The following is a 72,089-nucleotide window of genomic DNA, read 5'->3' as shown; positions in this document are numbered from 1 at the left end:
CACTACCGTAGTAGAGACAACAACAACAAGAAAGAAAGAAGAAGAAACGCCAAGCCGAATATAATAACTTTGAATCACTTTCATATTTCTGTGGACTTCCGATTTAGGTGTGAAGTGATTCTTTTTGTTGTTGTCTTTTTTAGTTTTAACACAAGGTTATGTGACTTCTGAGAAATTGCTAATTTTTGTTTGCGTGTCTCAGACATGCTGTCAAGCATACACAAAGTTTTAGTCTACAGTCACATGCAATATTAAAGAACACTGTCCTGAAGACCACCTTGTTGCACTTGAGGTTGTTGCACACATAGCTAAAGATTTCATGACCATGCACCTTTTTCACATCTTTCCCTCTGGAGGACTGGTCACCGCCAGATGTTTTCAGTGGCATAAAATAAGCTTACTCAACCATCGTTGTCCTGCCAAACTCGTATGGTAGAATTACAATCATACTGTATGACTTGGCTGAGACACAGCAGGGCCGTGCAGAGACCACAGGTGCTCAAACTCAAAGTTCACAAAGAGCACATTAATCAATAAATAAAATATGTTTAGTCATTTAAATACAACACAGACAAAGCAGAAATGTTATACATACAAAATCTTGTAGTTGCAACTACAAGATGTTTTACTTAATGTGAGAGGGCACTTCACTGCATCAGGTGAAAACTGAAACAGACTGATGGCAGCCTGCCAATATAAGTATAAATAATAATTATTATAGTGACATAATTGTGATTTGTCTAATTGTCTGTTGTTGTTAAGTATGTTAAGTGTTCAGATGGGTGGACCCTGTATTTTCAGAGCATTCATGTATCAATGGAGTGTAGTATACTTTATGTTCTTGTTGGTATCCCTATGAAAACATATTTCAAGGGTTTAAAGAAAAGAATAACATGACTTTTTATATTAACATTATATTATGGTAAAAACTTTGTGTTTTGGAAATTATTTTGGAGGCACAATTGCAATGCCCACTGATCTAGATGCACTGATTGTGAAAACATATCTCAACAGCTCAGAATGGCATGTCACCTTGTGGAGAAGTCTCCCTGAGACCAAACAGTGGAGGGATAGAAAGAAGGGAATCAACGTAAGACTTCTGTGACAAAGGCTTTCTCATCAGTCCATAGCTTTTAATAGAAGAAAAAGAACTACAGAATAAACTGGATGGACTGGAGACTGCTGTACTGCACGATTCGGGGCCTCCCTCAGGCAAAGACTGATTGCTTTTGTAAAGAAAACACACACGCACGCTCACACACACACACACACACACACACCCCTCAGCAAAGAAAAGAGTATGATACAAAGCACATACTATAAAAGCTAACTTCAAATTGAAACGCATTAAAGCCACTCTGTGGGATTTCTTTCCTGCATGAGGCCTGGCAGACAAGGAGAATGAGATCAGGAGAAAATTGGCAGGGGATTTAGATCTAACAGAACAACTGCAAGCTCCAGGAAACCAGTCCATTATCTGTAATCATTTGGGAGACTATCTGAAACAAGACTTTTAAACCACAAGCCAACCCTCTGAAGACTGAAGACTCTACCACACTAATAAACTGGCTTTTCAATTAGTGCCCATCTGACAACGTTACAATTATAGCACAAAAAAACAATTACACGCTGTGCTGCAGATAGCTCCTGAATCCACTTAATAAGTCTGATTTGACTTTATTTTTCTGCCATCCTTCGACCAGCACTGCCTCTGGCCATTCTGTTCTCCACAGATCAATCAATTTGACTTATCGATATTACTGTATGCGCACATTCAAGATAACAGGAGGGCCCATCTCGTTGAAATCCTGATAGTGTTTTTCATGTCTATGTAGAGATGTGGAGACGCAGGTTCGGTACGGAAGCACAAATTGTTTTCATTAGTTCACTTAATAATAATAATAAATTATATTTTAACCTCCAATATTGTACGATGCAGATGGCAGATAGATATTTAGCATCTTACCATCTATGGAGGATGCATGTACTGTAAGCTTGAGAGGTAGAACAATTCATGTCACATATTCTTTTACAACACAATAATTTAGCCCTTGCAAAACTTCAACTAGATCAGGGGTTCCCAAACATTTTTGGCTTAGGTCACCGCTATAAATAACTTTTTCATCCACGTCATCCCTGAATTACATTGTTTCTTTATAGCACCTTTTGTCATATAATGGTACGCAAATATGTAAATCTTTCCACCAAAGATACAGTATGTCACAAAGAAAACTGGAGTTAATATTTGTTTCCATTAGGACAGAATAACTTTCATACTTGGTATTACATTCACTAAAAATAGCCACCGAAAATAGCCACAAGCCTACAAGATCACTTGTAGAATGAGCTAAGCAGACAGACTGACCACAGCCTTTCATTAACCTGAAACTGTCTCAGCGTTGACAGCAGATAATTACCTCTAACAACAACACAAAGACAGCAGATAATTACCTCTAACACAATGTCGCAACAACAATTAACAATAGAGTGGAGGGGGGAAAAAAAAGAAATATGAAATTAATTATTTTTAGGACTTGCGGCTCACTGGCCTTGACTCCTCCACCAATACAACCCCCAGACACTCAGGAGGCTCATTTCTTTTCAAAAATACAAATTGCCTCCCAGTCTCATGTGGACAGCATTCACACACACACACACACGCACGCACACACAAACGCACACGCACGCATGCACGCCAACATATTATTATTTTTGTCAACGGCACCTCTCTAGTGGGCATAAAAGGGACATGGACTGACAGATACAGAGATCCAGTTGTCCAGAGCCACAGATCCGCCAGTTATGCCCATATATGGTCATATGGGACCAAACAACTTCAAACTATAGGTGCGCAGAGCAGCAAGGACTCAAGGGAGTGCGGTGCCTGCCCTCAAGTAGTGTATATCCAGTTATCCAGAACCGCCGATCCAATCAATATGCCCATATAGCTGCAGTTAATATATAATACCGTAATAATAATGTTTCGGGTCCACAAGGCCTGCGAACACTGGGTGAATGAAACACAAAGGTTAAATAGCCCAGCCTGACAAATTGCAATGTGGTTTAACTTTACATTTACTGATTGTGCAAACCACAAAATAGGGCCAACACATCCACATCACTCAACCAAAAGCAATAGCAAAATGCCCCCAACACCCTGAAGTGATTTACCTTTATGTTTGTCATCACCATGATATGAAAGAAACCATCTAGTTGCGTTACAAAATGCACATATCAAACATCATTTGCAACTAAATGGTATATAAATAACAGATTTTTGTGTCACATCTCGCTGCATGTACATCTTGTTTAGGAAAGCAAATAAAAGCAATTTTTGCTTCAGGCCAGTTTGTACGAATGAATGGAAATAGAGACAGTAGATGCATTCATCAAATATTGCAATTTGCTTAATGGACCCTGACAAAGCCAGTAGCAGTCTCTATGTGGGTGTGGATGACTTCCTCCATGCTGGCATCCTCTGTCGCAAGTGTTTCTTCTCATTAGGTTAAAGGGAAGAAAGCTGAGCTCCCTCCTGTTTCTTAGACTGACAGTCAATCACTAGCACTGTCTATGTCTGTCTCAGTCACCATCTAGCATCTCCCCCTCTCTGCTTTATTCTCACACTATTTCTCCTCCCTGTCTATTGTTACTGTCAGGCAGAAGAAAATCTCCATATTTTATCATTTTTTTCATGAATGAATGAATGCCCTATTTTATACTTTTATACTAAACAAAAATAGCCAAACTACAACTTCACAATGCACTGTGAGCTTGTAGATCTGCTTTTATATTTATATATATTTTTTGAGTGGCGTGAGGCGCAAGCCCCTCCTATGTCCAGCTTTAAGGGTTTCACAAACATTGTCCTAATGCCATTGACCTTCGGGCTTGGTCCCTTAAAAAATCCAGGCAATTACAATAAGGTGGCAGCCTATAGGTTTGGCCACCTAATAATAAATCCAGAATACAAGGTTTCCATCAGACAGCAATAATATTTCTCTTTCTCTCAAGTAATGATGAAACGTGAACTAATCTTCCTCTGTCTAACTGGCAGTGCAATGAGGTTCAGTGAGTGCATGACAATTTCAAAGCTGATATATTGAATAAAAAGAAGGAAGGTTTTTGGAAGATGGAATGAGTGAGTGACTGAACATACTGTAAGCATAATTTCAGAGTCAAATATCTGGGCGTGAGTTTTGACTCTGTTCTGTCCTTTGATGGTCAAGTGACTACGATTGTACAATGCTGTTTCAAGGTTTCTCAACTTCCAGCTAGAAACATTAGCTCCTTTTTTATCTTTTGCAGACCTTGAAAAGGTCATTCATGCTTATTTCATCACATTTGAACTACTGTAACTCCCTGTACTCTGGGCTCAGGAAAAAAGCTATCTCCCATCTTCAACAAGAGTGCAAAACTCAGCTGCTAAATTATTAACTAAATCTAAGAAACAAGCATATTATACCCAGGATGGCTTTTTTTCACTGGATAATAGTTAGTTTCATAAGGGATTATAACATGATTTTACTGATGAGTTTTAAAGCCTTGTTAGGCCTGGCTACTACTTATGTTTTAGATAATGACCTCAGCCTCCTCAGGTAGGGTTCTCTTGGTTGTCCCTAAAACTCGCCTCAGCACCTGTGCGCACCCACAAGATTTGGAACGACCTACCTGAGGATCTAAGGCTTGCAAAATCTGTGTCTAACCTTCAAATCTGTGTAGATTCTGAGAACCTATTTTGTGGTTCATCTCCTTTATACTGTACCATTTTAATTGTGTATCAATCAACTTGATTGATGACATTTGATGCATTTTTTTCTAATTGATGTTTATTTTATTGTTTTGTTTTTAATAATTTGATTCACTTATTTTGTTGCTTTTATCTTGTTTATTTGGTCAGAAAGTTATTTCTTTTAATATTTTTTGTATAATTTGAAAATGGGCGAAGTGCTATTTAAGTAGTAGAAATACATTTGCAAGCTGCTTTGTATTGTAAACACCCGTTGCTTTGTTCCTGGTGAGGTAAATAAATCTATGAAAGGACATTGCTCAGTGCTGGCTGTTCTCTTGTTTATTTGTATTCTTTTACCATCTTATAATGAGTGTTAGTGATAAGTTTCAAATGGGTTATCCTTTAAGGAGTGATAACTGTTATAATAAAAGTATGACCGTAATTAAATCTGAGACCAAATTATGTTATTTTGTATTGTAGTTGTATTTTAATGCATTTGGTAAGTTTACGTTCTGATACAGTATGCAGACCACCAGCATATAAAGGGCTCTGGGGTTTCCCTGTATTACAAGACATCATTGGAGGAATGTATGATGGCTAAATGCTGAGGCAACAGTGCCCTCTTGGAGTGAAGCACTTGTCACTGCTGTTACGGTACAGTATAAGGCACATAAGACGGGGTCACTTGCAGTAAATAACTGAAAAATAATATTCATTTGTCTGTAGTGCCAGTAATCAGCATCTCAATATATCACATGACTTCACATCATCATCAGAACAATACAAAAGAACAACAACACCTGGGTCTGCACACCTAACTATTACAGACCACCATAGCAGTAGCAGGCTGCACATTACATACAAAAGATCAAATGGAAATACAGTATATAAATGGAAAAAAATAAAAAAGTATAAATGTTGGTATGTTTATGTGTATAAGGGTGGAGGGGATTGCAGAGAAGTCGATATAGAGTATAGGAAACTTCACAGGAAGGGAGAGAAGTCAACGTCATCATTTAGACCGGGGAATTCAGTATTTTAGCTGTGACGTGAGCACCCCCTCCTGAGATACTTCCGGGTCCTACTTTGTGTCGCTTTTGTGTCCCCATAGTTATACTGTGACGCTCCGTCGGACTAAATCTGAGACGAAAACAACCACGAAAGTCTCATGTTACCGCTTTCCTCGCAAAAACAAAGCTGCGCTGCTCTCCCAAATCTGGCTGTGACAGGCCGTCTGCCCCACACGGAATACTATCGCCATTTTATTTCATTGTGTCAACTAAATCCTCATTAATGCAAACTAGATTCAACATACTCAAGCCTGCAAACATTCTAAATATGCCCCCGAAATATTTTACTGAGCAAATGGACTGTTACCACCTTCAATAATAATGATAACTAGAAAGGTCGCAATTTTAAAAAATTGCAAAGTGTGGTTGCCGCAGTGGCTTACATATGCCCCTCCCACTGATATTGCCAGCCAATTACAATGTCGCGTCACCCCTGCGATCATGCGTAAGTAATTCGGAGGGGATTTAACCCCCAAAAATCATGTTTTTGCGACAAACGGTTACATTTCTCGCATTTGCGGCGCCCCCTATGGATGAAAATAGAATTGCTTTTGGAACTTGGTTGATTGAACCACCCGGGACATGTGATTCAAATTTGGGGTGGATTGAACATTCCGGTCGTGATTTGTGGCATTTTTTGTAAAGTAGGCCCTTCCCACTAACTTCGGAAGCCGATTACGGCCGAACGATACACACTATCAAAATTCCACCTGTGGTGTCTTCATCGGAAAGGTCCAGAGATCATGTGTACCGATTTGTGTGAGATTTGGACAAAATCTGTAGGAGGAGGAGCAAAAAGTGTGTTTTGGAGAAAATTCAAAATGGCGGAAAATCTATCATGACGCAAATGGGCGTGGCCTATATGGGGAGATGCGTCATGACCCAAGGAATCCAGGGAAAAAATAATTTTGATTTTACGACCTACAGTTCAAGAGTTATAAGCCAAAACGTAAAGTGGGCTGTTATAGCGCCACCATGAGGCCGACCGATAACATTATAAGTTAATTAATTTTAGTAATTATTATGAACCTCCCCTCCAAGTTTTGTAACTATAGCCCTTACAGTCTCTGAGGAAAAAATACTTGAATGTGATTTTTCGCACTTTCCCATTCATGTCAATGGGGAAATTTAAATCACTAATAAATTCATATCAATTAAACAATACAACATTTCTCTTAAAAAAATACAAGCACAACCTTCCCGATGAAGCCGGTCAATTTGAGATATGGCTCAAGTGCGTACAGTCAAAACAGTGGGTGGAGTAGTGCATCAAACAAAAGACTAATCCAGTGGAATAATAACTAGAAAGCAGTTCCTGTAGAAACTGCGTGGGCTCGCTAAAAACGCAATGTATAAAGTTATAGCTGTGTCTGTGGGACCACCCACCAAGTCTGAACACTGGTTTTTCATTTTTAAGTTTTCTTTTAAGTTTTCTTTTAAGTTTTCTTTTAAGTTTTAAAAAAAAAAGTTTTTTAAAAAAAAAGTTTTTAAAAAAAAAAGTTTAAAAAAAAAGAAGTTTTAAAAAAAAAAAGTTAAAAAAAAAAAAGTTTTTTTAAAAAAAAAGTTTAAAAAAAAAAATTTAAAAAAAAAAGTTTAAAAAAAAAAAAGTTTAAAAAAAAAAAAGTTTAAAAAATATATATTTTTTAAGTTTATATTAGTGTTCCTATTGGTGGTGTAAGTCCATAAACAAATTTTCAGGACTGTATCATGCTGCAAACAAAAGTTAGAGCTGTGTAAAGGCCAGCCAATGGGAAGACAGAAGGGCGGGGCTTAAGCAATTAATTAAGTACAGGGTGCTCCTATTGGTGGTCTAAGCCCATGGAGCAAATTGCAAGACTGTAGCATGCTGCAAGCATATACTCTATGGCTGCAAGCAAAAGACAGGGTTTTTGTGTGTGTGTGTGTGTGTGTGCGTGTGTGCGTGTGTGCGTGTGTGTGTGTGCGCGTGCACGTGCGTGTGCACGTGCGTGCGTGTGCATGCATGCGTGTGTCTGTGACTCTGTGTGTAGAGCCTAATTGCACAAAAAGCAGACCTACAAGCTGCGTGCGTGCGTGCGTGCGTGCGTGCGTATGCATGCGTGTGTCTGTGACTGCACAAATAGCAGACCTACAAGCTCACAAGGTTTCGCAGAGCAACTCATTGAGATCTTGTAACTCTAATGTCAGCCCTGTAATTAAGCCCTTATATGTCTCAGCTGTGGGAGAGTAAAACAGTGCTTCACTATGACTGGGAGATTTCAATGGGCCTGAATAGGGAAAAACCTATGCCCGAACAAATTGCTCTATCGCAAAAAGTAAAAGTCGAATGCAAATATTTTTTTCACTTTGAGTGGCCTGAGCCATTGAGGTACAACATGTGCGATGGTGGTGTTGGTACGATCGAAAATGTGGTTATAAGAGCGAGTTAAGAATTGTCTTCACGATACTTTCCTCGTAAGAATTATACAATGGAGGTCAATGGGCAGCTTGACTGTATTTGTGTCACTTAAAAGGCCGTAGTTCACATTCTGTATGTATCTGTGATTTGGTGGTTACATTGTGTGAAAGAGGACATGTGTGGCTACAAAATGACCAAAGAACATCCGTGTAAAGTGAATATTTTGGCCGGGACGACAATTTGTTTGGTAAATTTCCAAGGAAAGCATTTCAGTTTCCACACTCTACTCAAGGAGGCCCCGCACTCTAAGGGGACACTGATTAGGCGAAACGGCCTGCGATTGAACTGCGATTTCGGAAAAACCGTGTAACATATTCGAATACGGTTTGAACCACGAAAAAGTCCACAGTCGTGTGAGCTAGCTAAAGTTTAAATCACGTTTCTACGACAAAGTATGCCAGAGTAATGAGGCTGCAAAAGTGAGGTCGATTTAGAGATAAAATCCAATACATTGTCTATGAGAGAAAGATTTTATAAATAAAGTTAAATATTTTAAAAAGTATAAACTTTTTCAAAAAAACCTTTTCACCAATGAAAATTCAAAGATTGATGAACATTTTAAAGTTTGAATGGAGTTTCTAAGTGAAAGTATGACAGAGTAATAAGAGCACAAAAAAGTCAACTGTGAAAAATGGGACGTTTCTCCCATCGACTCTCATTATAAAGAATGTAAAAAAAAGTTAAAAAGTTAAACAGTTAAAAAAGTATAAACAATTGTAAAAATAAAAATACAAGCACACATAACTGCAAAGAGCTGAACAGTTTGAAGTTTGAACTAAATTTCTAGCATAAAGTGTGTGAAAGTAGTAGGAGTGCGAAAAAAGTGGCGGAATAAATAGGAATAATAACTAGAAAGCAGTTCCTGTAGAAACTGCGTGGGCTCGCTAAAAACGCAATGTATAAAGTTATAGCTGTGTCTGTGGGACCACCCACCAAGTCTGAACACTGGTTTTTCATTTTTAAGTTTTCTTTTTTAAGTTTTTTTTTAAGTTAAAAAAAAAAACGTTTTTAAAAAAAAAAGTTTAAAAAAAAAAAGTTTAAAAAAAAAAGAAGTTTTTAAAAAAAAAAGTTTTAAAAAAAAAAGTTTAAAAAAAAAAAGTTTAAAAAAAAAAAGTTTTTTAAAAAAAAAGTTTTTAAAAAAAAAAGTTTAAAAAAAAAAAAGTTTAAAAAAAAAAAGTTTAAAAAAAAAAAGTTTAAAAAAAAAAAGTTTAAAAAAAAAAAAGTTAAAAAAAAAAAAAAGTTAAAAAAAAAAAAAGTTTAAAAAAAAAAAAAGTTTAAAAAAAAAATATTTTTTAAGTTTATATTAGTGTTCCTATTGGTGGTGTAAGTCCATAAACAAATTTTCAGGACTGTATCATGCTGCAAACAAAAGTTAGAGCTGTGTAAAGGCCAGCCAATGGGAAGACAGAAGGGCGGGGCTTAAGCAATTAATTAAGTACAGCGTGCTCCTATTGGTGGTCTAAGCCCATGGAGCAAATTGCAAGACTGTAGCATGCTGCAAGCAAAAGACAGGGTTTTTGTGTGTGTGTGTGTGTGTGTGTGCGTGTGCGTGCGCGTGCACGTGCGTGTGCACGTGCGTGCGTGTGCATGCATGCGTGTGTCTGTGACTCTGTGTGTAGAGCCTAATTGCACAAATAGCAGACCTACAAGCTGCGTGCGTGCGTGCGTGCGTGCTTGCGTATGCATGCGTGTCTGTGACTGCACAAATAGCAGACCTACAAGCTCACAAGGTTTCGCAGAGCAACTCATTGAGATCTTGTAACTCTAATGTCAAGCCCTGTAATTAAGCCCTTTTATGTCTCAGCTGTGGGAGAGTAAAACAGTGCTTCACTATGACTGGGAGATTTCAATGGGCCTGAATAGGGAAAAACCTATGCCCGAACAAATTGCTCTATCGCAAAAAGTAAAAGTCGAATGCAAATATTGTTTTCACTTTGAGTGGCCTGAGCCATTGAGGTACAACATGTGCGATGGTGGTGTTGGTACGATCGAAAATGTGGTTATAAGAGCGAGTTAAGAATTGTCTTCACGATACTTTCCTCGTAAGAATTATACAATGGAGGTCAATGGGCAGCTTGACTGTATTTGTGTCACTTAAAAGGCCGTAGTTCACATTCTGTATGTATCTGTGCTTTGGTGGTTACATTGTGTGAAAGAGGACATGTGTGGCTACAAAATGACCAAAGAACATCCATGTAAAGTGAATATTTTGGCCGGGACGACAATTTGTTTGGTAAATTTCCAAGGAAAGAATTTCAGTTTCCACACTCTACTCAAGGAGGCCCCACACTCTAAGGGGACACTGATTACGCGAAACGGCCTGCGATTGAACTGCGATTTCGGAAAAACCGTGTAACATATTCGAATACGGTTTGAACCACGAAAAAGTCCACAGTCGTGTGAGCTAGCTAAAGTTTAAATCACGTTTCTACGACAAAGTATGCCAGAGTAATGAGGGTGCAAAAGTGAGGTGGATTTAGAGATTGCATCCCATACATTGTCTATGAGAGAAACATTTTATAAATAAAGTTAAATATTTTAAAAAGTATAAACATTTTCAAAAAAACGTTTTCACCAATGAAAATTCAAAGATAGATGAACATTTTAAAGTTTGAATGGAGTTTCAAAGTGAAAGTATGACAGAGTAATAAGAGCACAAAAAAGTCAACTGTGAAAAATGGGACGTTTCTCCCATCGACTCTCATTATAAAGAATGTAAAAAAAAGTTTAAAAGTTTAAAAGTTAAAAAAAGTATAAACAATTGTAAAAATAAAAATACAAGCATAAATAACTGCAGAGAGCTGAACAGTTTGAAGTTTGAACTAAATTTCTAGCATAAAGTGTGTGAAAGTAGTAGGAGGACGAAAAAAGGGCGGAAATTGGAATAAAGAAGTATAACTAGAAAGCAGTTCCTGTAGAAACTGCGTGGGCTCGCTAAAAACGCAATGTATAAAGTTATAGCTGTGTCTGTGGGACCAACCACCAAGTTTGAAACCTGGGGACCGGAGTACAAAAAGTTGTATAACAATTTGTAAAAAAAATAATATACCGTAAGCAGTAAAGTATGTGGAAGTAGTATGATGCCCAAAATGTGGCAGAATAAAGTAAGTCAAGTTATAACTGTGTCTACTAATGATTTGTAATGTATGAATAATGCTTTACAATGTATTCTTGATTAATTAAGAAAAGGTAAAAAGAAAAAAATACAACATCAATGGATATGAAAGCATTAATGAGCAGAAATTGTATTAAATAGCATACGTTTACATGTAAAAAAAGGGTCAAATAGCATATAGGCCTATCTTTAAAAGCATAAACACAATGATTATTGACAATGGTCTAAGACTTTTCTTTCATTTTTGTGTTTTTAAGTTTTTTTAAGTTTTTGTTTTAAGTTTTTTTTTTTTAAGTTTATTTTTTAAGTTCATTTGTTTTAAGTTTTTTTAAGTATTTAAGTTTTTTTAAAGTTTTTCTTTAAATGTTTTTTTTAAGTTTTTTAAGTTTTTAATTTTTAAGTTTTTAAAAAAAGTTTAAAAAAAAAAGTTTAAAAAAAAAAAAGTTTAAAAAAAAAAAGTTTAAAAAAAAAAAAGTTTAAAAAAAAAATTTAAAAAAAAAAAAAAGTTTTTAATTTTTTTTTTTTTAAATTATTATAGTGTTCCTATTGGTGGTGTAAGTCCATAAACAAATGTTCAGGACTGTATCATGCTGCAAACTAAAGTTAGAGCTGTGTAAAGGCCAGCCAATGGGAAGACAGAAGGGCGGGGCTTAAGCAATTAATTAAGTACAGCGTGCTCCTATTGGTGGTCTAAGCCCATGGAGCAAATTGCAAGACTGTAGCATGCTGCAAGCAAAATACAGGGTTTTTGTGTGTGTGTGTGTGCGTGCGTGCGTGTGCGTGCGTGCGTGTGCGTGTGCGTGTGCATGCATGCGTGTGTCTGTGACTGTGTGTAGAGCCTAATTGCACAAATAGCAGACCTACAAGCTCACAAGGTTTCGCAGAACAACTCATTGAGATCTTGTAACTCTAATGTCAGCCCTGTAATTAAGCCCTTATATGTATCAGCTGTGGGAGAGTAAAACAGTGCTTCACTATGACTGGGAGATTTCAATGGGCCTGAATAGGGAAAAACCTATGCCCGAACAAATTGCTCTATCGCAAAAAGTAAAAGTCGAATGCAAATATTATTTTCACTTTGAGTGGCCTGAGACATTGAGGTACAACATGTGCGATGGTGGTGTTGGTACGATCGAAAATGTGGTTATAAGAGCGAGTTAAGAATTGTCTTCACGATACTTTCCTCGTAAGAATTATACAATGGAGGTCAATGGGCAGCTTGACTGTATTTGTGTCACTTAAAAGGCCGTAGTTCACATTCTGTATGTATCTGTGCTTTGGTGGTTACATTGTGTGAAAGAGGACATGTGTGGCTACAAAATGACCAAAGAACATCCATGTAAAGTGAATATTTTGGCCGGGACGACAATTTGTTTGGTAAATTTCCAAGGAAAGAATTTCAGTTTCCACACTCTACTCAAGGAGGCCCCACACTCTAAGGGGACACTGATTACGCGAAACGGCCTGCGATTGAACTGCGATTTCGGAAAAAACGTGTAACATATTCGAATACGGTTTGAACCACGAAAAAGTCCACAGTCGTGTGAGCTAGCTAAAGTTTAAATCACGTTTCTACGACAAAGTATGCCAGAGTAATGAGGCTGCAAAAGTGAGGTTGATTTAGAGATAAAATCCCATACATTGTCTATGAGAGAAACATTTTATAAATAAAGTTAAATATTTTAAAAAGTATAAACTTTTTCAAAAAAACTTTTTCACCAATGAAAATTCAAAGATTGATGAACATTTTAAAGTTTGAATGGAGTTTCAAAGTGAAAGTATGACAGAGTAATAAGAGCACAAAAAAGTCAACTGTGAAAAATGGGACGTTTCTCCCATCGACTCTCATTATAAAGAATGTAAAAAAAAGTTTAAAAGTTTAAAAGTTAAAAAAGTATAAACAATTGTAAAAATAAAAATACAAGCATAAATAACTGCAGAGAGCTGAACAGTTTGAAGTTTGAACTAAATTTCTAGCATAAAGTGTGTGAAAGTAGTAGGAGTGCGAAAAAAGGGCGGAAATTGGAATAAAGAAGAAGTATAAATATAAACTGGCAATAACTAGTGTGTGCTCGCTGTTGCGAGCCCACAACTAGAAAAGCAGTTCCTGGTGAAACTGCGTGGGCTCGCCAAAAAACTCAATGTATGATGTACAGTAGTAAATGTATTAAAGCTGAAGGAAAAAAATATACAAAAAGTTAAAAAGTATAAAAATTTGTAAAAAGAATAGTATAAGCATAAGTAACTGCATAAAGCGGAGTAAAGTATGTGGAAGTAGTATGATGCCCAAAAAGTGGCAGAATAAAGTAAGTAAAGTTATAACTGTGTCTACTAATGATTTGTATTGCATTCTTGATTAATTAAGAAAAGGTAAAAAGAAAAAAATACAACATCAATGAATATGAAAGCATTAATGAGCAGAAATTGTATTAAATAGCATACGTTTACATGTAAAAAAAGGGTCAAATAGCATATAGGCCTATCTTTAAAAGCATAAACACAATGATTATTGACAATGGTCTAAGAATTTTCTTTCATTTTTGTGTTTTTAAAAGTTTTTTTTAAGTTTTTGTTAAGTTTATTTTTTAAGTTCATTTTTTAAGTTCATTTTTTTAAAGTTTTTTTTAAGTATTTAAGTTTTTTTAAAGTTTTTCTTTAATTGTTTTTTTTAAGTTCTTTTTTAAAAGTTTTTTTTTTCTTTTAAGTTTTTTTTTAAGTTTTTCATTTTTAAGTTTTCTTTTTTAAGTTTTTTATTTTTAAGTTTTTTTTTAAGTTTTTAAAAAAAAAGTTTAAAAAAAAAAAAGTTTAAAAAAAAAAAGTTAAAAAAAAAAAAAAGTTTAAAAAAAAAATATTTTTTAAGTTTATATTAGTGTTCCTATTGGTGGTGTAAGTCCATAAACAAATTTTCAGGACTGTATCATGCTGCAAACAAAAGTTAGAGCTGTGTAAAGGCCAGCCAATGGGAAGACAGAAGGGCGGGGCTTAAGCAATTAATTAAGTACAGCGTGCTCCTATTGGTGGTCTAAGCCCATGGAGCAAATTGCAAGACTGTAGCATGCTGCAAGCAAAAGACAGGGTTTTGTGTGTGTGTGTGTGTGTGTGTGTGTGTGTGTGTGTGTGTGTGTGTGTGTGTGTGTGTGTGTGTGTGTGTGTGTGTGTGCGTGTGCGTGTGCACGTGCGTGCACGTGCGTGCGTGTGCGTGTGCATGCATGCGTGTGTCTGTGACTGTGTGTAGAGCCTAATTGCACAAATAGCAAATCTACAAGCTGCGTGCGTGCGTGCGTGCGTATGCATGCGTGTGTCTGTGACTGCACAAATAGCAGACTTACAAGCTCACAAGGTTTCGCAGAGCAACTCATTGAGATCTTGTAACTCTAATGTCAGCCCTGTAATTAAGCCCTTATATGTCTCAGCTGTGGGAGAGTAAAACAGTGCTTCACTATGACTGGGAGATTTCAATGGGCCTGAATAGGGAAAAACCTATGCCCGAACAAATTGCTCTATCGCAAAAAGTAAAAGTCGAATGCAAATATTATTTTCACTTTGAGTGGCCTGAGACATTGAGGTACAACATGTGCGATGGTGGTGTTGGTACGATCGAAAATGTGGTTATAAGAGCGAGTTAAGAATTGTCTTCACGATACTTTCCTCGTAAGAATTATACAATGGAGGTCAATGGGCAGCTTGACTGTATTTGTGTCACTTAAAAGGCCGTAGTTCACATTCTGTATGTATCTGTGCTTTGGTGGTTACATTGTGTGAAAGAGGACATGTGTGGCTACAAAATGACCAAAGAACATCCATGTAAAGTGAATATTTTGGCCGGGACGACAATTTGTTTGGTAAATTTCCAAGGAAAGAATTTCAGTTTCCACACTCTACTCAAGGAGGCCCCACACTCTAAGGGGACACTGATTACGCGAAACGGCCTGCGATTGAACTGCGATTTCGGAAAAACCGTGTAACATATTCGAATACGGTTTGAACCACGAAAAAGTCCACAGTCGTGTGAGCTAGCTAAAGTTTAAATCACGTTTCTACGACAAAGTATGCCAGAGTAATGAGGGTGCAAAAGTGAGGTGGATTTAGAGATTGCATCCCATACATTGTCTATGAGAGAAACATTTTATAAATAAAGTTAAATATTTTAAAAAGTATAAACTTTTTCAAAAAAACTTTTTCACCAATGAAAATTCAAAGATTGATGAACATTTTAAAGTTTGAATGGAGTTTCAAAGTGAAAGTATGACAGAGTAATAAGAGCACAAAAAAGTCAACTGTGAAAAATGGGACGTTTCTCCCATCGACTCTCATTATAAAGAATGTAAAAAAAAGTTTAAAAGTTTAAAAGTTAAAAAAGTATAAACATTTGTAAAAATAAAAATACAAGCATAAATAACTGCAAAGAGCTGAACAGTTTGAAGTTTGAACTAAATTTCTAGCATAAAGTGTGTGAAAGTAGTAGGAGGACGAAAAAAGGGCGGAAATTGGAATAAAGAAGAAGTATAAATATAAACTGGCAATAACTAGTGTGTGCTCGCTGTTGCGAGCCCACAAATATAAACTGGCAATAACTAGTGTGTGCTCGCTGTTGCGAGCCCACAACTAGAAAGCAGTTCCTGTAGAAACTGCGTGGGCTCGCTAAAAACGCAATGTATAAAGTTATAGCTGTGTCTGTGGGACCACCCACCAAGTCTGAACACTGGTTTTTCATTTTTAAGTTTTCTTTTAAGTTTTTTTTTTAAGTTTAAAAAAAAAAAGGTAAAAAAAAAAAAAGTTTAGAAAAAAAAGTTTAAAAAAAAAGAAGTTTAAAAAAAAAAAGTTTAAAAAAAAAAAAGTTTTAAAAAATAAAGTTTAAAAAAAAAAATTTAAAAAAAAAAAAGTTTTTTAAAAAAAAAGATAAAAAAAAAAAGATAAAAAAAAAAAAGTTTTTAAAAAAAAAGTAAAAAAAAAAAAAGTAAAAAAAAAAAAAGTTTAAAAAAAATATATTTTTTAAGTTTATATTAGTGTTCCTATTGGTGGTGTAAGTCCATAAACAAATTTTCAGGACTGTATCATGCTGCAAACAAAAGTTAGAGCTGTGTAAAGGCCAGCCAATGGGAAGACAGAAGGGCGGGGCTTAAGCAATTAATTAAGTACAGCGTGCTCCTATTGGTGGTCTAAGCCCATGGAGCAAATTGCAAGACTGTAGCATGCTGCAAGCAAAAGACAGGGTTTTTGTGTGTGTGTGTGTGTGCGTGCGTGCGTGTGCGTGCGTGTGCGTGCACGTGCGTGCGTGTGCGTGTGCATGCATGCGTGTGTCTGTGACTGTGTGTAGAGCCTAATTGCACAAATAGCAGACCTACAAGCTCACAAGGTTTCACAGAGCAACTCATTGAGATCTTGTAACTCTAATGTCAGCCCTGTAATTAAGCCCTTATATGTCTCAGCTGTGGGAGAGTAAAACAGTGCTTCACTATGACTGGGAGATTTCAATGGGCCTGAATAGGGAAAAACCTATGCCCGAACAAATTGCTCTATCGCAAAAAGTAAAAGTCGAATGCAAATATTATTTTCACTTTGAGTGGCCTGAGACATTGAGGTACAACATGTGCGATGGTGGTGTTGGTACGATCGAAAATGTGGTTATAAGAGCGAGTTAAGAATTGTCTTCACGATACTTTCCTCGTAAGAATTATACAATGGAGGTCAATGGGCAGCTTGACTGTATTTGTGTCACTTAAAAGGCTGTAGTTCACATTCTGTATGTATCTGTGCTTTGCTGGTTACATTGTGTGAAAGAGGACATGTGTGGCTACAAAATGACCAAAGAACATCTGTGTAAAGTGAATATTTTGGCCGGGACGACAATTTGTTTGGTAAATTTCCAAGGAAAGAATTTCAGTTTCCACACTCTACTCAAGGAGGCCCCGCACTCTAAGGGGACACTGATTGGGCGAAACGGCTTGCGATTGAACTGCGATTTCGGAAAAACCGTGTAACATATTCGAATACGGTTTGAACCACGACAAAGTCCACAATCGTGTGAGCTAGCTAAAGTTTAAATCACGTTTCTACGACAAAGTATGCCAGAGTAATGAGGCTGCAAAAGTGAGGTTGATTTAGAGATAAATCCAATACATTGTCTATGAGAGAAAGATTTTATAAATAAAGTTAAATATTTTAAAAAGTATAAACTTTTTCAAAAAAACTTTTTCACCAATGAAAATTCAAAGATTGATGAACATTTTAAAGTTTGAATGGAGTTTCAAAGTGAAAGTATGACAGAGTAATAAGAGCACAAAAAAGTCAACTGTGAAAAATGGGACGTTTCTCCCATCGACTCTCATTATAAAGAATGTAAAAAAAAGTTAAAAAGTTAAACAGTTAAAAAAGTATAAACAATTGTAAAAATAAAAATACAAGCACACATAACTACAAAGAGCTGAACAGTTTGAAGTTTGAACTAAATTTCTAGCATAAAGTGTGTGAAAGTAGTAGGAGTGCGAAAAAAGTGGCGGAATAAATAGGAATAATAACTAGAAAGCAGTTCCTGTAGAAACTGCGTGGGCTCGCTAAAAACGCAATGTATAAAGTTATAGCTGTGTCTGTGGGACCAACCACCAAGTTTGAAACCTGGGGACCGGAGTACAAAAAGTTGTATAACAATTTGTAAAAAAAATAATATACCGTAAGCAGTAAAGTATGTGGAAGTAGTATGATGCCCAAAATGTGGCAGAATAAAGTAAGTAAAGTTATAACTGTGTCTACTAATGATTTGTAATGTATGAATAATGCTTTACAATGTATTATTGATTAATTAAGAAAAGGTAAAAAGAAAAAAATACAACATCAATGGATATGAAAGCATTAATGAGCAGAAATTGTATTAAATAGCATACGTTTACATGTAAAAAAAGGGTCAAATAGCATATAGGCCTATCTTTAAAAGCATAAACACAATGATTATTGACAATGGTCTAAGACTTTTCTTTCATTTTTGTGTTTTTAAGTTTTTTTAAGTTTTTGTTTTAAGTTTATTTTTTTTAAGTTTATTTTTTAAGTTCATTTGTTTTAAGTTTTTTTTAAGTATTTAAGTTTTTTTTAAGTTTTTCTTTAAATGTTTTTTTTAAGTTCTTTTTTAAAAGTTTTTTTTTCTTTTAAGTTTTTTTTAAGTTTTTCATTTTTAAGTTTTCTTTTTTAAGTTTTTTATTTTTAAGTTTTTAAAAAAAGTTTTAAAAAAAAAAAAGTTTTTAAAAAAAAAAGTTAAAAAAAAAAAGTTAAAAAAAAAAAAGTTTAAAAAAAAAAAAAGTTTAAAAAAAAAAAGTTTAAAAAAAAAAAAGTTAAAAAAAAAAAAAAGTTTTTAATTAAAAAAAAAAAAATATTATAGTGTTCCTATTGGTGGTGTAAGTCCATAAACAAATTTTCAGGACTGTATCATGCTGCAAACAAAAGTTAGAGCTGTGTAAAGGCCAGCCAATGGGAAGACAGAAGGGCGGGGCTTAAGCAATTAATTAAGTACAGCGTGCTCCTATTGGTGGTCTAAGCCCATGGAGCAAATTGCAAGACTGTAGCATGCTGCAAGCAAAAGACAGGGTTTTTGTGTGTGTGTGTGTGTGTGTGTGTGTGTGTGTGTGTGTGTGTGTGTGTGTGTGTGTGTGTGTGTGTGTGTGTGTGTGTGTGTGTGTGTGTGTGTGTGTGTGCGTGTGTGTGTGTGTGTGCGTGCGTGTGCACGTGCGTGCGTGTGCGTGTGCATGCATGCGTGTGTCTGTGACTCTGTGTGTAGAGCCTAATTGCACAAATAGCAAATCTACAAGCTGCGTGCGTGCGTGCGTGCGTGCGTGCGTATGCATGCGTGTGTCTGTGACTGCACAAATAGCAGACTTACAAGCTCACAAGGTTTCGCAGAGCAACTCATTGAGATCTTGTAACTCTAATGTCAGCCCTGTAATTAAGCCCTTATATGTCTCAGCTGTGGGAGAGTAAAACAGTGCTTCACTATGACTGGGAGATTTCAATGGGCCTGAATAGGGAAAAACCTATGCCCGAACAAATTGCTCTATCGCAAAAAGTAAAAGTCGAATGCAAATATTGTTTTCACTTTGAGTGGCCTGAGCCATTGAGGTACAACATGTGCGATGGTGGTGTTGGTACGATCGAAAATGTGGTTATAAGAGCGAGTTAAGAATTGTCTTCACGATACTTTCCTCGTAAGAATTATACAATGGAGGTCAATGGGCAGCTTGACTGTATTTGTGTCACTTAAAAGGCCGTAGTTCACATTCTGTATGTATCTGTGCTTTGGTGGTTACATTGTGTGAAAGAGGACATGTGTGGCTACAAAATGACCAAAGAACATCCATGTAAAGTGAATATTTTGGCCGGGACGACAATTTGTTTGGTAAATTTCCAAGGAAAGAATTTCAGTTTCCACACTCTACTCAAGGAGGCCCCACACTCTAAGGGGACACTGATTACGCGAAACGGCCTGCGATTGAACTGCGATTTCGGAAAAACCGTGTAACATATTCGAATACGGTTTGAACCACGAAAAAGTCCACAGTCGTGTGAGCTAGCTAAAGTTTAAATCACGTTTCTACGACAAAGTATGCCAGAGTAATGAGGCTGCAAAAGTGAGGTTGATTTAGAGATAAAATCCCATACATTGTCTATGAGAGAAACATTTTATAAATAAAGTTAAATATTTTAAAAAGTATAAACTTTTTCAAAAAAACTTTTTCACCAATGAAAATTCAAAGATTGATGAACATTTTAAAGTTTGAATGGAGTTTCAAAGTTAAAGTATGACAGAGTAATAAGAGCACAAAAAAGTCAACTGTGAAAAATGGGACGTTTCTCCCATCGACTCTCATTATAAAGAATGTAAAAAAAAGTTTAAAAGTTTAAAAGTTAAAAAAGTATAAACAATTGTAAAAATAAAAATGCAAGCATAAATAACTGCAGAGAGCTGAACAGTTTGAAGTTTGAACTAAATTTCTAGCATAAAGTGTGTGAAAGTAGTAGGAGGACGAAAAAAGGGCGGAAATTGGAATAAAGAAGAAGTATAAATATAAACTGGCAATAACTAGTGTGTGCTCGCTGTTGCGAGCCCACAAATATAAACTGGCAATAACTAGTGTGTGCTCGCTGTTGCGAGCCCACAATAAAGTGTTACAATTACAATAGTCTGGTTGCCCTTTAGGGCAACCACACTAATAATAGTCTTTATTGTCTCCACATCATATTTTTTTTTTGTCATGGACACTTAATAATTCTACTCGAGTTGGAAGCATTAAGACCCATTTTAACCCTCAATGGCTTCCTTTCTGAAAAATAACGTCATTGTAAAAAGATTCACGCGTTTAGATATTCTATTTACAATGAGATGCGGACGGGAGCTGGTGCCACTTGGACCTGGACGTAACGTAGCACTACAAAATGACGTCGGACTTAAATACTGAATACTGTTGCTTTCAGAGTGACTATCCAACATGTCTCTCTCTGAATGTGAGTGTAGATTTGATTGTTGCAACCACATGGATAGTTTTAACTCCTTGAGTGGTGCAGCACCCCTGCATCCACCATTCTTGAGAGGAGCATGAAGGTCAGGTGTCTAACTATTTAAACCTTATACTTACACTTACAGTAATGTTGAAAATATTCCCATGGTTCCTTTACGAAGCTGAGGGTACACTAAATATATTTGCAGTAAATAGCCAACCTACACAAGCTGTGAGGTTGTCGATTAGCTATTTTCGACGAATGTTCACCCCAGGATACGGATGCTATAGCATTCAAGTGGTTAAAACAACAGAACAGTAAGAAAGTAGATGGTTCCGACCTTGTTTCTGCAGCTACAGTACTAACAAGTGGTGCACTGATGAACTAACTGTCTATGGTTTTAATTACATTTTTTACTGACATTGTTTTAAAACTGCTATAATTGTTCCGGTACTACCGTCTACGCATTTATAGATCTGTGGCCTTGACTTCTGTTATTATGAAGGTGTTTAAGAAACTAGTATCCAGTTATCTGGCCAGTGACATGATTTTTTTTTTTACCCAAATTTAGTCAGTATGCCGATTAATTCCTCCACACACACACATTTGTGTGTTGTATCATACTGACTCACCTGCCAATGGGGAGCCCCCAGCGAGATGACGTAGAGCCTCCATCCTACTCCTCCTGCCCAACACGAGCTCCCTGCTGACAGGTGCCGCCCCAGCCTGTAGGAATACACGCAATGACAAATTATAATATATACCCTTTGTGGGGACAATTTTGTTCATATATTATAAACTGTCCTGTTTATCTACGCCTATGGCGGAGATTATGTTTTCGTCCCTTCTATAACCTTTGAACCGTAGGTTGTATATAATCAAAAAACATTTCCTCTAGATTCCATGGATCATGAAGCAACACTGTAGAAATGCCATTTCTCATCCTGATGGCTGCACAACGTTCCTGCTTTTAATATTATTCCAGCAAGGCAGCATGACAAACTCCTATATTAACTGGGAGTTGGCAGGTACATTTGTAACTGGACCTTTGACTTTTTTTCTTTTTTTTTTACCAATATAATATATCACATTAACAACAATAAGCTATCACAATGCAGGTAATTATCCATTATATAGATGTAAGGGGCTCTGCTTTGAGGATGGTTTTGTAGCTGAAGCATATAGTTTTAAATAAACAACTAGAATTGTTCTTTAATGAAGCTTAACATTTGCTAATGGTGATTAATTTCAGCAAATCATCTCTGTTTGCAGATTGGCCTCAGCAGTCAAGAGAGATTAGCTAACAATTCACTGGGGGAAGATGATGAGTGTTTCCCATGGGGACAGAAAGCCTGCAGGGAGACTGGTGGATGACCGTCATGCTGCCATGGCAACCTCCACCATTAGTGTGGTAACAAAGTTCAAGCAGAGATTCAAGACTGTCAATCAAATGGCCCATGAATAAAACAATGACATCCTGATCCTGCAGAATGAGAATGTGTATCACTGGGTTATGAACAGGATCAGGCATGGCCCAAGATTTAAAAACTCTACGAGAGTCTATCTTAAGGGCTAGAGGGTAGGCTAGGCTTCTGCTGGTGTCACAATATTTTGAAATTATTAAAACCTTGAGTTGTAAAATGTGCTACTGTATATAAGTGTAAATAAAGTGGATTGGATCTAGCCCAAACATTTAGAACCTCTACGAGAGTCTATGTTTGGGCTAGATTGGATCAGTGATGTTACCTGGGGACTGGGTGTATTGGGTTGGACTTGGATCATCACACTGCTCCCAAGCCTTTGCCCTAGTTGGAAGCTTCCGAGATCAGCACCATATCTGTTGTTGTGGCAGCAAAATTCAACTTTCAGCTCTCAGTCTTGTGCAGGCCAGAGGAGGCGGTTGTGGCAGTTGATGGTAGCTTCTCCACGATCCTGATGAAAGCGGTCTTTATCACTGGGCGCAGGCGCTTGCACTTGCAGTGGCTAATCCCACTGCAGGTGGCATACGCTATGGCCTTCAGAACTTGGTCATGACGACATTCCACCCGGCGGTACCGTAGCGTACTAGCACCCTACCCCAAAGAACGTTGAAAAGCTTTAGCGCCTCCTCGGCTAGCCTCGGTCCCAGCCGTCCCAGCTGGCTTGAAAAGCTCCCCGGCAGCGCCAGTCGACATGCACACGCACACGCACAACTTCCTTGAAAAACATGGAAGCGGCTTACTAAACAGGCGATTTAAACGCTCGTTTAACAGTTTAAACTTGGATTTTCTTGTCCGCTCCTACATTAAAATTAGTTTAGCTAATTCGCGGATGTGTTTAATTTACTGAGGTAGCGTGCCTTGTCCACGGGCAACAGTGAGTAAGATAGAGTTACGAAAACTCCGTTCACTTCATGGGGCCAGTCCAATGGCGGCTGAATGGGGACAACAAAATTGAACAAATAGGGACAATTAAGTCCTGGACCGGAAGTAGGCAGAAATGCATTGGACTCAGGCAACAGCCCCAGCCAGCTATGATCTTAAATCCCTTTATTTTAGATTGCATTGTAGTAATCGTACACCATAAACATTACAGAGACTTTAGTTGTTACTGTACAATACTTTAAAACAGTTGGCATGTTGCACACACATGCCTAAAATTGCTCTTATTTGCGCCGCCCTCGTTGAAAACTCCAGCTTGTCCCTCTCCAGGCTGCATGAACAGCGCACGAGCGCTCGGTTTCTGCCCTCTCAATCGGGGGTTGCTAGGCAACCGAGAAGCCAAACAAGCACATGTAGGAGAGCAACAAAAATACATCAGTTCTTTACGTAAAAATATCGTAATTGGTGATTAGGCATCATAGGCTAATAGGTCTGGACTGGTACGACATTTTTGGAGAAGGAACCTATATATTTTAAACGACTCTTTGTTTTAGTGTTTCATATGGCAGGAAAGAAGAAAGAAGTGAGCTTACAGGTACGTACGTTGGTCAAAATTACAGCTACATCAGCGCCAAGTGTTTGTTCCCTACTGATTTTTATTGTGACTCAAAAAGTGTTTGCTTTTGTTTTCATCCCCAGACATCTCTAACAAACCAAGAACACTGGGATGAAATGCTTGCAACAAAAGGTTTAACAGGTATTAAAGAACGTCAGGAGGGAGGGGGGATTAAGAAAATAAAGCACAATGTATTAGATGAATATTACCACATTAATGGCAAATGGTTGTCTAAATCAGGGATGTTCAAAAATGCAGGTAAATTACAGACCCCTTAGCTAAGAGAGACCTACCCCATATTCTAGGCCTAAATTATATTTCATATATTTTTGAGAGAGCCTTCCAACTGCAACTTGAGAAGAGGCTTTCAAAGCTAGCTCAGGGTAATTCCTATACTATTCAGTGCCATTTCAGCCTAGTAACTATTTCAAAACAAAATATTTTTTACAGGATTATTCATTTTTTTCTGAAAGAAAAGTTAAGCTGTCAGAAAAACACATTTGTCGAGCTTAATGCATTATTCCAATTATTTCCACATTAGGGAGGGGGGGGCATTTTATGCTAAAGATGGCCATTACTCATGTAATGAAGAATATGGTAGCTAAGCACATTGTGAACACAGAGTAAGAATTTTAATATATTTAATTATTTATCAACCATATTTTCAGAATTATGAAAAAGATATGCTACTTTCTGAAGTAATGTGGCTAGAGCCTAGGAATCAGGCTCAGGGGGACATTTACAAGGCTGAGGTTGAGGTACAAATATTTTTTTCGATGGTAGAAAAGCTTAGTATAGTATAAGATAAGCCTGTTGGAATTAGTGTTTTTTTGCTTATTTTACAGAAGATATGCTGCATTATGTTGACACAAATGGAACCGAATACCAATGTTCGGTTCAATCAATGTTTTGTTTGTTAGTTTGGTGGCACATTCGTTAATGTGAATTTCCAGACATTTACATGAAAAAAATCCCTATCAGACAGAGACACAAGGTTGGCAGCACCACTGTAGTATCTTTGAGGACCCCTTGTTGTAGAACTCTGGTCTAAATTATGTTCTGTAAACTGTCATTTATTGTATTCTGCTGCCCCAGTGTGTCCACCGACGTAACTGCAATAAGATAGTTGAGGCATTTAGCAGAAGATCATAGTAGTGGCATGAACCATAGTCAACAAACAACAGGTGGTAAGTGAATATGTGCCACAAAAACAATTAAGTGCAACAAAGTAACTATTAAGTAAGCCTTGCCGAGGCAAGATTCTGTAGCGCAAGGCAGCTTGATAGTACAAGTACATCCCCTGGATATGACGCAGGGACTAGAATAACACATAGCTTGTGTGGACGAGCAAACAACATGAATAAAACTAATATCTTCATGTTCATGAGTAGGATCTTTGGAAATACTGTAGCCTACTACCATAGGCAACACTAGGAATGAGGAGTGCTAAGGGTGCTAAGGTGGAGTCACTGAAGTTTTCTGTGGCAGAAGATGGGAAGTGACTTGCACGACTAGTCAACATAACAATAATATCATAATGCTATACACTTAACTCCCCCTTTTAGTTGTTGATGTGTACCAGCAGTGGTGTGGTCCATGCAGAGCGGTTGTTAGTCTGCTCCGGAAAATAAAGAACGAACTTGGTGATGACCTGTTACACCTTGCCACGGTAAGCTGTAGACCCAGTATGAAGAGAATGATTTAGAAAAATAGGGCAATCCTTAAATCTGTGTGTGTGTGTGTGTGTGTGTGCTTCAGGCAGAAGCAGACAGTATTGATGCTTTAGAGCGTTACAGAGGGAAATGTGAGCCAACCTTCCTGTTCTATGGGGTGAGTTTCCCTTTCGGCCTCGCTCATTTTCACGCTTTCTCTGTGGTGTATACTAGTACACTCATGTACCACTCTCATGTCATATGTAGCCATGAACCGTACCATTATGTTGCATCACTGATAAGTCAGCTAGTCTCTATTCCATGAACAGGGTGGAGAATTGGTGGCTGTGCTGCGTGGGGCCAATGCTCCCCTTCTTCAAAAGACGATTTTAGAGGAGCTGGCCAAGGAGAAGCTGGTGGTGGAACAGGGAGGCGAGCGCGGCGTGGTGGGTTGTCTGACACACATAATACTCAGTGCACATGCATATGAACAAACATTAGTTACAACCCACAGATAGTCTACATATGTAACCTCCTGCATTCAAACCCCGGTCTCTCATGTGGGAAAGCATATACCGGTATCTACCGGTCAACAAAAGAGAATCCCCCCCCCCCACCCCTGACTGAGGGAGACATTAGGCTTCTGGGTTCAAGTGAGATACTTTGCTATAAACTCACCTGATACACACTTGGATTAAATATATGTGTTTGTTGTGTATTGTAGGTTAAAGATGAAGGTTTGGTAGATGACGAAGAGGAGAAGGGCACTGATCAGGACCAGAATGATGAAGAGTTACTTGGTAATTGTTTTATATAGACAAATAAATGTCCAATGTGTCTTCAGTTTGGCTTCTTTTTTGTTGTGGTTGTCATTGTTGGCGACAGGTTAACTGTTATTACTCATTATAATCATAATCACATCGCACTGTTTCTATGTTATTGGTGATTAACTGTTTATTTCTCTCTTTCTATCCTCCTTCAGTTCCCACCAGTAAAGCCTACACAGTAGCCATCATCAAACCAGATGCTATTGCTCACGGCAAGGCAAATGAGATTATAATGAAGGTACAGAAACTAGAGAACCGCTTATGTCCTTAAAACTACACTTGTAGTGTGTTTAAATTGGCTTAGTGTTCATGCCATGATTATGCATTGCATTTTCCTAATGTCTCTGACAGATTCAAGATGCTGGGTTTGAGATCCTGGCTCAAGAGGAACACTTGTTTACAGAGTTTGAGGCTCGAGCATTTTATCAGCACAAAGAAGCCGAGGTAATGGTGCAACCCGGTGGGAATGCTAAAAAGCAGAGAATTGATTATAATAGGAAGACTCCTTTAGCACATACACTATACATACAGGATATCAACGACTTCATAAAAAATGGGTCAGACAAGTTTGGTGCACAAAATGCCTCATTTGTCGAACTAACTTTTGTTGAGGGTCAGAGAAGATGAACAAATTTAAATATTAGTCATTGAAATTCTGAGTCAACATCCTGATTGGGAGAACTCAATAGTCCCTCTGCACCAGAGCAAAATCATTTCAATTAGTGCTCAATACATCACATATTCATACGTATTTTCTCATGAGGCTCAAAATAGAGCTGCTGTGTAAGCAGCTTTTATTTTTTGCCAAGCATGCAGTTTGCAACAAGAACAAATGTTTACAGATTCAGAAATACAAATTATGTGTGAAAAAGGATGAGGTACTGTAAAGCTATCTGCACAAGGCTAGATTTGAGTTTAATTAATTGTGTGTGTGTGTGTGTGTGTGTGCGTGCGTGTGCGCGCACGCACGCACGCACGCACACACACACACACACACGCACACGCACACACACACACACACACACACACACACACACTTGTCTGTGAACTGTAAGCATGTGTTGTTCTTTGTGTTTGTGTGTCTGTCTGTACTATATGTGTGCATCTGTTTACATTTAATATGTAATGGTGTTTTTGATTTTCAGACTTGCTTTGAGGACTTGGTACAGTTAATGTCCAGTGGCCCCTCTCACATTTTGGTACTGTCTCAAGTAGACGGATCGGCCAATGTCGTTACAGCATGGCTGGAGTTTATTGGCCCTGCAGACATAGAGGAAGCCAAGAGGGACAGGCCAGAAAGGTTAGTTAGTTAGTTACAGTAGTCACCATGTTTACCGGCATGTTACATGATATTACCTGCTTATACAGCTCATAGAAGCAACCTTGACAGGACAGCAGTAGTTTGATATAATGGCATTGCCATCCTCTATTTCCTGTATGTCTGATTGCTAAACAATATATTCTACCTTATTCAAAATAAGGTACAACCTTAAGACATATAATATACAACACTGATTATGTTGGCCTACAGCACATTCTGTGTGTGTGTGCACACATATGTGTGTTTGTGTACACAATATTGAACAACCATCTAGTTAGAATGACGAAATTAAGTCCACATTCTCCCAGTGCTTTATCAGACACACCCAACAATTGTGCTCCTCTCTGGTTGAGCACCAACCGAGCAACCATCTGCTCCCTCTCCTTCCTATCCCCCTGGGCTCCTGCAGTTTGCGGGCACAATATGGCACACAGACGCTGCTCAACGCCGTGCACGGTAGCGAGGACAGTGACCAGGCCAGCAGGGAGCTCGCCTTCTTCTTTCCCAACTTTAGAATCGGTGAACAGGATAGAGAGGAAGAGCATGTGGAGAGAACTCTGGCTCTCATCCGGCCTGACATTGGCAGAGAGAAGAGAGGTACAGTCTGTGCCAAGTACATGAGCGCACATACACAGGCTTACACACACACACGGAAGATGGCAAACCTGTGCTGAATCCTAAAGCAAACATTATATGCTAATTGACTGACATGAGTATATGTGTACAAATTTTGTTCAGTAGTTCATTTTGTGGACATCATATATGGCAAAGACGTCATATGATAACATATGATGCTGTCACACTGAAACATGTTAGCTGCTGATTCATTATGTGTTCTCTGTTGTTTTGCAGAGGATATTTTGTCTCGAATCCATGAAGCAGGCTTCACTGTTGCTCTCCAAAGAGACGTGATGTTAACAGAGGAGCAGGTGAGACAGTTCTACTTCCAGCATGTTGAAGAGGATTATTTTCCAGCACTGCTCCAAAACATGATCAGGTAACTTCCCAATACCATTACACAAACTAGAAACTAAAAACAGTTTTTCTACGACGTTTGTGTGACACACGTGCGTGCGCACACACACACACACACACACACACACACACACACACACACACACACACACACACACTACTGTTTATGTTCATCTAGAGCCGAAGCTTGACCTGCCAAAATATACTCAACCATGATAGATAAAATTGTCCACATAAGTCTGATATTACAGTAACAACTCTGGTATTCCAAGGAACCAATTAGGGGGTCAGTGTCTTGCTCAAGGACACTTTGACATGAAGCCAGGTTCCAAAATGGCCACTCTACCTCCTGATCCACAGTCGTAGAATGCTGGAAAATGATGTATGTTACATGTACATGGAAGATTACACCCTTGGGAAGCAAATGTTGCTCCAAAGGATACTTGGGCATAGTTGGGAAAATATAATGTATTATAAACATACTTATAATGAATTATAATATTCTAATAACATTGTATCATTATAGTTACAGTATATAGACTCCTAAATACTCAGTGCTTTTGAACAGTAATTTTATCAAATTATAAAATTATAAAGCATTTTATAATGACTTATAAGGTCAGGCATTGTCAATGTCTGTAGACCCATGTCTTTACTTTAGTCTACTGCATAGAGTGTTAACCGTTAAGACTGCACAGTGCACACTACCTGCACATTGTGCAGTTTTTAGCAGATAAAATAGCAAACATAGCCCATTTAGCCAACATATTATTTTAAGAGAAAACTATGTTCTAGGCAAACGTCTATATAGTTCAATATAGTTCTATCAATAAAAGCTCAATATATACTCTGTGTGTGTGTGTGTGTGTGTGTGTGTGTGTGTGTGTGTGTGTGTGTGTGTGTGTGTGTGTGTGTGTGTGTGTGTGTGTGTGTGTGTGTGTGTGTGTGTGTGTGTGTGTGTGTGTGTGTGTGTGTGTGTGTGTTGCGTGTGTGTAGTGGTCCAGTTCTGGCTCTAGTTCTGAACAGGGCAGGTGCCATCCATCACTGGAGGAGCATCCTTGGTCCTGCTGACATCACCAAAGCCAAAGAGGAGGAGCCTGATTGGTGAGTTAATTTATGGTACAAACAAATAAACAGCTCACTATCGGTGAAAACAAATCGCTGTGTCATAGGCAAACAGATAAGCAGATGCTTGAAAGCCTTTCAGCCAATGTCTCTGATGCGATAGTTTTACTGTTATTACTGCCCACATTGCAGTACTACACTGAAATGCATTGCAGTCATTTAAAATCATGAAATACATTATTATATTGGAAAGGTATAAATAAATAAACAAAACATAAGTAATAACTGTAATCAATAATCATATTTTAAAATACTGCATCAACTGTTTAACCATATGAACGCTAGCATCCCTATTCTGGGCAATGTGGGCATGACATAATAGGCGAACATTCGGGGGAAAATAAGTGAACATTCGTGAACAAGATCCACTGAGCTTGTAGATCGGCTATTTTCACAATTTGATGTACAACAAAGTATAGGGTTTAAGTGGTTAAAGCCTATGGTCACATGATTCTCCTTCAAACCTCCTGTGAGAGGTTAATATATTTGGGAGGAATTCTACACACTAATGTGAATGTGTTTGTGCCAAACTATCCCCTGACCCTCAAGTCTTAGAGCTCAGTTTGCGGTGGAGAATGAACCCATCAACCAGCTTCATGGCAGTGCAAGCAGTGAAGAGGCAGAGAGAGGGATTGAATTCTTCTTCCCTAAGCAGCATACCCTGGCTGTAATCAAACCAGACGCCATGGAAGGAGGACACAGAGGTACATCCCTGACACAGCATGGAAGGACTATGCTGCTTAACAAATCTATCCAATTTGCCTCTGCATGAATAGAGCAGATACAGTATGTATGAAATTCATGACAGTACTGGTTATTTCATGTGCTCTTCGTCTGCCTCCTGCCCCTCCTCTCTCTTCCTGATAGAAGAGATTCTAGAGGAGATTCGTGGGGGAGGGTTTTCCATAACTCGCCTGAAGGAGACCATTCTATCCAAGAAGATAGCAGAGGAGTTCTACAAAGAGCACAGGGACGAGCTATTCTTCAGCCAGCTAGTGGAGTTCATGTGTCGGTTAGTTTCTGCCTGGGCATAATCTCCAAGAGCAGAGCAAAGCGACCACAGCAGACCCGCTATAAATTCCACTTCCACTGGAAGCGGCAGTCAACCTTTTAAACAGCAATGTTTTTGCTGCTCAGAATCAAGGAAGCCTAAGGCAAGGGGCTAGAAAGTCCATCTCTGTTTCATTGTTGTTCCACTGGGCATCTAGATTTAACGCTCTATCTTCCGCTCCGATTAGTCCCTTTCACTGAGTTGTTACGCAACGGACCAGACATAACAGAGATGAGTGCAACTTGGGAGTTTCACTTTAAGAAACTTCCTCAGCTGTCACTCTCACTCAGCATCAGCTCAGGTTTACCTCCAAATGTAGCAACAGAATCAGACAATATCAGTGTATTTCTAAGGATGCATGTTTACCTTCCAACTCTGTCAGTGGGCCCTGCACAATGATGGTCCTGACCAAGGAGAATGCAGTGGAGGAATGGAGGACCATGATGGGCCCCACAGACCCTAACCAGGCCAAAGAGATGGCCCCAAACTCCCTGAGGGCCCGCTTTGCATCAGACATTCTACAAAATGCTGTTCATGGTTCCTCCAGTCAGCAGCATGCAGAGGAGAAGATAAACTTTGTATTTGGTGACATCGGCTCAGAGGCAGGGCTCAACAACAATGGAGAGGTTGACACCACCATTTCAGGTAATCATTCATTTCCCAAACATACACGTGCAGCAGACTATCAGTAAGCTTCTTTTAAATGGAGAATTTTCCATCTTTTGCATTAACCTGAGATCCATTTTTCTTTCAGGAATACAACATGACAGTTTTGCAGATGCCATGAATTTGGGACTGTCACGATCTACAACTGGAGAATTTTCAGGTAATATTCAGCTAGGAAATCAAGATATGCTAGATATAAAAAGCAATGACAGGTCAGAAATATACTGCACTAGTATATTCCTTGCATTCTTAGGAGACTGCTAAAAGTCTCTCAACACTGACATTCCAGATACCAACCACAAGCAAACGGAGTCAGAAATGGCCTCTCCTGACTCAGAGAGAGTTGATGATGCTGATATTCAGTGTTGATAGCAGCAAATATGGTGACGGTAAGACACGGCAGTATTTTTCTCGATATTGGATCAGCAGTCTAGTACTCACTTTGACAAAGTCAGTACACGTACTGTAATTTTCTCGATTTACCAATGAAAAAACAATTCCATCCCTTGTGCTGGTCCCATGAGCAATTCAAGACATATACATCATTGGCTAATCTGCTTTTAATTCACTCTAATTAGTACTGCTTTTTACAAGTTATTATAACATATCATTCCCTTTACATCACAGGAGACATGACATTGGAATCTAATCCTTGAAGTCCTACGGCAGCACAGCCTCCGGAACCAGAGCATTAAGACTAAAAGACTGCATTAGCCCGAATATGTTCCACAATGATTATAAAATAAACAGTGAAGCCTCGTTTTATAAATGGTGGATTAGTAGTGGACAAAATGGCATCAAAGAACCCCTTTACTCATTAAATGTGCATGTCAAGCTTCCTGTGTATTCTGGTATTCTCTCATAGAAATGTTTTACCATTTTATGGAGTTATACTTGCCTTTCCTTGCTAGAATCGATTGTTGCCAGTTTGGCCAACTACTGTGAGCTGTTCAGTTCTAATTAAAACAAACAAACAACAAAAAAGGCACTATACTGTACTGGTTCAAAACCAGCTAAGAGTTCTGTTAACCTTGGATAGAAAACTCACTGAACTGAATTGTAGTTACACATTTATTTATTTATTCAGACAAAACTAAATCAACAGATTTGTTATTTAACTAAAATGTGAAGGCATTTTCAAAAGAAAACATTGGTCATGATAAATGTCAGCCTCAGGCAACAATAGTCTATAATGTGTACTGTTTTGCTATGGATGTGTGTGATCACTTCCTGGGTGGCTGTCCTCCTCCCAGTCATCAAAAGCCTCCATTAAAACCGATTCATCCATGTCCTCATCCTCAGTGAATGACCTCTGGAACATCTCTGTGATGGTCCTCTGCTTAGTATCCTGAGAAAAACCCAAATAGAAGATGACAATAGGTATATCTTTAGCACAGTTCTTAAGTAAAGCAAATACAGTATATTGGTATTTTAGAGTGTGTGTGTGTGTGTGTGTGTGTGTGTCTCTCTCTCTCTCTGTCTGTCTGTCCGGGCTTTCCCTCATGAGAACTGTCCAACCGATCAAATTCAATACATAACGAATGGTGCACGTTCCCATTGGGCATCAGCAAAATTAAATCACATAGAACATGGGAGTGACATGGGAACAGCATGTGATCAACATGCGATATAAAATGTTAAAATATTTTCACAAAAATCACACTCGTGTAAAGTGAGGAGCACTCTTATCATCATACATTAGCCAATCAAATCATCACATTCCGTGTTCCAAACAGGAGGAGTTAGCGCCCCTCAAAAATAGTAGTGCTGTCTGATAAAGTTTGGCACCGATCGGTCCAGTGGTTTGCAAGATTTTCTCCAGACAAAGACATACACTCACAGATGGCTAGCCTTTTGATAGTTCAAGATTACATCATTTCTTACAGCGTGGCTCTCAGAGAATCTCTCAAACAGCTGAATCCATCAGTGCCACACTTTGTATGCATGCTGCCAGTAGGCCACAGAAGTTATCTTTTATACTTTTTAAATTTATGTTTACATTTTATAATGGAAGGCAATGGAGCTGTGATCCTTGCCTGAAACCTTAATCTTCGTTGTGGACTCAAATTGTGGTGCTCACTCCTCACTGTAACTGCGAATATTAACTGTTCATTCTGTTCAGTCAAGATTATGTCACGGTCTACCAATTTCAAATATACAGTAAAGGCCACTGAAAAGTAATGAAACATGTACAGTATACCGTATATGGGATAATGGGACCCACCTTGGAATGGAAGCTGGCACTTTCTGCATTCTCTGAGAAGTTTGACTCAGACAGGCCCACCTGACCCAAGATGTTCATCTTCTGCTGAATCATGGGCCTGTATTAATAAATGCATTGTAAAATTACAATCAACATACAACAAATCACGACATACATACTGTATTGGAGAACATAAGAAAAGTCTGTGAGTTGTCGCAAAGGCCAGCACAATACAAACTCCAACCTTCCCTGCAGCTCCCCAATGGTCCATAACAGAGGCATGTTGTGAAAGACCCAGTTATTATTGTGTTTAAATATGACCCAAGACAGAAGCAACATGCTTGGTCAGAGAGAGAAAAAAACACTCCAGACCAGACCCCAGCTAAAGAGCGCATTTAGATTGATCTAAATACACAGTAGGAACATAGGTCCGTCCCCGTGACGGATCCAGTACGTACCACAGGTAGTCGTCAGCCGTTCCTTTGGCCACCAGGTAATGAATATCCACGTTGCTGGTCTGTCCAATACGGTGCACCCTATCCTCTGCCTGAATGAGGACCTACGGTTGGAAAGCATTCATGTTTTTAAGCAATGCCAAGAAACTACACTGAGCTGTCACTTATTTTAACCACCAATCTCCAGTTATATCACATCCCATATCGAAGACCTACAGTATAATAATAGAATCGACGACAGGCAGAGTGGTACAGTCAGCGTAAAATGGATTATATGCTGTGAAAGCATAATTATGAAAACATTTTAACAAAGTGAAATATATATTCAGGAAGGTTTTCTCATGTCTTGCGGCTTGCCTTACCCCTGGGTTCCAAAAGAGCTCTGCAAAAACCACCAGGTCAGCAGAGTGCAGGGTTATACCCATGTTGGCTGCTGTGATGGATAGCACAGCCACACAACTGTTTGCACAACCCTGGAACTTCTCACACAGCTGCTGCCGATCAGCTGACGGAGTGCTCCCGTCGATGCGGATGAAACTGATGTTCTGTGGAAGAGATGTGACAGTCTTAAGTGTTTTCGTTTTAATTGTATCAATCAAATTGAATACATAACCCGTCAGCAGGGAGTGCTGGGCAGGAGGAGTAGGACAGAGGCCCTACGTCCTCCTGGTGGGGGCTCCTCATTGGCAGGTGAGTCAGTAGAATACAACAGCAGTGACAACACAGGAGTGTGTGGGGAGGAATCAATTGGCATAACGACTACATTGCGGAGAAAATAATAATAATATATGATTATTATGAATAACTAAAACTAGAAAGGGCCGTTCTGTCGGAGTGCATATATCTGCCAATCTGCGTTGCCTAGACAGGGCTGTAGCCGTCAAGACCAAATGGAGGAAATTTGTAAATTTTCTAGTTATGGTCCCTCCTTTAAACTTTGGAAGGCAATTATAGCCAATCGGAATGGAATGTAAAAAATCACATGACTGATGACTCCAATGTGTACTGATTTCTGTAAGGTTTAGAAATAATCTGTAGTAGTAGCAAAAAGTACTGCATGTTTTGAAGAAAGAATCTTCCATGCTACAGCCAATGAGAGTAAACAAGTTATTATTTTTGTCTTGATAGATGGATACAAATGTACATAGACCTTTGAAGATAAGACCTTTGAATACCTGCAGTATTTCATATTTGAACCATTACCTTCTTTACCAGTTCACTGGTGATGTTGTCCAGGATGATCTTATGATGGGCAAAAACAAGAAACTTCTCCCTTCCACACTCCAGCATGTCCATGATGTACTCCCTAATAATGATACAAAATTATAACACTACATTAAATGCAAAGTCAAAATCCCAGTTCATTTAACTTGGAAGAGTTTACAAATGGAAGCACAAAATTAAATTAACACAAGGATTGTATTGTGTTGGGTAGAAACCACAGTCATTGTTAAGATTGCACAAAATATATCTAATGTCTGAAACAAAAAAAGCATTTATGCAATCTATGCCGATCTAACTTGCTGTTTGGCCCCTTAGAAATGATTTACGCACATTATGGCTTGTATCTTTGCTTCAGCCGTGTGGTTATAGTAGACGAGGAGAGCTTCCTTCTCTTTCATCTTCTAAAAGAGAGATAAAGAACAACATGCGATAAGAATTGAAACAAATATTTGATGATTTAATGGTTGGTTAAGGTTGCCATTAGTTGCATACTCAAGGTCAACTATGCATGTGTATGTCTACGCTATATATAATATTTAAAAAGGAATCGTCTGTCAAATATTCCCAGTTGCATTGTAATTTCTGGACATTGGACTTTGGTTGTAAGATATATTTATATATTTTGTGATTATATTGTATGATTTTCCAAACAGCACAATTTCAATTATCAATGTTTATCACTACAGTATCGCTGTTTACTTTCAATAGGTTTTTTTTTTTAATAATGAAATTTGTCATTATATTGTTACTTATTTTCCCCTTTTTCTCGCCACACATTTCTGTGTTGTCACTGCTGCTGCCAGTGAGGAGTCTCCACCCTACTTCTACCAGTGAGGAGTCTCCACCCTACTTCTACCAGTGAGGAGTCTCCACCCTACTTCTACCGCCCAAGTATCACCTTCTCCCCACAGCTTCCCTCTGGCCAATGTGTTCATATAGGCGCACAACAATGCACTGTGGTGGATTCGAACCCCAATACTCCTCAGACCTACAGACCTGTACATTACCACCATGCCACCCATGTGCCTAACCTACTGTACCTTCACACTTAACTTATTATTCTAATAGCGGCCAAGACTGATGAGACTGAAAATATTAACCACCAAAGGAGTTGAAAATGAAAGATATCATGTGTGCCTGCATTATATGCAACTTCTCATAAACCTTTCTGGGCTTGGTGTGTGCAATTTTCCAAATTCCATTGAATTTAGCTATAATATGTTTTCCATATCTACTATTCAAAGTCAATGCAAACTCACATTGTTTTGTCCCTTGGCCAGCTCCTTAGCTGCTGCTGATAGGGCAGCCTTGGTGCGTGTGTTTACTCCATCTATGGTCACCGTGACAACTTTGCGCTGCTTGGCGGGTAGCTGGGAGAGAACTTCGGACTTGAGGCGGCGCAGCATTAGACTCTCGTCCAGCAACAGCTTCAGCTCCCCAAGGTTAGATGAACCCGAGTAGTCCCAGCCCCAGGCCAGCTAAAGAGGAGGAAGGAGTGGATGTAGGGTGACACAGAGACAAGGACTGAGGGGTTGCTGTTTTTAAGCAGATTTCTTTTTTTTTATGCAATTTCCTTTAATTCAAGATAGAGACAGAAAGCTTATTCAGGTATGCGGGATGTTGCAATGATGAAGATGACATGGTATCCAACGTCACCCCATATGAAAAAAGTACATATACTGTACATGTACATAGTGTGGACAAAAAAGTTAATGAAAGGGGGAAAGAGAATAGGGGAAGATGTGGGGAAGAATGGACAAAAGGACATAAAAGGGGAAAAAGACATATGAACAACAGAAGGATTAATTGAGATGGTTGGAGTAGGACTGGAGGGTGGATAGGATGACGGTGGGAGGGAGGATTAGTGGAGAAAATAGAAAAGAGGGACTGGCGCTGTGTGCCTTTATCTTCCAAGAGGGCACTGATTCATTGAGGAGGAAAAGGAGTCTGAATAATATTACAGCTTCCCTCCATCCCAAAACCCATGCAAATCCAAGTAACAGTAAGCTAATTAAAAAACACTATGTAAATGCCTAGAGAGCAAATTAAATGGGTGCCTGCTCAAGTATGAGTGAGTGAGGAGAAATACATTTAGAGAAATATCACTAAGGGGACGTGTTCTGAATTGAGCATGTAATGTAAAATACTACTGTACACACAGTACCTCCATTGAGTATAGCTACTGTAGATAATGTACTAACAATAAAAACTGCAATGCTTCTCCTGTGTCATGTGTCTAGCAGCAATCTGAAATGTTATCCCTTATGTGTGTACATACAACTCCATTGGTGTAATGTAGACCCTATCGTGTAAGCCAGCTGGAAGAAGAAATAAGAGCTAATCCCACACCTAACATTCTTCTCTGTGGCGGGTCGCAGGTCTCTTGAAAGGTGGCCAGTATTATTAAGTATTGCAGTAAAGAGAGGTGTTGCAGTTGCACGCCAAGGGCTTAAAATACCTGTTTGGCACTGCAGTAGCGCACCCCAAATTCATGAAAGCGTGGGAAGAGGGTCGGTTTGACAGCCAGGATCTGCGTGTATAGCTCAGAGGGTCTGGACATGGCAGGAGTCCCAGATAGAAGGATCACTCTCTTCGCTGCCTGAGGACGAAAAATGGATACCACCAGATTAAGATACATTTTTGGCTGTGGCTGGCATCTCAGTATCAGTTTTACGCTGCACCGTCACAGGTAAACCTTGGGCATTGCCAGAATGCCAGGAGGTCAGGTTTTTTTATCCCCTGGGAAGTCCCAATAATAGGTATTTCATGCATGGTGGGAAGCCAGAAATGGAACCAGCCAGCTTGATTTGGACTGAGGAGAGTGCTTAAATTAGACCTTCCCACACGTTTTCAAGTAATAAACCATGCCTTCAAAGTATTATTAGAAATTATTGGTTTTTGTTACACAGGATTAGCTGATTCCTAACTGATTTAATATTCTTAACCCATTTTGGACTGAAACCTAAGTTTTCTGAAAAACTTCAAATATTTATATACCAGCATGAAATATTTCTAATTTTTGAATACTGTACATACTGTACAAGAGGGGTTCCCGTCCAGAAGGGTTATAACACCACAAGGGGTTCCCGCCCAGAATGGGTTAAGATGAAAGGCCCAGCAGTGAACCAGAAGACAGACTTGTTTGTTAAAATGCCCAAGAAGACACCAAGATTCCTTACATAGTACTGCACATGTACAGTAGCATGCAACAGGAGAATGTCCGTTTCAGATGCGTTCGCACATTAAGGTAAATACTCAGCGGGGTCTGGATAGTAGACACACACATTATATACTCCCTAAATAAGTTAGGGAGTTAGTCCTCCCAAACACCTCGGGAGGACCAGGAGAGGCTCCACCGTCGACAATAGAAACATCAACACGTCCACACGCTGAATGTAAATTCACCGGACATTCAATCACCGCATCTCCCCACACACACACACACACACACACACACACACACACACACACACACACACACACACACACACACACACACACACACACACACACACACACACACACACACACACACACACACACACACACACACACACACACACACACACACACACACACACACACACACACACACACACACACACACACACACACACACACACACACACACACAGTTGAAAGAAGTTCCTCACATCCAGCATTTTATGTCATCTATTCTAGACAGTTAAAGATGTGCAAGTGCTATCAGGTGACAGGTGTATAGGTAAAATTGTGTCATCCTCCACATTACAGTATTGTATTTCTCAAAGATAGAGCCAAGATGACGCATGTATAATGAGAATAAAATGTAACATTGGGAGATGCCACATTTAATGGGGGATGAAGAACAGTCCCCCTTTATGAATGGAAAGTTTCATTCTCTAAGGGAGGAGGTAAACCATTTGAACACTAGACACTGTAGACCAGCTTCATCCTTGAGGCGTTTTAAAATTGTTGATTGTGTCAAATGCTGACATCAAGCAGAAGCAGAGCAGAACTGGAAAAAGTGCCCTTCTGGGCACAGGTCTCCACCAGGAGGATAGGAGTGTGTGTGATGTTTGGCAAAATGTTTAGGAGTAATATAAACATGTTTTTTTGTTTGTTTGTTTCTTGCAACAATTTTCTTCATTTTGTTGAGGAAATGCAGAGCCAGATCACTCATAGCATCTCTGAGGATAGAATTCTGGATGAGCAGGACATGTGCAGCATTTTGTACAAAACGGGCTACTCCTGAAAACTTTGAAAGGCAATCTTAGCTAATCAGTGTAGAATCTGAGAAATCCAACAGGCTCGTCTTGATCACATGACTACAGAGATCATGTGTACCGATGTGCGTGAGATTTGAATGAAATCTGTGCGACTAACATAAACAATGTGTTTTGCAGAAATCGGCCTCATGGTGGCGCTATAACCGGCAGATGTGGAGGGATGCAGGGAAAATGTTTTTCCATGGCCTCTAGAGAGTGCGTTGGATGCAGTTATAAGTAAAAACAGGAATTGGCCTGTTATAGCGCCACCATGAGGCTGATTTGGGAAAGAAATAGTGGCATGTCGTCCTCGGCCTAGTGGAAATGTGCGTGTATAATTTCATGGGAATTGGACACCGTTTGTGATTTGTGGCAATTTGTTCGAAACGGACCAATCATGTGAGCTTTGGAAGCCAATCTTAGCCAATCAGGATGGAAGATGGGAAATTGTGCAGATCTGTGTTGATCACATGACTATGGAGATAGTGTATACCGAATTGTGTGATGTATGGATAAAATGTGTACGAGTTATCTACAGAAATGGGTTTTGCCTAAATCGGCCTCATGGTGGCGCTATAACAGGCCGTTGAGGAATATTTGGGGCAGAGGTTCGTTGTTGGCATCCAGGGAGTGTGTGTGCACAGTTTGGCATGGATTGGGCCAACGGTGCCGGAGATTAGCTGATAACGGACGGACGGAAGGACGGACGGACGGACGGACGCACACACACACACACGGACGGAGTGCAAAAGGGTTAGGGTTAGGTGGAGACAAAGCGCTCCATTTTTGTCTCATCTTTCTAAAGCTACTATTTGGGGTTTTAGGAGTGGGGAAAGGGTGTTCCCCCACTAAAGTTGGTACAGTATTTTGGTTACCTGTCTAAATCCCTTAAACACCTCTGTTACCCGTTATATTATGCATAGGTGTGGTTTGGGCGTTGCAATAATTAAACCAGATTTAACCAATCACCAGTCTAGGCTCACACGCACAGAGCCAAGAACACTCGTCTTTTCATCGAGTCACAACTCGCTCAAATCTTGCTCATTTTTAAAATTTCTATGTAAACTACGAAATTAGGGCTTTCATTTGGTATATAGATCGTGTGTGTAGGCCGTCTCTACGGAACGGTATGAAGCGAAAAGGAAAGTTCGGTCAATAAACCCCATTTGCTGCTGGGGTGATCATGAACTGAAAGAGCAAATGGAAATGGAATCGCGCACAAATAACTTATTTGACTATACAATTTTATAAACACAATGGACACAACACAAGGAAGTGGCAGGCACTCGACTTCTGCTGATTATAGGAAAATTACAAAGAGATAGGAGAATAAGGAGAGATGAGGCAGCCTGTCTGTGCCTGCAGGGATCTCCATTGAGGCGCGTGCGGCGTGCCGTGAGCCGCTCTACCGAAATAATTTGGCACGGCTTACGGGTGCTTTTAAACTCCACTAGCGACTTCCCAAATGTATGTGACCAAAATAGCAATTTAGGGGAAAGCGTGCCAACACGCCCATGACCACACCTCTAGGCGCAAATACCGGTGTCGGCAAAACATATAGCGGGTGACGCGGGACGAAAATACCATTAAGGGACAGAGAAAGCTCCTATATTCGTAATTTCCGGGCAGCGGCTGAATTGCGGGCCGCGCTGCGGGTAAAGGCTGCGACAAAATTGGAGCCCCAAATGTCACAAGACCTAGAATCGACAGAGACAAGGATGATGTCTCTGCCTACCTTCAACAGAGCAGATGTACTGTACTACACCATTCTGTAATTTGTCAAGATGCTGAATGTGTTCCAGTAGGAGGAAACATTCGACAACATTTTTAAAATCTAAGAAAACCTTATACACAGCTCTTTATTATAGCCAAAAAAGGGGGATTTTTATTTCATTTTATTTTGCACTTTTCTGCAAGGTGTTGTTTGTGTTCTGCAAGCTTGGTGCGTTTTCTGTCTCTGTGTCCACAATAAATGATTGGCATTGGCAGCTACGGGTGTACTCTACTCCTCTTTTCAGACAAACAAGGTATGCCACAGCCCACGAGCAAAGAAACATGTTGCAATGCAACATGTTGTTAGTTTGTAGATCTGTTCTCTTTGAGCATGCGCCAATGCACAAAAATAACTTCAGTCAGACAACTCATGAATAGATTGAACAAATATTATAGAATGAGAATACAAGTGTGCATATGACATTTTATATTGGCATTCGGCTCTGCTACATTTTCTCCCTGCTCGGCACAATCATACAACCATCATTAAACATGGGGAACAGAAATAGCAGAGCCCACCGGTGTTGCTGGGGTTAGCGTGGGAGCAAACAGCACATAACAATTAACTATTAACTTCTCGAGTATCTGACTGAACTAACTCTGCAAGCTATGTATCACATTAATAATATGTAATACACAGATAAAAGACCAACAATATTTTCCCATTACCCAAAGTCCTACCAAAGTCCAACACCACTCTTTAATGTGATCAAATCAATCAAAGTACAAAGTGAAAAAAGTACCTTTAGAAGTGGCAATGCTGCTTTACAGCGGGCAGTCTTCATGTTCTTCAGAAAGTGGGACTCATCCTGCATAGAATAGCATAAACATGTTCCCACTATCACATACACAATAAAACTGTATCAGTTCTGTTAATTTTTCAGTCATTTTCATCATTTGCCAATACTAAATCACCTAATGAATCGACTGATGTAAATTGATTTTCTATTTGAATTAAAAGAAAAACTCAAGATTCTGAATGGAGAACTAGCCATGTGGACCAACCACACACCCACTAACCATGATTAGAACATTAAAGGGATCGGTTGTCAGCTGCTTGTCCATCCTGCTGAGGAGATCATAGCTGATGATGTTGACCAAACCGGCACGCAGCTTGTCCTTGGCCTTCACCACCACATTAATGCTGGCTGGACTCACTGAGGGAAGCCACCGTCTGAAGGCCTAGTACAGACAGAGAGTCAATCATTCAATGAGATAATACCAGTAAAAAAACAAAACAGAATTATAAACAATGTGAGTTTTAAACACAGAAAATAGGTACAAAAAGCATGTTTTAACCCTGTATACTGTATACTTTTGTGTACGTCAAATAGGAAGAATAGACGATCTACAAGCTCACAACGTGATGCATTGAGAGCTTGTAGAACTGCGATTTTTGCAGAATGTTAGTCTATTATGCCATGCCCAGAATTGGAACACTAGGGTTCATGTGGTTACCGGTAATACGTTTTGAAGATACTACTACACCTTATGCTGTTAAGAGTGCGGGTGAATATTCAGCTCATTCTATGTCCAATGTGCTGACAACTAATAATCTGATACAGTATGTGAAACTTTTAGATTCTAAATGTCACAGAAACTCATAATAAATATGACAGCTGATGCAAAGATTACACTTTATACTCAGCCCATCTTATGTCACAGTGTTTCCATTTCTACACAGCCAATCATGTAGTGGGGAAAAAAGAAGGAAAAAAACAGTGTCCCAAATCTTTCTGACAATTCACTTCCCTGCTCTCCGCTCGCCTGTCAACCTGGCTTTAACTCACTCAGTTACAGCTCCCATCCTTATAGTATATCTGGCTAAATGCAAAACAACAATGCAGATAAGATGCCAGCCAGAGAGATGTCAGTTTAGAGTTTAGACTCTCCTCTCTGATCCAATGCCTTGATTGGGGGATTGGATCCGATGCAGGGAACCGAACCGTCAAAGCACATTCGCACTAGGCCGAGGAAGAAATGCCACCCTTTTCACATGGCCTATTATAGTGCCACCAGTAGGCCGATTTTTGCTAAACATATTTTTATGTTACTCCTACTGTTAAGTCCAAATGCAAATCGTTACGTATTATCTCTATAGTCATGTGATCGGATTTTTCATCCTGATTGGCTAAGATTGGCATCTAAAGTTTGCAGGAGTGGTTCGCTTTGAACAAAATGCCTCAAATCATGAATTCAGCGTCTGATGGCTGTGAAAGAAATGCCACCCTTTTCACATTGGCCTATTATAGTTCCACCAGGAGCCCAATTTTTGTTAAACAATTCTTTTTATATTACTCGTACACATTTTGTCCAAACATCACACAAATCGGTACACATTGACGATATTTATGAACATTGCTGGCTCACAATAACCTCACCTGGTGGTTCGAGTTTCACCTAATTCCTTACTTCACAGGACTGAGATCAACTAGATAATCTGAGAGAATGATTCTCACCTCTGCCCAAGTGAATCGCACAGAGGAGGGAGCCACAATCAGTAATGGCCACTCCTTCTTGTAGTAGGCTGCGATGCAGATGGCCTGCACCGTCTTCCCCAACCCCATGTCATCAGCCAGGAGGAGGCGGCCCTCCTTAAACACTGCAAAACTATGGAGACAACCACTGAATACAAATGATAGCAAATCACAGCAGTAAAATTAAAGTTATACTGATTCAACACTACCAATGTCTCAACTGCAGTGTCACAAAATAAACAAAGTACAGTACATTCAGCCACACACTGACCTCTAGTTTGAGGGTGTAAAAAATGAGTGCAGGCACCAATGACTGTATACACCTACTTGACTCCCTCCCTCTGGAAGGGCATGAGGCTGAGTGAGATTGAGGGGTCAACGCTGGAGAGGTCTGCCTCAGGTACCTCTAACGACTTGGCCCGAGTCCCGTCAAAACTGGCTGCGAAAGCCTGGATGACCGCCCTGGGCAGAGGCTCCACCTCCACTGTCGCAATCCCACTGAGTACATCCACTGGGTATATGGAACACAGAGGGCTCAGACAAGATGACAAATGCAACAAACACAGGTAAACAATATGTGCATAACAAACGCATCTTACTCACCAAGACTTTTGTAATCCTCCAATGAAAAGCTCCACTTCCTTGTCTTCATGTCTAAATGCACCAAGAATCACCAAATCATGCCTTTGTACAAGCACAAGTTCTACTATACATTTGAAGAACAAAATAAAGTTTTGCATACAATATAATCCAAGTATCTTTTACCATAGTTTTTCGATGGCATCTGCTTGAAAGCTGCTATGACATCAACGTGGTAGCCAATGTCAACTTCAAAATGGGTTGGAGACACCAGACTGCACTGACCCTGGATAGTGGCTCCAGGTTTCTGCCAGCCTTTACACAGCTTCAGCAGTGCTCCCAGTGCTGCACCGTCACGAGGGCGGATAGATGATGCACCCATATCCAGCACCTCCATACCCTCCAGAGGTTTTAAAGAGACTGATGGGATAGAGACAGCTTCTTCCACTACAACATGGAGAAGGAGTAGCAGGTGACATATGGCAATACCAAAATCCATGTTAGTATTAAAGTAGAATAGGCTAATGCAAGGTGCGCCACTCACTTGGACTTATGAGACATACACTAAAAATTACCAGCTAATAAATGCACATAAAAGTACTACAAAAACAAGCGGTATAGTGCCTGCCCACCACCACGGAGAGACTGTGGTGGAACCTATCAGCAGGGAGTGTTGGGCGGGAGGACTAAGATGATGGCTCTACGTACTACGTCCTAACCGGTAGTTATATCACTTAGTCCTGTAGCTTTTATTTTGCACTAGAACGGTGCCCGGCTGTAGAGCACCGAGTCGGTAACGATGGAAGTTGGAGATCCATGCCCCACCCGGCTATGCAATACCCGCTGTACCCGTGTCAGAGTACCCGTTCCACCCATCTGTCTGTGTCCCTTTTATGATATGGAGATTTCTGTATCTGTCTCTCTGTGTCCCTTTATTCCTATATATGGAGTTCTGTTTATGGCATGCCCAAATATGGAGTGTTGTGATGTCAGAACAGGTCAGCTCCATATATGGACACAGGGGCCCTGTCCAGAGCCCGGGCAGAGGCCTTTTGTGGCCTCTGTGTGTACATACAGACGTATGTACACTACACACAGAGAGACTTGGTGCATTTATAGATAAGATGTTACTCATTTAAATACACATATAAACACACATTTAGAACTGTGTCCTTACATTAGTAATTATTAGGCTATCATTACTAGTTGTCTCCCCACTGACTTTAACCCTGCACTAGGACAAAGAGGCAAACGTATCTGACATTACATAATGTCTATGTAGAGTGACGCTATAATTGAAATGATCAAGACAATTCATAAATACTAAATGGGACTACATAGTACATACTTAGCTGGTGATAGTCCTCCATACCAAAGTTCCACATTTTGGTGGCAGGGTCTAAGGTGAAGACAAAAATGTTTAAATAGATTTCAATCTGGTGTGCAAAAATGTTCAACATCAGGGGTTCCAGTTGTAGGAGAACAATTTGAAATACAAATCACTTGATAGGTATAGTCACTTCTGCAGTGACTCACCATAATTCTTGGAAGGGATGGCTTTAAACACAGCAATAAGCTCTGCATGGTACCCCACTTCTATTTTGAAGCGGCCCTCATCGTGAGGCACACACTTCCCTCTCACAGCGATGGCAGGCTTCTTAGCAGGTACAGCATTCGATGCTGAAGGCTTTGAGGAAAGCTGTGCACTGGGACTTTGGGTAGGTTTAGCACTTCCTTGTTTGTAGAATGCAGAGTTACTGGATGAAATACTAGGGATGTTCATGTTCACATGTTGGCTTTTTGTCTGAGGAAGAGGGTCAATTACTTTTATCTATGGGGAAAATAAAATACAAAATATCAAAGACACAGTTTGTCCTTCATCAGTGCTATAAAGAAAATAACTATTAAATAAAATATCAGAAGTTCCAGTTCCTCTCTCACCTGTCTCGAAGCAGGGTTACTCTGTTCACTTTGCTTCCATACACCAGAGAACAACTGCTGGGGCTTTTTTTGGTTTTGATGGTTAGGGCTCTGTGCGATCCTTTTGAAAGGAGGCGAAAACTCCCCTGGTCCAGACGTTGAAGCAGAAACTGGTCCACTTTGATGAGAGGAGTCACGATAAGATGGCACATTCTGGTTGGAGTATTCCGGGGTACTGACTGACCCTGTTGAGCTTTTCTGACTGGTGTTGTTGACAGTCTGATGATTAAGTCTTTGGGCTCTTCTCTCTAAAGCCTTACGTCTATTTTCCTCAATTGTTCGCTTCTGTTCGTCAGTCAACTGAGTGGACATTATTACCGCTGTCTAACGTGAATTTACTGTACCTTCAGCCACTCAGCCTACAAATACTTAACCTACTGATTCAATGTCCAGCCGTCCCAATACATTTGCTAATCGAATAAGCAAAGTGTAAATTGCACTAGCTTAAACGTAAGCATAATGTTAACGTTACGTTGTGGTAAATCGTAAATCTGAATGCCTGCAAATTCTGCAGGCAAGTTCTATTATTGGTCTGCTAGCGATAGCAGCTAGCGAGGCTAGCAAGCTATAGCCAGGGCAAAAAAAACACCAAGTCAGCAGAAAAACGTCTTTCTCAGCTAATACAATAAACAATCACACCTTTACAAACCTAACCGCTCGGTGGTATGGATCTGTTGAAGCCAAGGCAAGGCCGATTACTACTTAATTTAACTATTGACTGCGCGTAAAGTTATGAAAACCAAGTGTGTCATTCTGCCGCGCAGGAAATTACGTCTCATAACAACAGACACGTGGAGTTGCCTCACTTGCCTGTAGGCTATGTATTTCTTATGTCAAAAATAAATGAACGTATTAATTTTGACTGAACAACATCAATAAAATAAAACAATTTTGGAACTTTTACTTTATAGGTTTTAAGCATGTAAAGTTCAGCTTTTGTTAAAATTATGATTGCATTTGCTTCTATGTCTGAAGTCAACGCCCACAAACGAAAGTAACTTTTATATTTGGTTAATTGTGTAGCCTGCTACCAGCACATAATGTATTGTAGCCTATATCACCGCCTACTATTTCCACAGCACATGTAGTTGTTTTTGGAAGGCGACACCTTCGTACTACGGAATAAAGGCTTCCTTCCTTCCAACCTCCGCTTGCATCACTGTGCTGGTGGTGGTGACGTGGTGGGAGCTGTCTTAGGAATCATGGTGCTGAAGCTGCAGCACAATGATCACAGATGATTCCATTCAGCTATAGGACAGTCCGAGAATCGTGCCTGAATTTAACTGATGGATGGATTTAAACGCACATGCGTAGCTATACTTCCGGAGTATGGAAAATAATCGATATTTGGGGACTAAATATGTAAGAGGCTTAATTGTCAACAACCTGGCTGCAGCTTGGAATCTATCAGAAAACCTGATGAGAACGGATACTATGGATCATATGGAAATCGTGTGGCTGTTCAGGTAAGATTTGCTTTCTAACGCAGTAGGCTATACCGTCAACAGATTTAATTTGGTTTCAGTGTAAAGGACAATGACAGCAACAAGAACAAAATCGATTTTCTATTTTTTTATTTTTTTAAAATGTTTCAAGCTTATAAGCACTCAGTGCTATAGCCTACTGTTTTATGAATTGACTAAATTGAGAGCCATTATAAATGCGGATATGATTCTTTCTGCATTGGATAAGAGAAGACAAACCAGATAATTAATGTTTTCTAAATAGACTGTGCAGTGCAGGCATACACTATTAAGGATGACCGACATTAATGTGCGTGCCGTGGTCATTGAGTGAACGAGACGATTTAGATTAGGCTACTTGAATGCACGTGACATTCCTCTGATTGTAAATCTAACATTTTTTTCCCCTTTTAGAAAATACTGTATTGACCTTAATGGCTTCAGACACTTGTTTGCATCGATGGGAATTGTATTGTCCTTGGATTCACTTTCTTGTGGGAAGAAATTAAAAGACTGCAACAACATTGACTGAAAAGAAGATACGCATATCATATAGGCACAGAGTCCATTAATAAACAACAATACCCAACAAATCTAGCAGGAAAGCCATTGAAGAAGTGCCTGCTCATGGCAGCAGGGGCACATGTTTGCAATCAGTATCATTGAACGGTGCTGTGAATTTCTAGCTGGAGACGGACTGATGTTACGCGGCCAGGGCATGCTGAAGAGCCGTTGCTGTGTCTTGCTCAGTGACCTGAGGGTGCTGCTTCTTGGGCCACCGGCACCAGCGACACCATTGCCTCCACTGACCCCCATGAGCGCCAGGCAAACGGAGGAAAGCCATGAGATCGGCGGAAGCGTTCCTTCAGACGACACTGTCCCCGACAACAACAACACATTAGTGCGGGGCCATCAGCAGCAGCACCCAGGTGATTGGACTTCTCCACCTGCAGGAGGAGCTACTGGCCCGGCGCGCTGGGTGGATGCGGCAGAGCTGTCGGCAGCCTTGCGCGGCTGCAGCAGCTCCACCGATGAATGCTCAAAGCGAAAACTGGAAGAAAGATTCTCCATCACCAGCTACTCTGAAAGTGGCTTCAGGACGCCTCTGTGTAGGATCTGCTTCCAGGGACCTGAGCATGTAAGTCAATAAAAGGGGGGAGGGCTGCCAAAATGAGAGGTCTCATTGTCATCATCATCATTGTCAGAATCTCTCATTGGCAAGGAGTCCCTCTAAATGAGAGGATAATGCTTATGTTTATATATTCATGTCTATAAGCCTGACTTCCCCTGATACAATAAGGCAATATTTTGCAGGCAGATTATCCACTGGTCAGGTTTATTTTCAGGACGTAAGAGAGTGCACACTCCCAATTCCTTGTTAGGAAAATCACAGTGGTCTGGGACTGGGAGTCTGCATGCGCTGCACCATGCTCTCATCAGTTATTGGTAAGGCATGAAAAGACAGTGGGGATAATGAAATGAAAGACCATGCCCCCCCTTGTTGACAAGTGTGGAGCAACACACTGATGCTATACTGTAGACTGTAGAGCCATAAACAGATTATGAATACAATTCACATTCACAGTTAACAATTACATGCATTGTTAATCAAATCATGCGTTTTCACTCTGTTGATCGCACACCGCCGAAATGAATGTGATCGGAGCAGGAGATACTTAGAGAACTGGAGATCCATTAGTCATAGTCACAGTGTTTGTCTCTGCCTTTGAGACTATTGATGATTATGTTACACTTCATGAATCAAGTGAAAGGATGGGAAATCTAAAGGAAAGCCTGACAGAAGATACTGTATAGTAAAGGTGTACTGCAATTAAATTGTAAAGCATAGCTCAGTAGCAGCAGGAACTTCGATTTACCATATAAGTCAATGTTCAGCAGAACCTTTCTGATACAATTTTAGATATGTCACACTTTAGTAATAGTGGGTTATTTACAGAAAAATAAGTCTAGAAGACTGAGAAAAATACAGAAGAATATCGTCAAGGTGTAACACTATGAAATTCTTGTACTATATGTATAGCGCTGTGCTGTGGTGTACTGTATACATAGATTTAAATTACCGGACTTTTCAGATTCAGTGTGTCAAAGCCATACAAACCAGTAGGATTTCTTTGTTTCTGTTTGTAAACACAACATTCAATTTTGCCCCCTCCCCAGACTCAATGACACCAATATTGCACACCTACTGCCCAGAAACATCCTGAACAAAATAAAATAAGAAAAGAGGGAAGGGTCTTGCAGATACAGATACTGTATAACCACACACTGGTGGTATATCGTATGATTTAAAAAAAATCAAGTGAAGGTAAACAGGAAAGGGGGAGAGAGAGAAGGGGAGAGATATGCAGCAAAGGTCGTCATGAACGGGACTCGAACACGCAACGCGCTGTCAGGCCAAAGCCTATATGTGGCATGCGCCTGGACCACTAGGCCAGCGGTCGCCATATCATATGATTCTATACATAGTTTATTTTAGGAAATTAACTTGTTGTACCAGTACCTTTAAGTGTTGCATGTGTTTTGTCAATGTATTTATTACTCCATGCAGTCGTGATACAGAGAATCAGTCTATCTCTTAAGTTTACACTTTAAAATCATTGCTGCCATGGGATCTGAGTGGAAGACAAGGACTCAGATCCTTCTTATTTCAAAAGCTCCACAGACAGCAGCAATGCATACAAAACATAGACAGCCTCAGAAATTTGCAGTATTTCCCATGGCTTTCTTCAACACATCTTCAAGGCATCCTCAGACATTTCAGCTCGTCTTTGTATAGCACTTTATTTTATGGCAGTTTCATTATGCAAGTCCTTATCTATCGCCATCCTTCCTTCTCCTATCGCCTCTGTTGTTGGTTTGGGTAAGGTCCAGATATAGATCTACTGAGGTAGCAGGCAGCTCTGTCCTATAAGAGAAATGAGTAGACAATTTGTGTGACTGTGTGATACAGGCAGCAGGGACATTAGTTATCCTCTGTTCTTCCTTAGCCTCTGGGATGTCGACCAAAGCAGCCAGTATATCTGATCTGACAATCCACCTTCAAAACACTTCCATTCTCTGGGGCTGCAACAGTCAAGATAATGTGTGGAAGTTCAGAGAGGGGCATATTTTCAGTTAAGTAGCTTGCTAAAGCCTGATATATGACAGGAAATTATTTGGAAGAGGTTTCTGATTTATTATAGACTTGTCTAGTAGTTTCTAGTAGATATTTGAGAGGTACCCTATCTTGCCAATCTTGGTGAATAAATCTTGGCGTTTTTCAGCATTGCTGCACAATAAAATCCAGCATGTTAGGGTGACCCTTAAGGGTCCATTTTACACTCAGAGTTAAATGAGCACTCCAGATTTCACTGTGTGTAATGGAGTTGTCCTATGTGATTCACAGCTTTAGTCACAACTGTTGTTTCAAGTCAGAACACTACTTTTGGAATTAAGTCATAGTCTCAGACACAGTAAATAATGAACCATTGGGCCAGTTTCAGATGAAGTGTCAATTTGACATTTCAAGGTAAAGACCTGTATAATAAATAAATGTCTGCTTTTACCTCTGTGCTATGGCTTATTCAGCTCGTTTCCATATACTGCGACCTTGAGCCCTTTTAAAGACTTTTTCTATCAGCGATGTTCAACAAAGGCTTAACAAAAGGCAATTACAAAAGGACTTGCACTTCTGCAGTATACGCAGATCAAATCACACTTAAAATGATTCACCAGGGTCTCTGACAGACTTTTGTCCTTTTGCTCTCTTCAGAAGTATACGCTCAGGCTCAATCTGCTCTATACTTCATCACTCAGAGATCTACCATGGAACACAACTCCCCAGTCGTATCTTTGTCTGATCGTACAGATCAGCAGATAAAATAATATGGTATCCCATGCCCTTGAAGAAGGCTTATATCAAAGTGAAGTTGCACAATATTTCCCGTGTCTGAAGGATCATCTTCTGGAGTGTCATGCACTATTACATTGAAGTGCCCTTTGGGGCAGATGCTTGCACTATCTCATCCTCACTTGAGCTGCATGTCAAGAATGTGCGACTCCATGCTGCTTATAAAAGACTGGCTTTCACTCCTAAATCATAACACAGATAATGCACTACCACAGTTCATTTGTCAGAGGGACAATGAGAGCCCTTGAGGGGCTGAGTTAGCATCATTCTTTCTCTGAGCCCCCAACAGCACTGAGGCACTATATGCTTTCTGCATTCTGTAGCACATACAATGTCTCCTCCGACATTTCTTGGGGAATGGGATATAAACAAGTTATGTAAGGGAATGCAATATTTTTCCCTGTGCCAAAATCTATTGGCAGGAACGATGAAGTCATAAACATTAAATCAAAAAATCCGTTATTGCTCCTCTATTCAATTACTCTTTATTGGGGCCATTAACTTTTAACCACACGGGTTCTAGCAGAATAGAATAGCAATGAAGAAATTCAGCTGGCATATGTTTTATGAGTGGTCATATAGGTAAATAAATCTGAAATTTCATGTGGCCCTTCAATTCTATTCATTATCTATGATACCTTCTTAAAAGATAAACGTTTTAATCTGTAAAGTTATTATTGGACACAATAAAACAATTTCACTTGTTTGGTTTCATGGTGAGCGAGTTGTTATCTCACTATGCCCTCCTCGCCTATATTTAATGGAGTTCACTTGCCTTGATTTTCCACCCTTACAAAATGAGAAACCTATTTGAAATTCACTTTATGCCATTTTACAGTCAGACGTTGTTCAGCTTTTATAAGAACAAAATGAAGTGCACCAGGCTGTGCATGGAGGAGAGGTGATATGACACAGAAGAGTAGAATCATACTGCCCCAAATAAATCTTGTTATTAATAAAAACAAGCTTTTTTCTGTTTATCAGTGCATGTGAGGGTGTGTGTGAGATAAAACGCCACATTTGATATACGGTTATGCTCCTCACTCTCCGTTCTCTGTTGCTTGGGAGTGGATGCAGGTTTCAACTCTTGGCTGTGATCAGCCGTGTCACAGCGAGTAGCCCGAGTCCCACTGGACAAGGCAGAACTGTTCTGGTGCTCCTGCCAAGTGCCAACACACTCCCACCATGGCCATCTGCAGATGGGCCTTTTTCTCCTTTACCGCTCCCTTCTTTCCCTCCCTTTGCTGTGACGACAGTGCTGCTCCTTCTGTCAGACATGTCAGGACAATGATGGTGGGGAGACATCATTTTGGCCCTCGCTGTTTTTTGCTTCTCCACAAAATGTATGCAGTGCTGTGTTCATAGTGGATATAGTATGACAATGTGTGAATTCTGGATGAGCAATGTCCCAGGTTTGAGGTTAAGAGGGTCTTTCTGCAGTGGAGAATTCAGCTTCTTTTTTTTCTGCTTCTTTTTTTTCAGTTAATATCAACTTTATATTGTATGGTCTCTTTTAGATCGAGATATCTTTGCAAGGGAGTCCTGGTGCGATGGTTCCATAATTCTACTGTAAATGTCTTAAACTACAGGTACTACAGAAACCCAAAATGGGTCACGTCAAGTGCCTATATTTTGTGGGCCCTGCTGACAAGAGTAGTAATATGTTTGAATGAGCTTTGTGCCCAGGGCAATAGAATACCGTTGTCATATTTTTGAGTGGTGTAAACCACTCCTACAACTGGCTTTGTTAGTTTACGTGTCTGTCCGTACCAAAAAAATCACACCCGTGTGAACTGAGTGGTGTAAGGTCTTATATAGCCTGATCAGCTGTGGTCTGACGTAATGTCTGACGTAATGAAATCACACCCGTGTGAACTGAGTGACCGTAGCAACCATGCTAATTTTTTGGTACGAACAGACAGACAGACAGACAGACACGTAAACTAACAAAGCCAAGTCGTAGGAGTGGTTTACACCACTCAAAAATGAGCATGGTTGCTATGGTCACCCAGTTCACACGGGTGTGATTTCAGCTTTGTTAGTTTACGTGTCTGTTCGTACCAAAAAATTAGCATGGTTGCTATGGTCACCCAGTTCTCCCGGGTGTGATTTAATTACGTCAGACATTACGTCAGACCACAGCTGATCAGTCTATATAAGACCTTACACCACTCAGTTCACACGGGTGTGATTTTTGTCTAACAAAGGGGTTTTAAAATCCCAGGCTTAGATGGTAGAGAAGAAACTAATTTGAGTCTTTTGTACAGTAAGTTTTTGATGATAGTGCTTACATTTAGCAAAGTCAAATCACTAGAAAGAAGTGCTTTATTTTCTGTTAAGAAAATTAAGGGTCATCGCAGACCCTTATTTGCATTTGTATAATTCTCTAATATTGGATAGAGTAACTTACAGAGAGAGTGGAATAATGTAACCAGTAGAAATGTTCAGACATTACAGTACATGTTAGATCCTGTTCATCTATAATGGAGTGCTAGGTGATATTTAATTTTAGTCGTGATTTAAGAGGACAGATGGAGGAATGGAGACATGCCAAAGCCAAATGTGAAAAGATCTGGTCATATATAGCAATACACCATGATTCAAAAATCAAGAGTCAAAGTACATAACCATGATCAACACAACTTTATACTTTCAAACTGTAATATACAGCCAGTTTTCATCATTGTTTTCAACAGAAGCTTCAGTGACTAATCGCTGCAGTTCTTAACCCAGCCAGTACTCATTCATTATGACTAGTGCCAACTAGGTGGAATATATAACAATTTACAATTTAGGCATTTAGCAGAATCTCTTAATCCAGAGCGATTTACAGTAAGCAAGAAAAATCACACCCGTGTGAAGTGAGGGGCGCTCTTATCATCGTACATCATCATAATGTAACATCGATTTGCTCAGACACATATGACGTAAATTCTCCAATCATTGTCAATGGGAATGTAATCTTTGTGTAGGACAAAAATACTGATTTGCTCAAACACATCTTATCTCTATCTTCTATCTATCTATAAATTCACCAAGTCTCTGTCTGTCTGTACGTACGTACGTGTGTAATCCATGTAACCACCATCACGATTGTCCAGACCCGCCCAAAAAAGGCCTCTTCCTGGGTCTGGACAGGGCCCCTGCCCAGGGTCCATATATGGAGCTGACCTATTCTGACATCATTCTGACGTCTGCATAGATTCCATATTTGGGCATGCCTGACAAAGAACTCCATATATGGGGATAAAAGGGACACAGACATAATATCTGGGTGGGGCATTCATTTCCAACTTGCATCGTTCCAAGTAGGCCAGTGCCCAACAGGCACCACTGTAGAGGCTCCAATGCATAATATCTGTGTGGGGCATCCATTTCCAACTTGCATCGTTCCAAGTAGGCCAGTGCCCAACGGGCACCGTTCTATATAAATGCACCACGTCTGTCCGTACGTCTGTACATGTGTAATCCACGGAACTCGTAATCCTCGACTTCAAATTCGAGATGCGCGTTCCACACCACCACAGGGAGTGCAGTGTCGAGTCGGTCAGACCCACGGTTGTCCAGAACCGCCCCAAAAAGGCCTCTGCCCGGGCTCTGGACAGGGCCCCTGCCCAGGGTCCATATATGGAGCTGGACTGTTCTGACATCACAACACTCCATATGTGGGCATGCCTGACACAGAACGTCATACTGTATATAGGAATAAAGGCACACAGAGAGACACATACAGAAATCTCCATATATGGGCATAAAAGGGACACAGACAGATGGGTGGAACGGGTACTCTGCATTTCTGTTTGACCAGAACCAGCACAAAAGCCTCATTTGACAAAGAACTCCATATATGGGCATAAAAGGGACACGGGACACATTGGGAGAAGATTGGGAGTGAGTCTGCAGTTCTGATTACAATGGGAGACTTCCGGTGTCCAGGCTGCCATGTGTCAACTGACAGGCTTGCTCATGTAACATGATGGTGAAGCGTTTGTCAGTGTTTGCATGTGTGCATTCTACTAGGAAAAGAAAAATGACATTGCAAGGGATTGATAATATACTGTGCCAAGCATGCATGTTCTCACTTACTCAATATTACATTATTATTATTAGCTTTTCTGTACAGCGTAGCTATAGTTAAAACCCCTCCTAAGAGGTTATGCTGCTCCCAGAGTCCCAGGTAGTAGTTTTCAACCAAAGAGTTGGACGGACACCAACATCAGTAAGGTTTATGCTTCAGGGAACATAAAGTTACAGAGAGTGTAGGTGCAGAGAATGTAGTTTTCAAGATATCTTGTTTGGGACGGAGGGATGGACGTACAGACGAACCAACATTTTCAGCATCACCGCTCCGCTAGTGGGGGCTACAAATAAAAAGATGATACTCCAAGTTCTCCAACTAATCATGGACTGATTTCTATGCTTTTTCTCGAATTTCAGTAAAAACCACATATTCTGTGGTCTCCAATTTAATGTCATGAAATGGGACACTTGTGGGATAGTATTTGTGATAAAAAAAAAACTAAAACAAAAAAACATAAATTTAAAGTAACTGTCTCAACATTTTAATTCAAAGTAACTATTGAGACATTTCAATTATATGTAACTATTGAATTTCTGTTTGTTTTCACCAAAAATAGAGTGGATGTCTGAAAAACACTAGGCCTACTACATATGTATCAACTGAAGTATCTAGTTTTCCTTCTCTCTCTAAGAACCAGAGGGGGTTCTGAAATACAAAAACGGTAATGAGAACAGTCGTGTCTGACTTGTAGGAGTCATGACCTCTCAGCATTAGATTGGTGGGACTGACTGTCTTATTCCTACAGGGAGAGCTACTGAGCCCATGTCGGTGCTGTGGGTCGGTACGCTGCACGCATCACCCCTGCCTCATCAAATGGATCAGTGAGAGAGGTTCCTGGGCATGTGAACTGTGCTACTACAAATACCAGGTCATCGCCATCAGCACTAAGAACCCACTACAGGTGAGGTGTTAGTGGAAAGATTAAGTGCCGTTGTCTTGCAGAAGGTCCAAATTCAGGGGGAACTATTTATGGAATGAGCCAAGCTTTCACTGTAATGAGTGCCAAAACCCACATTTGTCACAAATCATCTGTGTTGAATTATTGTGAAGGGATTGGGGTGGTAGTACTAGTCTAAAGATAGTCAGTTTTTCCCTAATAGAATTACTCTGTCCGTTAACTTCTTCATGTTTTTCATCAGGAGCTTTTAGAACAAATTATGTTCAGTAATAACCCCTAGTAACTCTCACCCTGCCCTGATAAGGCAAATTGACTGTTCTTTGGTCTGTGTTGTGAATTTAGTAGACCCTCAATGTAGTCCTCTAATTTAGGGTAGAGAGCGCCGTGCTTTATAGAGAACAAAATGACACTAGGCAGTGTATCACGACAAGTACCACGACAAGTACAATACGTTACAATACGTAACAGTACAGTGAATATAAGATAGGAGCTGTATAACAGATACAGAAAGGAACAGAATAGAGTATAATATTACAGTACACAATAAATCATGATGTCCAGTGGTTTTCAACCAGTGGTCCTGGTTTTGATTTTACGACCTATGGTTCAAGAGTTATAAGCTAAAATGTGGGCTGTTATAGCACCACCATGAGGCTGACCGATATAATTATATGTTAATTATTTTTTGCAATTATGAACCTCCCCTCCAAGTTTTGTAACTATAGCTCTTATGGTCTCTGAGAAAAAAAAATACTTGAATGCGAGTTTTCGCATTTTCCTATTCATGTCAATGGGGAAATTTAATGCACGAATACGGTAAATTAATATCAATTAAACTATACAACATATCTCTTAGCAATGAACAAGCACACGATTTCCGATGAGGCCGGTCGATTTGACATATGGCTCAATTGTGTGCCGTCAAAACTGTGGGACAAGTAGTCCAGCAAACCTTGGGGTCGCTCTAGAAACAAAGAAATACAAAAATAAAGTGTGACAATTACTATAGTCTGGTTGCCCTGTGCAGTGGGCAACCACACCAATTATAAAATGTAGAAGAATTGTTATTAACATTAACGTTTGTCTGTTATCTCTCTGTTATCTATGGAATGGTACCAACATCAATACAGCATGGAATTGTGGATAAAATCTTAAATTCAACAACAAAACATTTTAAGTCTTGGGTCTGAGAGTCTAAATGTCATCAAATGGTGGTCCGTGGCTCAAATGCCGAATGTATAATGGGCCTCGATATGAAAAGGGTTGAAAACCACTGTCCTACAATGTAGATTCAACAGCTGCATCTTGCATCATTGGTCATACAGTATCTGATGAAGCAGTGACCATAGCGTCACAAGTGATATTTGACAGTCTGTGTCTCTCCACCCCAGTGGCAGGCCATCTCCCTGACAGTAATAGAGAAAGTGCAGATTGCAGCGGCCATCTTGGGTTCCCTCTTCCTGATGGCCAGCATCTCTTGGTTGGTGTGGTCATCCTTCAGCCCCTCAGCCCGTTGGCAGCGCCAGGACCTACTCTTCCAGATCTGCTATGGCATGTACGGCTTCATGGACATTGTCTGCATCGGTGAGTGAGACAACAACACTAATAGTGCATTTATACTCATTGTGCAACGAAGTAAGGGTCGTTTACAGTACACTATACATAACTATAAACATATAGTTAAAAAAATTGTAACTCAAGTGGATGGTACATGTGGTACAGAGTCCGCACAACTATAACAAAGACAATGGTGAAGGATATAGATATACGGTAGTTATAGTTAGAGCTTGGTGTGAACAGTCCTTAAATCAGGCTGAGGATCACTAATTGTGATAAACTTTATTTCAGACACAATAGGTCCATATAAAGTCCATATAACGGTCCGCTACTAGACAAGTCAGCTACTGTACAGTACATATAAAAAATCACACCCGTGTGAACTGTAAGGTATTATATAGCCTGTCTGACGTAATGAAATCATGTCTGACATAATTAAATCACACCCGGGTGAACAGGGTGAACATAGCAACCATGCTCATTTTTTCTGCACTATCATGTCTGACGTAATTAAATCACACCCGGGTGAACAGGGTGAACATAGCAACCATGCTCATTTTTTCTGCACAACAAAGCCAGTTGTAGGAGTGGTTTACACCACTCAAAAAAGGTACACAGACATGACATTCATCATTGGCTTGTCAAACATTAATCAAAATCCTTGTTGAATATGTGTATATGCAGTACTATGTTTTACAATTACACAGTCAGAATTGGCATTACAGTACCGTATCTAACAAGTAATAACATTACATTACAACAGCATTATTGAATACATAAACTAACAATGTTATGTAAATGAATGGCAAATGTTTTTTAGATCAAAACACTTCTGGGTCATTTTAACGTCTACTCTGGCTTTTGTGTACACCCCAGACAGTTTCATTGTTGCCTGATTCAATATTTTGATTTGATATTCATTTAATCAGACAGTGCTCCCTATAAGTACATTCAACTTCAAACTCCATATTAACTATGTTACTCTTTGAAATCACATTAGTTATTGAAGAATTATGATTTTCAGTGAATCAAACATGCTGAATGGGGGGGTGAACTTAAGTCTTAGATGTGAATTGTTCATTCAGTTATACAAATGGACATTTTCTGCAAGCATTTTCAGCAAGCAAAAAGCAAGGATGGTCTCAGAGAAGAAAAAAAGCTAAGACATTTACACCCAGTGTTCAGGATTTGTGTGGGTGTCCTCCTAGGGCTTAAAACTGGTAGAGATCTTATAGCATAAATCCATCCCATCGTGGATGTTCAACTCTTGATGTGACTGGTTAATGGCATCACACATAAAAACCCGCCTACCACTGCAATAGACAGCGGGATAAGAGGAAGAGGAGATCGATTGTCTCCGGTTTGGTAGTGGGGATCGACTGTGGAGTCATTAACTCTCTACTTTATAGAGATTAACATGTCACCTGGCAGACTTTAGTAAGAAAACAGAGACTGAGTAGGAGACAAACAAATAATTCTGGAGGAGGTAGGATTTATTGTCATTAGAGTCTGTAAATACAGGGAGCAGAAGTTATTAGCTGCCCATCATTTACTTTTAGTAACTATTCTTATTAGCTGTCCATTTACTTTTAGTAACTATTCTTACTTTTAGTTGCTGTATATCTTAAACCTAGTGTACCTCTTTCTAGGATGAAATTAAAGACATCAAAAACAAAATTATTAAGATAGAATGAATGCCAATTTTATAATATTATAATAGAATAGAGCACATCACATTTTCCTTTACAATAACCTACTGTAATGTGACAAAATCAGGCAGTGCAATCAAACGACCTCAGCATCTCTTGTTACAGATTGATTTTGCAGCATACCGAGTTCAATGAGGACAAATCAATAAGCAATTTTGAACTCTGGCAAGACATTATTGAACAAAACCATGGAACTAATACTTCATCTTTATAAACCCAAGACCTGGATTTGTATCACAGCGTCACAAGCTGTATTATATACAGTTTTGCATGAAATAGGAGAATGTATCTGAGGAGTTATGGTTTGGTTACCTCTTTGTTGTTCTGCCACTCCCTCAGCTGATGCCAACTGTAAGCCTCACCTTCATTCTCTGCCTTATCACAGTCACACGGCACAGTGCTGCAGCGATATATCACCCTGCGGTATCATTAACAATGCTGCCAGACAGAGGCGTTGTCTGTCCGTTGTCTAATTGATGCTCTGATCCCCACAGCGCTAATAGTCCACGAGGGACCCTCGGTGTTCCGCATTTTCCATCGATGGCAGGCTGTCAACCAGCAGTGGAAGGTTCTGAACTATGACAAGTCAATGGACAGTATAGATAAGAAGGACACTGCTATTGAAAGGACTGTGTCTCCATCCGGCCAGAGCCATCACACCGGGGTAGGGGTGTCCATGTCCACCTCCTCTCTTATGGTAGTAGCCTCCACAGCACCGGGGTCCACCGCCACGACCTTGGTGAGAGGCGCAGCGGTGCTGAGCACACATGCCGACTCCGGCATCGACATGGCAGCGCCAGACCAGCATTGTCCCTACAACATCCTCCACATCCTCAGCCACTTGAGACAGCCGGAGGCCCGTGGTCAGCCCAACGGCAGCACACGCGAGCTGGTCATGAGAGTCACCACGGTCTGAGGATCCAGTTGAGGCCTTATCTTGTGCAGAGGAGGTGGAGATTAATATTAAACTGGGTGACAGTTAAAACGGCCTTGTCCTAACTGCACTGGATTAATATGTTGTTCTTGTTTGTTTCAAATGCATCTGGGATGTCCTTAACATGGACTCAATAAAAACATGAAATTTGTTTGATTTTCAGAATTGGTTGGTAATGAATGTTTTTTTATGTTGATATCTGTTCAGATTTGTAATTATGAGTTCTGAAAATGTCAAATAGCAACAGCCCAAAAAGACTATATTATATTATATATATATATACTATATTTATTGTGTTTTGAAAAAGAGTATTCTCTCACATTTTCATCATTTTCATGACTTTGCATAATCTAAAGAACTGCATGTTCTGAAGTACAGCTGTCTTCAGTGAATAGCTCATTTGGTTCTCATCATCACTAGGTCCTTCAACTTTATGAATCACATCTTCATCTCTATGCCAGGCTAGTCCACACTGATGCAACTCCTTGAACCTGCAACTCCTTGCAACTACCTGCAACAATTATCCCCAAATGGCACCAGTCTGCAACGGCCTCTAAAACGATTGTCAGTCTGGCAGTCTGCAATCTTCTTGATTGACTCATTTGTCTTTTAATCACCACCACCCACCCTTCAACAATTATTTTTAGAATGTTTATGCTTTATTTCATATAGGTCATGTAGAGAGACAGGAAACCAAGAGCAGAGAGAGTCTTGCACCATGGCCCTGGTGCAAGACAAACAAAAGTATCATAAAAAAAAAGAATAGTCTGCACACTGGTGATGCTGAAAAAGCTCTGCTGTATATTATTGCGTTGTCAACGTTTTGATCACAAACGTTGACAACAGTGTCACAGCATCACCAGTGTGCAGAGAGAAAAGACACATGCGAGATTCTAACGCGTATTGGCTAGTTCTTTCTATACACTGTAGTACTCATTAACCATAATCCCTATTCTAGGAATATCGTGGTAGGTGAACACTGGTGGTAGCTAATCTACTAGTAAGATGCCTGAGGGCGAGAAGCGACCTCGCCCTAAAGGGGCTGCTGGTCGAGCGATGGCGCTTTGGCATGGGGGGTCAAATCAACATCTGGAATGAATTCTGTACTGGCCATATATGGAGCCTGTCTTGAGTGTAAAGGGTTTTATGAGGTCAGATCAACATATGGAATGTCAGAATAGCTCAGCTCCATATATGGAGATCTAAGGGTGGCAGCGGGGGCAGTGTCTTGTACAGGGTATGATGAGGGCCCAGGTAGGGCCGGGCCTGTTGAGAACTCTAGTTTTTGGACAGGTATCAGTCAAAAGGGAGACATCGAAGAGGAAGGATGGATGGGGAAGGATCAACATATGGAATGTCAGAACAGGTCAGCTGAGATGAGATGTAGAGTTGCTGGCCAATATTGATGACATCAGGGATCTCCATATATGGGCTTAATATTGATGACATCACATGATGTCACGAGGCATGACCATATATGGGGTGTGACTGACTGATGGGAAATACACAATTTCATAGTTAACTGCAATAAACTCTTAGAGCTTGTAGATCAGGATCAGTTATTTTCAGCAAAGAGATTTGTGTAGAGGGAAAAAGGTGGGAGCCAAGTGTAGAGCCCTGGGGGACCTCGATCAAATACATATACTGTATGGTTAAGACTCCAAAAACATTTTTGGGGCTGTGATAATCCAGTGTAATCAAACGTAGAGTAGCGTAGTCACTGTGCTCATAACCCTTTAAGAAAGTATCCGCAACCCTTTTCCAAAATGCATTTGGACAGAAACATCATGATGTATCTGAACCATGAGAGCCCCGGAGAAAAGTTGTGACACACGGCAGACAGCAGATCAGAGATGAGGTTGTTTATTTCGCAAGTACACAGCGCAGCAATGCATACAGGTTAAAGCTCACGCCAGCCAGAGATGGCCTGACGTGCATCCACAAGGCTCGCGCCCGACTGACAAAGAGTCCCATCTTGGTCAACCTTTTAAGCAGTTTACATGAGTGTAGGGTGTCAACAGAAATATGCATACATTTTAGTGACAAGTCCTTTGATCAATCAGTCTGTTCCTTCATGTCGACAAACTCCTTTGTCATACAAATAGCCACAGGAAGGCACATAGCAAATGGCCAGGCCCTCACCACATGGGACCGGGTGTGGGAGCCTGGCGTGGAAGACGGTCACAGACACCCTACAGACACCTCCAAATGAAAGTCAAGATGAGCAGAGTAGCACACATTACTAAGAATTATGAATTCCAGATTCATCATAACCCCCCTTATGACCGTCCAAAAGACTGTCATACTAAAATATGGAATCATAATTCTTACCACCCCCCTTGATCCTCAGCTGGACGGTACATTCAAGACATCAGAAACAGCAGCATTACAGTAGGACCTTCCCCAAAATGGTTTACAGACATTTAAGATTACAGCTTGTCATAAATGATTACATTACATTACATTTCATCTTCGATGTGCTTTTAGGACTCTCTCTGTGTTACTTTAATCTTAGGCTAAAACATAAAAAAATAAACACTTACAACATTCACTTCATGACCCCTTAGGTCATGGACGGACCATCGTGAGACCTGACCACCTCTTTGTGATTCACACCCACGGAAACAACATATAAAAAACTACATTTTAGCTTAAAAACCACAGTAAAAATCCCCTTTACACCTCGATAACTCAGCTGTCTGTAATTCAAATCATTTTTCTGACAAATACCTAATCCCAAACAAAGAATAATGGTCAAATGATTAGTACAAATAATAACTGACTTTTAACAGACGTTGCCGCTTTCAGGAAATTTAGGACGTGCAATAACATATACGTTATAATGCTTTGAATAAAACTCTGCTCTACTAGGGTAGTACATAATAAATGACGCTGGACCCCAGCTAAACAGTCTGGACCCCAGCTAAACAGTAATAAGAAAAGATAAAAATACATTAACAGGCCAGAGTTTAAGCAATATTTAACTAATATTCTCTACACGTCTCGAGGAAATTACCTAATTGTTTCATAAGTAGGCTACTCATGACTCAACTTATCTAATTATACGACAAAAACATACACCAACATAATGCCTATTAATTCATGTTGAAAACAAACGCGACACACGATTTGTAATCAGAGAGAAGGGAAGTTCATCTTCGCCTCTGATATATGGACAAAGGAAAATCTTCTGTATGCTGCATTCCGTTACCTCAATGTTCGCCAGGCCACGGATCAAGTTGTGAAAAAGTTCACACTGTTTTCGCTGTCCTCATCATCATCTCATCTCCCCCCTCCCAACTCAGAACTCATCAGAGTTGGGAAGAAAAAGGCCGCAGCGTAACTTCATCACAGACGCCGCGTATGACGACTGCAAGGCCCTCAGCTTGTGTTGGTCAGTCGGCCAAGGAAAGTGAAAACCACCGCCGCGCCATGCGTCGAGTGGTCGCCTCTCCCCCGGGGAACCATGGGGTCCCCGCCGCCGCGCTGCGCTGCGTCCCATCACCTCGTCGTCCACCGCCAGCGCGCTGATGCAAAGACGATGGTCCCCGCCAACCGCAGCCGCACACCGCTCACCGTCTCCCCGCCGTCGATGCGACCGCTCCTGTCCATCCTCTCGCAGGGCAGGGTCGTGAGGCAGCCTGTAGCCGGCGAAGGCCTCCATCTCCATGTAGACGCACTGAACGCTGGATCACACGTCCCCGTCGTTGCTCACAAAAACTCCCCACCTCGAATTAGACTGAATAAAAAAGCCGCCGGTTCTGTTTGTCTGGCACATAAAAAATGTCCAACGACAACGGATTTCGGACACCATCTGATGTATCTGAACCATGAGAGCCCCGGAGAAAAGTTGTGACACACGGCAGACAGCAGATCAGAGATGAGGTTGTTTATTTCGCAAGTACACAGCGCAGCAATGCATACAGGTTAAAGCTCACGCCAGCCAGAGATGGCCTGACGTGCATCCACAAGGCTCGCGCCCGACTGACAAAGAGTCCCATCTTGGTCAACCTTTTAAGCAGTTTACATGAGTGTAGGGTGTCAACAGAAATATGCATACATTTTAGTGACAAGTCCTTTGATCAATCAGTCTGTTCCTTCATGTCGACAAACTCCTTTGTCATACAAATAGCCACAGGAAGGCACATAGCAAATGGCCAGGCCCTCACCACATGGGACCGGGTGTGGGAGCCTGGCGTGGAAGACGGTCACAGACACCCTACAGACACCTCCAAATGAAAGTCAAGATGAGCAGAGTAGCACACATTACTAAGAATTATGAATTCCAGATTCATCAATCACAAGTAAAAGCTCATAAATACATCAAATGTGCATGATCTGCATTAACCAAAGTTATGTATAGCAGCTCAACTTTTTCAAATACTGTAATTATGCTTCATCAGCTACACTTGTATGCCCTTGGTTTATTTGTTGTACAACAGCAGTTCTTCTAAATAGGCCACATTGTGGCCAAGTTTGATCGATATAACATGGTGCTGCTGACAACAATGATTTATATTGAATGAATATTGAATATTGAATTATATTTGACTTATCAAAGCATAGCATGGTGCTCCGTGGTGACAGGCAGAACAGTTCAAAGAGCATAATTTGGCGCAAGTGTTGCTTCCCTCTGAATTTCACATTCATTAACTGTATCTAGTATCTGCAAAGGTTCAGGTACTGTAGCTCAGTGATTTTCTACTGAATTATTCAAGTCATGAAGTAGTGATATTGATGGGTGGGAGGCTAGCTACTGTACAACACCGACTCACAAGCAGCCAGAAGGTTGTTGAGAGTTCACCATGAATACATTTACATCCTTTTTATATTCACTCCCCGACTAGCTTTGATAAGCCCCAAATCAAAGGTGTGTGCGTGCGTGCGTGCGTGCGTGCGTGCGTGCGTGCGTGCGTGCGTGCGTGCGTGCAATTAACCTTATTGAAATTCATATTGAATGTCATCCTTAACCCAGTACAACCTGAGGCCGATTCTTTTTTTATTTTGGGGAATAATATCGAATAATATTATATAAGAATAATATTGTGCCTTTGAGATCAAATCTGTTTTTAGAACAGGGAGAAGAACACTTCATTTTACATTGCTGTGTTAGCTGTTTTCAGATCATCTTTTTACACAACAAACCCACCCATACAGTTTACAGGTATAGTATAAACTTTGTTTGTTTGTTTTCCACTTCTTAAACTTTTTAAGTTTCTTTTTTAATAATTATTTTGGAAAAGAACCTCCTCCAGGAGGAGGCCGGAGGAGACTAAAACATCAAAAAGAAACCGTAAAAGAAAAAACATGGCCCCCTCACGTATTAGGACAACTATAGTAAACAGAAAAAAGGAGTTTTCGATGAATCTGTCATGGTTAAAAGGGAGTTAGAAGTAATAATGGGTTTGTATAGGAATTCGGGGCGGGGCAGCTAAAATTAATATAAAATATCTAAATACTGAATCAATAAACTTAAAAACTGTCTGGGGTGTTCACATAAGCCTGAGTAGTTTGTAGCTGTTTTCTCAGAAATACTATACATTTTTTCCAACTTGAGTCAAACATTAACCTGCAGAGAACTGCTAAAAAATATTTTGCAGTAAATTGTATGTCTTCCATTTACTATAACCATGTCCATGAGCCTTTCTAAATGGGTAAACTACATCAAGGTTTTTATGCTATTCAAACAGGCCATCTCAAGCCTGAATCATAACAGCAACACATTCAGTAGCTGCAACTAAAATGTATGTTCTCCACATCTTTTGTGGTGGGATGAAATGACAGCCATTATATGTAGCACAGAAGCATCATCAGTCAAACACAATATAGAAATTATTTGAAGTATAAACTCTACCCCATTGTGAGGTTCCATTATTCTGTCTCCCGGGTATTATATTAAAAAAGAAAACATCAAATGCAATAGGTATATTTGAGACCTTTCATTATATGTGACACAGGAGCATACATAGCCTCTCAAAAATATATGTTGTTGATTCCAGCCATAATATCATACATTATGGATGGAATCATAATAAAGTAACTTGAATAAATTTAATTAAACTAAAAAAACAAGACCTAAAATTTGAGTGTATATTTTTGAGGGGCGCTAGCCCCCCCTCCTACATACAGGTTTAATGTTTGTTTTTAGTTCATTGTTTGTTTACAAAAGCCATTGACAATGAAGGGAAAATGTACATAATTTGTCCCTAACACAAACATTAAATGCCATTAACAATAAAGAGAATGTAATGTTTGTGTTGGAACCGTTTGTTTTACATCACCATTACATCACCTAATCAACATGAGTTAGACTTTAATATATTAGCGCCCCTCACTTCACATGGGTGTGATTTTTTTTTTTAGATAAAGAGTTTTAGATATTTAACTTGTTAATATCTGTAACCGGTGAATATACGGGGAGAACCAGCTATTTAGTCTATGAGAGCCGAGGTCACAGGTCCTACTATGCTCCAATGCTATACTGCACATGTTCCTTCTGTTATGTGATTCCTTTCAGTATGTGATTTATTTTCTTACTCTGTCTTGAAAAAGGCCCTGGGGCCAAACATTTTTTAAGCCAAGCTCAGTTTGACTATGGAATGAAGATAAAGAAAATATGTTTTGCTATCAATTCTTAATTTTTTTAGCCCACATGGAAAGTAGCACCTTCAATTTATTGTTTGGAGAGAATGGTGCCATGATGAATAGAAAAATCACACTTTGTGTGAAGTGAGGGGCGCTCTTATCATCATCATCATTACATCACATTCCGTGCTCAGCCAATCAAATAATTTCCGTGGTACACACAGACTGGGCATAGGATGGCGCCCCTCAAAAAGAGACCTGTAATGATCCTGTCAACACTCAACACACAGAAAAATAAAAGGTGACAACTGGAACTGAAACTGGTTCTTCAGAGTGATGCCATAGAAGAACGAGGTTGTGTTAAAGAACGATTATATATTACCATTTTTATGGTTCTATGATTAACCCTAGTAAGTAGTAACCACAGAAACCCTATATACCTTGTCGACTGGTGTCAGGTGTCTATGGTCCTCTCCGCTCCTCTTTTCCCCTCCATATCAAATCTCTTTGTTGAAAATAACACATCTACAAGCTTGTGACCTAGTATTTTCTGCGAATGTTCGCCTGTTAAGACATACCCATAATTGGGATGCCTTCAAATGTTTTTTTTTATATACATGGTACATACCAGAAGACAGAAAACAATGATCATGCAGGACAAGCCAAATATCACGTTGTTCCTATGTTTTGGGTGGAATGGATTCCCACATCTGTTCCAGGGTTCTGTGGTTAAAGGTGCCCCATTGAAAAGGTTCTCTACATGAGGAAAATGAAGAACCATTCACTAGATACAATTGTTCTTTAGTAGGTCATGATTATTCGTGGAACCATATAGCCTTTTAAAGAACCATTTTAGAAGCTATTTTTCTGTGTGAAGAAAGAGTCATCTGGTGCTCTCAGCATACTGTTTTTGTAGCTTGCATTCCCCTCTGGTGGCTTATTTAGGCACTGCTCAGAAAGACAACTACAATCTCCTCAGTAGGCCTACTGTACAATTTGAGGTACTTTTACTTTACTTCAGTATTTGGATTTTTTTACACTTCGACTCTACTAAAATATAATATTGTAGCAGCTATAAATATACATTATGCTTTTCACTCCACTACAGACAGTTATTTCACATCTGTAGTTGGTATAGTTACTTTGCAGATTTAGATTAATACAAAACATGCATTTCACCACTCAAGCACTATTTGAAAATCCCCCACCCAATCTCTCTTACCCTACCAAAGCACTGTTCTCTGTTCCTCTCCTTTGCCAAATGGAAAGTGAACACCCCCCCCCCCCCCCCAACAACAATGTAGATTATGAAGAAGCTCCACATTATCTTGTGACAATATATTTTCTGTTGGTTGTTGTTCCTTTTGAGTGATGCAATTCAATATTATGACCGGGCAGGAAATGAGTTAAGTTAAGCCGGGCCGAGTCTAATTTGGATTCTTCCTTACACTCTCAAACTCTTTCACACAAACACAAACAAGACGGGATGTTCTATAAAACAGCTGCTGCACTCTGAGATCCGGTCAATGACAGCATCACTCTGCTCCTCTAATTGAGCCCCTGATGAGTGTCTTCCTGAGTGCACTTCCTTTGAACATTGATAAACAGTCAACCTTACACAAATAGTCCATAGTGCTAAAGCATTCCCGGTGACATTCACACAGCATTACAGGTGAATGATACACTGATTTATAAATAATTCCATGTAAAGCAGGAAGAATGGAAACTGATGACTTCCAGTGCCTTAATTGTGTTGAAGGGACATTCACCGCTGGATGAAACTGTAGTCACTTAATGTTAATAGTATTTGTAGTATTTAACAGTAGCACAATTTGAATTTTGCACCTGGCCAGAAAAATAATAAGTCTGTGCCACTTAAACGGGGCAGCATAAGGCAGTAGGGAGTAAATATAAACTCATCAAAGGCACCTCTAACTTCACATTGGGTGTGATTTTTATTTGAGCAAATAATTGAATACAGATTGCTCTAGCTAGCACCTTCAACTCTATCATCTCTGCCAGGCCGAAGGCATGGCCAAGACAGTTTTGCACCCTGACCCTGTCTGTCTGTCTGCCTGTCTGCACACAGCTACCATCTTGCCAGCAAGGTGCTACCTAGGTGCAACTTCCCATAGACAGCCCATTCATCCAAACAGAATAGTCCTATCTAATTGTATTAAATAACGTCAAACTCACCAACATTGCAGATGTACGGAAAGCTTGACTTATCCTCTTTCTATCTGCAATGTGTTTGTTTAATAAAAATCCACTGTAGATATGAGCTACTAACTGTCAAGAAATTCCTTGCAGATTATTTTTTTCTAAGTGCTGTTTGGAAGTGCTCATTGACTATCACTCTAGCTCATGTGTACCACTAGCTCTGGTCCATAGCGCTAACGCATTAGAGCTATGGATCAGAGCTAGTGTAGGTCTACCACCTTTAGAATTTGCACATGAGGCAGCAGGAGGTTGCTTTACTGATAACGAGTGCTTCCAAACTCTGACACTTAGAAAAATAACCATCGTTTTTTGTGTGTGCACTGTGCATACACAAAAAACCTTTGAAAAACCTTTGCTCTGCATTTTTCATATCTGCCTTTTATAGCGCCACCAGGAGGCGGAGTTATGTAAATTACTCCTTCAGATTTCATTTTATACAAATTCCCCGCAAATCGGTAAGCCTACACATGATCTCTCATGTGATCTGTTTGATTCTTCAAAATCCATCCTGATTGGCTTAGATTGACATCTAAAGTTTTCAGGAGTGGCCCGTTTTGAACAAAATGCTACAAATCAGGAATGCAGTGTCCGATTGCGATGAAAAGTTTGCATGTACAGTATATTCGCACTACGTTGAGGAACAAATGCCACCCTTTTAATGCCTTATTATAGCGCCACCATTATCTCTATATAGTCTATAGTCAAAAGTGATTTTCATATTTTTCTATAGCTGATTGGAAAATTCCGAACATTGCCTGGCCCACAATAACCTACCTGACTTGGCGGACCCCTGTGCTCCGACTCAGACACTTTTTCTAGTCCCATGTTCTGCATTGCTCTATTGAAAGGCAGAAAAACACATTTATTGTACTAGCTACAAAGTAAGCTATTCAAATTAGCACTTTGGTGTAGAAAAATAGTTAGCCTATCTAAAAGAAAATCACACCCGTGTGAAGTGAGTGGTGCAACTCCGTGTGGGGGTCCCTGTGGGGTCTCCGGAAGTTCCAGACCCACAGAACCACAGCCAGGGTGCCGGCCCGGTTCCGGGGAGCCGCCCCACGTCTGAAATGGTAGAGAAATTACTATAGAGTTACCATGTGGGGGACTGGGGGGGGGCTCCCGGAGAGTCCCTGGGGGTTCCCCGGAATATCCAGACCCCCAGGAACGCGCCCAGGGTTCCAGGTCGATTCCAGCGAGCCGCCCCACGTCCGAAACGGTTGAGAAATGACAGAGTTACCGTGTGGGGGTCCCTCTACTGTACCCTCATCTACTGTACTGTAACTGTACTGTAGTGGCACACCCGGAATCATCATATATACAGTTAATATGTGCGTGTGTGTTAGGTTGCACACAGGTGGTGAAAAACAACCATGCTATTTTCGTGCTCATACCCAGGCACCCAGGCAGGCACCCAGCCAGCCAGCCACCCACATACATAGCTCCGTAAGGGAGTGCATGGTTGCACCACTCAAAAATACAGCATTTCAATTTTAGAGGGCTTACATAGAGTAGGCTGGTTAACATTGACAAAATGTGTAGGCTACGTTCTGTAACATTTATTGAATAACCAATTAAGAGCATAAATAAACAAACAGATATGCCAACTAGAAAAAGTGCCCTTCTGGGCACAGGTCTCCACCAGGAGGATAGGAGTGTGTGTGATGTTTGGCAAAATGTTTAGGAGTGATATAAACATGTTTGTTTGTTTTTTGCAACAATTTTCTTCATTTTGTTGAGGAAATGCAGAGCCAGATCACTCATAGCATCTCTGAGGATAGAATTCTGGATGAGCAGGACATGTGCAGCATTTTGTACAAAACGGGCCACTCCTGAAGACTTTGGAAGGCAATCTTAGCCAATCAGTGTAGAATCTGAGAAATCAAACAGACTCGTCTTGATCACATGACTACAGAGATCATGTATACCGATTTGCATGAGATTTGGATGAAATCTGTGCCTAATGCAGAAATCGGCCTCATGGTGGCGGCAGATGTGCAGGGATGCAGGGAAAATGTTTTTCCATGGCCTCTAGGGAGTGCGCATACAAAGTTGTACACAGATCGATGCAGTTATAGGTAAAAACAGGAATTGCCCTGTTATAGCGCCACCATGAGGCTGGTTTGGAAAATAAATTGTGTCATGTCGTCCTCAGCCTAGTGGAAATGTGCGTGTATAATTTCACGGAAATTGCACACTGTGTTTGTGATTTGTGGCATTTTGTTCGAAACGGACCAATCATGTGAGCTTTGGAAGCCAATCTTAGCCAATCAGGAAGGAAGATGGGAAATGGTGCAGATCCGTGTTGATCACATGACTATGGAGATAGTGTATACCGAATTGTGTGATGTATGGATAAAATGTGTACGAGTA

General features: G+C 40.0%; 3 protein-coding genes across 5 annotated transcripts; 2 read left to right on the top strand and 1 right to left on the bottom strand.

Moving 5' to 3' along the window:
* The first annotated feature begins 23,038 nt into the window (after positions 1-23,038).
* On the top strand, positions 23,039-32,356 carry LOC306934721 (thioredoxin domain-containing protein 6-like). 2 transcript variants are annotated; one of them, XM_079517440.1, is made up of 18 exons: positions 23,039-23,786; positions 23,891-23,948; positions 25,373-25,476; positions 25,566-25,637; positions 25,789-25,905; positions 26,184-26,259; positions 26,442-26,524; positions 26,638-26,730; positions 27,432-27,586; positions 28,017-28,204; positions 28,460-28,604; positions 29,579-29,686; positions 30,257-30,411; positions 30,578-30,719; positions 31,141-31,403; positions 31,513-31,584; positions 31,714-31,813; positions 32,052-32,356. In XM_079517440.1, exons 1-17 carry the CDS (start codon positions 23,754-23,756, stop codon positions 31,791-31,793), a joined length of 1,944 nt encoding a protein of 647 aa, XP_079373566.1. In that variant the 5' UTR covers positions 23,039-23,753; the 3' UTR covers positions 31,794-31,813; positions 32,052-32,356. The 2 variants fall into 2 exon arrangements, with proteins under 2 accessions (XP_079373566.1, XP_079373565.1); XM_079517439.1 differs by having other exon boundaries at positions 30,575-30,719.
* Positions 32,357-32,481: 125 nt separating this feature from the next.
* On the bottom strand, positions 32,482-47,131 carry smarcal1 (SWI/SNF related, matrix associated, actin dependent regulator of chromatin, subfamily a-like 1). 2 transcript variants are annotated; one of them, XM_079517438.1, is made up of 17 exons: positions 46,324-47,131; positions 45,919-46,186; positions 45,731-45,781; positions 44,569-44,829; positions 44,407-44,457; positions 44,131-44,314; positions 43,786-43,936; positions 42,347-42,508; positions 42,070-42,135; positions 37,765-37,905; positions 36,566-36,784; positions 35,637-35,707; positions 35,286-35,388; positions 34,445-34,627; positions 34,086-34,186; positions 33,649-33,745; positions 32,482-32,772 (listed from the first exon to the last, which is right to left on the bottom strand). In XM_079517438.1, the coding sequence occupies exons 1-17, from the start codon at positions 46,672-46,674 to the stop codon at positions 32,632-32,634; spliced, it is 2,601 nt and encodes an 866-aa protein (XP_079373564.1). In that variant the 5' UTR covers positions 46,675-47,131; the 3' UTR covers positions 32,482-32,631. The 2 variants fall into 2 exon arrangements, with proteins under 2 accessions (XP_079373564.1, XP_079373563.1); XM_079517437.1 differs by having other exon boundaries at positions 45,919-46,213; positions 46,324-47,129.
* A 509-nt stretch (positions 47,132-47,640) lies between these two features.
* Positions 47,641-61,008, top strand: LOC306934722 (E3 ubiquitin-protein ligase MARCHF4-like). The gene is made up of 5 exons (XM_079517441.1): positions 47,641-47,828; positions 48,240-48,963; positions 56,562-56,717; positions 58,106-58,298; positions 60,475-61,008. Exons 2-5 carry the CDS (start codon positions 48,469-48,471, stop codon positions 60,894-60,896), a joined length of 1,266 nt encoding a protein of 421 aa, XP_079373567.1. The 5' UTR covers positions 47,641-47,828; positions 48,240-48,468; the 3' UTR covers positions 60,897-61,008.
* The last annotated feature ends 11,081 nt before the right edge of the window (positions 61,009-72,089 follow it).

Source organism: Electrona antarctica (assembly GCF_951216825.1).
Source record: "Electrona antarctica genome assembly, chromosome: 13".
NCBI classification, from domain to species: Eukaryota; Metazoa; Chordata; class Actinopteri; order Myctophiformes; family Myctophidae; genus Electrona; species Electrona antarctica.
This window is presented reverse-complemented; position numbering and strand designations above follow the sequence as displayed.

Coding starts and splice junctions, on each gene's coding strand:
- LOC306934721 (XM_079517439.1), top strand. CDS start 23,754: ATGGCAGGAAAGAAGAAAGAAGTGAGCTTACAG. Junction 23,787..23,890: donor AGAAAGAAGTGAGCTTACAG/GTACGTACGTTG, acceptor TTTCATCCCCAG/ACATCTCTAACAAACCAAGA. Junction 27,587..28,016: donor AAGAGGGACAGGCCAGAAAG/GTTAGTTAGTTA, acceptor GGGCTCCTGCAG/TTTGCGGGCACAATATGGCA.
- LOC306934722 (XM_079517441.1), top strand. CDS start 48,469: ATGTTTGCAATCAGTATCATTGAACGGTGCTGTGAATTTCTAGCTGGA. Junction 48,964..56,561: donor GCTTCCAGGGACCTGAGCAT/GTAAGTCAATAA, acceptor TTATTCCTACAG/GGAGAGCTACTGAGCCCATG. Junction 58,299..60,474: donor CATGGACATTGTCTGCATCG/GTGAGTGAGACA, acceptor TGATCCCCACAG/CGCTAATAGTCCACGAGGGA.
- smarcal1 (XM_079517437.1), bottom strand. CDS start 46,674: ATGTCCACTCAGTTGACTGACGAACAGAAGCGAACAATTGAGGAAAAT. Junction 35,708..36,565: donor TGGCCAAGGGACAAAACAAT/GTGAGTTTGCAT, acceptor TCTCTCTTTTAG/AAGATGAAAGAGAAGGAAGC. Junction 35,389..35,636: donor GCAAAGATACAAGCCATAAT/GTGCGTAAATCA, acceptor TATCATTATTAG/GGAGTACATCATGGACATGC.